The sequence below is a fragment of the Vicia villosa genome, unplaced genomic scaffold (genome assembly GCF_029867415.1).
Source record: "Vicia villosa cultivar HV-30 ecotype Madison, WI unplaced genomic scaffold, Vvil1.0 ctg.002598F_1_1, whole genome shotgun sequence".
Lineage (NCBI taxonomy): Eukaryota > Viridiplantae > Streptophyta > Magnoliopsida > Fabales > Fabaceae > Vicia > Vicia villosa.
Genome location: NW_026705980.1, coordinates 142386 through 205815, shown reverse-complemented (window position 1 = coordinate 205815; position 63430 = coordinate 142386). Strand labels below are relative to the sequence as shown.

The 63430-nt window shown below is 34.0% G+C and overlaps 2 protein-coding genes and 1 long non-coding RNA gene across 5 annotated transcripts in view; 1 reads left to right on the top strand and 2 right to left on the bottom strand.

Moving 5' to 3' along the window:
- Nucleotides 1–2761: 2761 nt before the first annotated feature.
- Nucleotides 2762–5425, bottom strand: LOC131639349 (uncharacterized). 2 transcript variants are annotated; one of them, XR_009294920.1, is made up of 5 exons: nt 4850–5425; nt 4439–4579; nt 4270–4325; nt 3564–3876; nt 2762–3288 (listed from the first exon to the last, which is right to left on the bottom strand). It is a non-coding gene; the product is annotated as an uncharacterized LOC131639349 (long non-coding RNA). The 2 variants fall into 2 exon arrangements; XR_009294919.1 differs by having other exon boundaries at nt 3564–4325.
- Nucleotides 5426–22167: 16742 nt separating this feature from the next.
- On the bottom strand, nt 22168–24170 carry LOC131639347 (embryo-specific protein ATS3B-like). Its single transcript, XM_058909854.1, has 3 exons — nt 23589–24170; nt 23356–23478; nt 22168–23266 (listed from the first exon to the last, which is right to left on the bottom strand). Exons 1-3 carry the CDS (start codon nt 23694–23696, stop codon nt 23012–23014), a joined length of 486 nt encoding a protein of 161 aa, XP_058765837.1. The 5' UTR covers nt 23697–24170; the 3' UTR covers nt 22168–23011.
- Nucleotides 24171–63276: 39106 nt separating this feature from the next.
- LOC131639342 (uncharacterized) overlaps nt 63277–63430 on the top strand; it is a 1698-nt gene continuing 1544 nt past the window's right edge. For both annotated transcript variants that reach the window (XM_058909849.1, XM_058909848.1), the window contains exon 1: nt 63277–63368. In XM_058909849.1, coding sequence (XP_058765832.1) covers nt 63292–63368 — 77 coding nt within the window. In that variant the 5' untranslated portion in view covers nt 63277–63291. The remainder of the gene's footprint in view (nt 63369–63430) is intronic.

Below are 63430 nucleotides of genomic sequence, written 5' to 3'. Positions count from 1 at the left end.
TCTTTAGAGTTTAGGATTGAATTTAAATTTATAATCTTGGTTAATTGAAAGAGGTCATTCACCATCTCATCCAAAAGGATAGTAAGGTTATGTCTTTCAAAACCTTATTAGCTTTAAGGAAGAGGCAAAGGTTGTTTGCGGAATGTACTGCATGTAATGGTTGATTATGTCTATTCATCATAACTAGATTGAATACTTTTTTACTTACCCCAAAGGCTTAAACTCAATATATAATTCAATAATAATCCATTTTTCGAAAGAAAAAAAAAAGCCATATAAGTTTTATACGCGTTGTCATTGTTGTTTTACGGTTTTAAAAAAATTGTCATAAAAGATATTACTAATTGTCATAGAAGAAATTATTAAATTTAGTCGTGGATTAGGTCGCTTTCTTTAACTCGTATTGCACAAAATTATCCAAGATAGACAATCAACTACCACGTCTCCAAAATAAAATAATTCTATTTTATATTGTACAATTACTACTTATATCAATCTAGAAATATATCATCTGATGGTATAAAGAATAATTTAATATAGAATAAATATCACTCCTAGTATCAGATATAAAGACCCGTTAAAATAATTTCTCAAGAGAAATTAAAATAATTGTCCAAAAAAGTTCAATAATGATGTTTGATTCAAAATAATTTTTCAAATAACTCTCTAAAGAAAAAAAATATTTGATAATTTCTCTTACAATGAGAAACTCAAACAATTTTTAAAAAATTAAAAAATTCAACATGTAAAAAGAAACGGAAAAATTTTGGTTTTTCGATACACTACAAAAAAAATGCTTGATTGCTGACATTATTATGAAGGGTGTTTCCAAACCCTCAAATTGGAATAAAAATTTATATTCTTTACTAGTACTTAGACCCGTGCGAGGCACGTGTTAAATATTTTTTAAAGTAAGAAATCTCATTTTAAAACACTTATAATTTATTTATAGTACTATTATATAGATAAAATGTCATTGTTATCAATAATATATAAATAAAATTATTCAACTAAATTTATTTGTATAATTCTTATTTGTAAAATTCTGAAATATACGTTTTATATATATATATATATATATATATATATATATATATATATATATATATATATATATATATATATATATATGGGTAAGTTATATGAGAATGTGAGAATGAAAGAATGAATCTGAACCGTTAGATTTTAAAATAAATGGTGGAGATTATGTGTCGTTGTTTTTTTTCTCTCTCCTCCATGATTTATTTAAATAATGGAGGAGAAAGAAAAAAAGATTGACACATAATCTCTACCATTTATTTTAAAATCTAACGGTTTATATTCATTCGCATAAACCGGGTGATTAAAAATTTAAAATAAATAATTAAAACTATTAATAATGATCAGTTCTTATTTATACATTTCAACTAAATAATTTCCGTGATGAATATACCCAAGCAGTCTTTTATTAATGTTAAATTCTTAAAAATATTATATTTTAAATCTGTCATATATTTGTACCAAGTCTAATTATTTATTTATTTAAAATAAATAATGAGTAACTTATTACATTATATTGTTATAAAAATTTCGTGAAAAAGAATCATTTATTTTATGTATAGACCATACGTTATGAGTAATTTTAAATAAATTTTTATAGTTATAGTATTTTTTTAAATAACTAAATTAATAATATCTCAATTATTTTAAGATAATTAATATTAAAAATTAAATAAATATTTAGTTTCATTTATTATATTTGAAATAAAAATGAATCCTCTAAAGTTCTGATTGGAAGAAATTAAGTTTTCTTTTTGTTCTTGTATCAAATAACGTAGGCTTTTGTTTTTAAAATAATTAAATACTTAATTTTAAAATATTTTGATTTTTTTCATGAAAAACAAAATTATTTCATATTACTTATTACTCAGTGTCATATTAAAAATTTGTTCCTTCCAAAAATTAATTTTAGTGAAATTTTATTTTATTTATTTAATTTATCCCTCTAAATCTCCAAATATACTTGTCTACATGTATATGTATTAATTAATCATTGTTATCTAATTAATGCATATTAAAAAAATTGAAATCTTATTATTCATTATTTGTATATTATGTATTAATTAATCGTTGTTATTTATAATTAATGCATATTAAAAATTCGAAATCTTATTATTCATTATTTGGTATGCCGATTTGTTCGTAGATACAAAGTGATTGATTATACCATTTGCAATTTAAGTGTAAGCAAATTTTGCATAATATTTTTAGTTACCAGAATAGAAGGAAAGGCATAAATTGGTTCTACCATTCAAATTGAAGTCTTAATAGTTTGAAATGAAGAAAAAAACATCACATGGTTAAGACTCAACCATAAACAATAAATAAATACTATCAATCATCAATCCTTATAAGTGCTAAGTTTGATTATATACAAACTTTCATGAATTTTTCTGCAAGAGATACAATCTCTCTAAAAACTAATACAATTGGGATTTTGAATATTTAATATGACTAAATACAACTTTTTGATGGATTGTAGAAACAGAAAGATTCTTAAATGAAAAGTAGTAGTAGCTACTATACATATTTCTAGAAGTTGAATTCTTTTCATAAAATATAATTTAATGTAATTTGGAAAGTATGAAAAAAAATGTAATCAAAGAAAATGGCAGAAGATGTGTTATTTGTTAGAAATTATAGTCTGGCAGAAGACGTGCTATCAGCTACAAATTACAGAAAATCAGCAAAACAATTTGATATTGATTACTAAATTACCACCTCTAGCTATAACCATGAAATAAATTGCCACAAACATCCACCAATTCCCTAAACACACCGGTAACTTTAGACAGAGCCCCTTCGCCTAAGCAATTGATAGGAAACGCCTCAAGCAATGAACCAATAGACCCCAGAACCAGATCCAACCACAAGCAAATTTAAGATAACAAAAGCATGAATACATTAAAATGCCAATTGAAAACTCCCCCAAACCCCTAACCAACAGTCGAAACTGATTGATAATGTTGACAATAGTCAGACCTCGCAGCTCCTTAAAACTACCATAGCTGAATGTTGTAGGAAGCACAAGCTTACATGACAGATGAAATTTTGAACTCCACGGCTGGATGAGACGAATGAAAGATGACTGCTTCAGGCGCTCTGAAACCGCGTATGCACAAAAATTCTACAGCAGCAGACAACACAAAAACTAACATATGAAAAACCAATGCGACTTGAACCACCAAAGCATGAATGAACTCGATCTCATGAGGATCCTTTTTAGTGTAGCTTGAAGAATTGATCCCGCTGTTGTTGATATGGAATTTGTCAGGAAATACCCAAAAGAATGCAAGCATTTTTTTATCAATAAAATGAATAATGCACATTTAAGCATCAAGAAAATTCAATCAAGAAAAAAAGAAATAAGCCTTGAAATAAGCCATTGAAGTTTTTGATTAAAATGATTTTGTAGCTAACTCAAAAATTTGAAAAACGTAATACATTCCATTAACGTTTTTAATGAAACTAAAAACATAATTAGCCCATTTCAGTTAATATAATAGCATGCAGACATGGCCAACCTTTTACATAAATAGGTTTGTCCTCCATAATTTTATCTTTGGAGGATGAATGAAGATGAATAGTCTCTTTATGAAGCAAACCATTATTTGGTTCCTGAAGCACAAATGGTTCCTGAAGCACACTCATATGCATATTACGACTTCCTTAATTCTAGTAAGGACTACTTCGATGCTTCTTGCCAATTTACTTGCAGATAGATATGTAAATCCTCAGTGTCCCGTCCTTCACATCAACATAGGCCAATTTGTAAGTGTATTTCCATTCCTCTCTCCATCTTTTAACAAAAAATTTCTTCCTTTTCACCTGTTGAGTCTGAGACATATCTTGAACATCAGTAGAAAGTTGAGAAACCACCATCATCAACGGTAAAATAGATGTTAAAATTCATGTTTAGAGGTAAAAGTTCTCAATCCCAGCATCAAATTAGAACCTATTTTATAACAAAAAAAGTTTTCTTTCTGAATAGGTTCTAGTTGATAGAGGGACAGTGAGACTTAACAAACTACTTAAATATTCACGACTACAACTTCACAAAATTTTCTAAAGAATAGTGATCTTTATATGGACCAAAATTTGCCACATAAGTTCATTCCTGGCACAACAGCAGCAGCAAATTTTAATAATTCTAGGATACTTCTAATCATTTAAATCAATAACTAAATAAAAGATCTTCCTTAGAGTAAAACTAACTTGTCATCAGTTAACCTGAGAGTTAAATGATTAAAATTCGTCACTATGGTGAGCTTCGGGTGAGTTCCTCTCTGAGACAAAGGCAATTAAAAAGACAATAAATAACCTAAAAAGATTGTAAATAACACAGAAATGGCATTAACATTATAATAAGAAGCAAGAAAAAAAGAAGAAAAAAAGAGACCTCAATTGCATATCTGCAGGTAATCCAAAAGCATCCCACCCCATTAAATGCAAGACAGTATATCCTTGCATTCGTTTAAACCTAGCTAAAATATCAGTGGCAGTGTATCCAAGCGGATGTCCAACATGTAAACCAGCTCCACTGCAACAACAAAAAAACACAAATCATAATCTAAATTTCATTGTAATTCTCAATATGAATAGAAAAATTGAATAATCGAAGTAACCACAATTCAGAACCTAGGGTAAGGGAACATATCAAGAATTTAATATTTAGGTTTTGACATATCGATATCATCATCGGAGGTTCTGAAAGTGTGGTGTTGCTCCCAAAACCACAACCACTTGGGTTCAATTTCATGGAAAAGATATGTTCTAGGAAGAGAGGTTAAGAAAGAACAACAAATCTAACCCATTTCTACATATCTCAACGAACGACCGGACCGTTCAACATCAACAATGTGAATCATCAGTTCTAAAAAACGCAAGCAACATCATAATCAGTCCTCAAAAATGCAAGCAACGTCATCATCAGTTCCCAAATCGTGAATCATCACTGCCGCCACCGTTAGCGAATCGGAAGGAGAGAAGATGAAGAAGAGGTTGAGATCGCCAGAGAAGATGAAGAGAGTCGCCGCCGCTCTTGAGCTTGAGAGAAGGAGAACGGAAAGGATGAGTCGTTGTGATTTGATCGGAGAAAACGACGGTTTTTATAGCGCCGTCGCAGTTTCTATGGTTAGGGTTTTTGTTGGAGAATGAATTGTGATGCTCCCAATATTTATAGACTATAAAAGTACACTGGAAAGCTTCCCAATTGATGTCAGATGTAGTGAGTCAATTTACCGATGCATTTGAAAACATAAAAAATTTGAAGAATCAAGAATTGGAAAAGAGAAAGCATTGATTTATGGAGGACCCGAGGATGATTGGAAGTGGAAGGGATGGATTCGGTTGTTGATATCTTTAAGAACACAGGTTTTCAAGCGTGCATATTTTCTTTTTGAGGGTGATGATTATTCGCTTCCCCAAGGTGAACCAGCACAACAATATATTCAATTTAAAAGTCCAACAATTAAGAGAAAGTGATTTAATAACAAATATTAATAATTAAAATAATTATTTTAATAAGATTGATATAAATGGAAACCTTTCCTATAATAGAAATAACAAAAATAGAATACTCTCTAAAATGATGACATTTGGCAAACTTGCCAAAGTTCTCATCTTGCTTTTTTATTATGAATGATTTATGAAAAAAATATTAGAGTAATTTACTAAGGTATGAAAACCCTGTAATTTTGGCGCATTTTTACTATTGTGTATGCTTTTTTTATTAAGATTTATTAAACTAAATATTTTAGCATCAAATATTATTTTTAAAAAAATTAATGTGATTTATTTTAGCAAATAAAATTGATGCGGGACTTATGCGGTTGCCAAGACATAGATTTTGGGATATGTGAGTATATGTAGTTTAGCTAAGGAATGTGTAGATTATCACATAAGTTTGTTTAGGAATAAGTAGGTATTCCGAAGTTGAGTTCGATTTGATGGACTATATAGTCAATCCTCTTAAAAACAATTAAGAAAATTAGATAGAAACCACTGATATTAGTATCTCATCTCATATTATTTTTATTCTTTTTATATAAACAGATATTCGAGTTGGAATTATAGTTGAATATTTGATGCAGAAGACTCGTTAGATGATGTTTTTCGTTTATATATGTTTTGTCAGATTGTATTTGTATTATATTTGGAACTCTTGTATTGTCAAATCAAGATTCCAAGTTGAAAATTTTTATTTAGTTTATTTCGAATTTGAATTTCTAATATTCAATACTAAAATTTTAATGTCTCAAGTTATTGTTTTAGATCTATAAATTTGAGATATTATGAAATCATTTTAAATTAACGTGCAATAATATCCAAAAATATGTTTTATAATTTTATTCAAAATTTAAACTTTTAAAAATTTTAACTCATTTATTCAAAAATATTTGTGATAACTTTATAATTAATACATAATAAAAATGATAACCGATATCTTTCCAATAAAAAATAGAAAAAAAAAAGGATATGCACTAACAGTGTAAAATATTTTTACATTGTCAACCAATCACAACCATGTATCTAATTAAAACACAATTTTAATTTAAAAAAACTAATATAACATGTCAAGTGTAAGAATTTTAATTGATTATATGTGTAAAGTTAGTATATAGTGCACACTACCTTTAAACTCTAAAAAATAATATATGACTAGACATGTATCACACAAAAACTTGTGAAAAAATGAAATAGGAGAGAAATGTGTGATACAAAAATTAATTATGTCTCAAAACTTATGAATATGAATAAACATGATTTTTCTATTACTAGGATACTATCACAGATATATTACATTTTTTAGACATATATAACATGTATTTTTTTATATATATTTAATATAATAACTGTTATCTTCCACGTAAAAATATGTGTTATTATAATCACTCAAGTTTTTCAACCAAAAAGTAAAATATAAAAACAGTTAAATTTTTGTGAGGTTTTTTCTCTTTAATATGAATTTTTTTTGTTATAAAATTTTAAACATACTAAAGAAGACTACTCTTATATCAATATATAAATTATTATTTTACTTAAAAAAAACTTTATACTACTTTTCACTAATAAAAAATACTTATACTATTGCAAACAAAAAATTAATTCATACAACAATACATATATAAAGTGACAAACAAAATATATTCACATATAATAAGATATAAAGTGACAAATACTATAATTTTCTAAACCGGAATAAATTTTTATAAAACTTTTTGGATAATACTTTACATTTTTGGAAATTTTTTATTTTAATTTTTTAATCAATAATATAAAATAATCCTTTGATAAAATTGGTTATAAAAATAAAATACTATATAATATTTGAGTAACACACTATTTTTATATAAAATTTATTAATAACAGAAAATTAAAAATCTTATTAATATAGGTAAAATTATTTTATAAGAATAAGTTTGTATTTTTTATAACAGATTCTATATTTTTATTTTCAATCTTAAATTCCCACAAATATTTTCAGAAGACATGAAACATATACTGCCATAGACACACAAATTAAGAATGATTATGTCAGTCAATATAACTTCGGAGTCCTCACTCCTCATTTTTTTTAACTATGGAGTCCTCAGTCGTCATTTTTTTATTTTATGTTGTTTTAATGATAAAATTTTTAAAAATCATTAAATTAGCTTAATCTTAATATGAAGTTTAGAAAAAAATTAGGTTTTTCTAATTTGATAATTAATTATAAAATTTCAACTGATATTTACATTAAATAAATATCTTTACATTAGAATGAAAAAATACTACAATACTAAAAAAATATGTTAAAATAATTATTATATTCTTAACGTCTCAATCTTGTAACTTTAACTTATGACATGATGTTAATAAAATAAATTTTATGAAATTCTAACGAAATAAACTAACCTACACAAAGAAAACTTCCGCCTATATGTGACAACAGAAACTATATGGATGACAGATGTGCTAGAAAGAAGGTTTAGTTTTCATATCCAACTCCATGGCTCTAAACCAACTCATTGAGTCAAATAAAGAGATGGTTGTCAATAGAAAAATAAATAATTAAGTAGATGATACGTTTCAATTTTTGTACACTTTTTCTTCTTTTTTATACCGGTACACTTGTAATTTTACAAAAAAATTAATATAAATAAATATTTTTCTTATCAGTAAAAGTGAAAAATCCTTTATTCCTTATGTGGTGTATGGGTCAATTAAAATGTTATTAGGTTTTGTTCGCAATCTTTTGATAATATTAGTATCATCCACTCAAATGAAAATCAGATTAAAATTGTCATTTTTTTTTTAACTTTAAAACCAAAAAGTGTATTAATATTTTATATGGAAAATTTAATTAATAGAATTTGTTTCAATTTGTTGTTTTGTCTCACATATTTACAAAGAAATTTTCAATAATTAATATTGACTTGTTTAGACCAATTGTCACTGCATTAGAATTAGAAAGAAATGTTATTAATCATAGTTGATAATTTTAGCTAGCAGAAATTAAAAGAAACAGTAATTACCCATAAGATATTTATAAATTATATCATTTGATAGCAATTATTTGTGAAAGAAATTATCTCTTATCCCTCCATTTTTGTTTATAATTAAATTTTAATTTTTTAGATTTATTGAATAATTAATATATCTAATATATAGTCTAAATGCGAGGACGTATCATATGAGAATGACATTTTTATATGAGAATATAAGAATGAATCTAAACCATCAAATTTTAAAATAAATGATTGAGGAGAGAGAAAAAAATATTGACACATAATCTGCACCATTTATTTTAAAATACAATGGTTCAGATTCATTCTCATATTCTTATATAAAAATATTATTCTCAATACATTCTCGTCTAAATACAACATTTATTTAATAAATAAATAAGTTAAAATTTACTTATAAATAAGAATACTGAGAGTATTTAATTAACAAGAAATATGATAGGTGCATTTATTTTTATAGCCAAGCAACATGAATGTTATACCTGACTTCCCACTTTCTCTGGATCGCTCATGGATAGTTTAATTAATTAGAGAGAGTGGCTTTGTGTTCATAAGAAAAGGGAAATTTTTCTCCAGTGTGCTTGTTCTTCTTTTGAGCATGAGATGAAAGAGTGAGAGACACGATGAACAAGAGATGTGAGAAGGGGAGCGAAACATTGAGTTATGTGGTTTCTGAGAAGTGAAACTCTGTTCTTTATGTTTTAAAAATTAGTAAAATAAATTATCCCCTCCGTTTTAAAATAAGTTTCGTTTAAGATTTTTGAATACAGATTAATAAATATAATTATAATGTCATAAAACATAGCATTTTTATTATATTAATCTTATAAATATGTTGGAACTAGTGTATAAAATAATAATTAAGGAGCATAACTGAAAAAATTACAATCATTACTACATTAAAAAATGAGAATAATATTTATTTTAAAATAAATTTTATTTGCTAAAACGATATTTATTTTAAAAGGGGGAAGAATATTATGATTATTAAGTTTGAAAACTAAAAATTTATATGAGAATATGAGAATGAATATGAACCATTAGATTTTAAAATAAATGGTGGAGATTAAGTATACTATTTCAAAATATGAGAATTTGATATTTCTGTCCGTTCTTCCATTTCCACACCTTGAAATTTGCTATTTAAAATAAGCCTTTTACAATGTATTTCAGATACACGTTGATTATGATTTATCCAATTTTGATGTCGACTTTCATGAGGAACCTTCAACAACCCCATGTAAGGTAAGCTTTTAAAATTTGGATTTGTGTCATGCCCTTTATGCTTAACTTATTATGTAGTAGCCATGTCAGTAATTTGAGTTACACTACCTCTTATTCATGATATTTTGATCTATATGTCTATTCATACTGACGGCGAAACATATCTTAGGTTTGTGTATTTGTGTATTGCACCATGGTGTAATATGTGTTAGATTGTAACTAACTAACTTTTTCACCTGTCATTTGTTTCATGCTGGGTAATTGGAATGGCATGGACAATGAAAAAGTCATGGACCACTTATAAAAAGTTTCCAAATAGTGAAAATCAAACTGATTGAAGAAATTGTTTCCCTTTAAATTCAACTCTACAATTCATCTCAACATTTAGTTTGTTTTCAGTGATTGACATCCCTATACAGATTGACTTTTTGGGTCTCGGAATCATAGGCTCTTCAATGGCCCAAAATCTTATCAAAGTTGGGTGCGCATTTTCCATCCTAACCAATTGAATTTCAAGTAAATTAAAATTAATTGTTTTAACTTGGTCATACAAACTTATGTATAAACTTGTCGTATTGTGCTTTCCAACCACACCTTATACTCGAATTCGCACCATATGTTGAAAAAATTGCAAATTACATGACTAAGGGAGAATTTTTTTCTAATTTTGATTTTAGAATTTGGAAAAGGACCAAGAGTAATCAGCTTGGGAGCCAAGTAAGAAGTCACATTTCCATTACTTGCACTTCAAAATAACTACATTTTAAAGAACACATAATATGAACTGAAAATATGCTATAGACTTAAAATTGTTTGTTTGAAAACATGTGCATTTGTTTCTACAGATATAAATCATGTTTAGAAGAAGTAGCCGCATATTGTGACCTCAAATTTGCTATGCTTGCCGATCCTTAAAGCGTCGTCTGTATACTTTTGTTTAGTTTTTAAAACTTATATACATAACTAATCAGAGGAAGTTATATTTGTTCTATTCTAAGTATCAGATCGATGTTGTTTTCAAACCATATGGCATATGCTAGAGTTAGTAAAAGTTTTATTTTGGAGTGGAAGTTATAGTTTTTAGTTGTGTATTATTTTTCTCTTAGATAAAGCATGTCGTTAAAACCGTAAGCAAAAGCTTGAGCTTTTTGACTTCATCTCATTAGACTATTCAGCTCATTTAAACAAACAACAATGTCTCATTTGAATTTATCATTTAATATGTTTTTATGGAGTTTGTTTTTTTTGTGTATTATATGCATTCGATAACCCTGTTATAATTTAAAGAATTGCTATCAGAGGGCTATAGGGATTCAAGATTCTAAAAAACAGGAGTTTTTAGTTATTCGATGTATTTCTTAGAAAGCTATAAAATTTATTTTTAATTGTAGTGGCACATGTAAAAATATACTTAAAGACATTTTTATTTTGTTTTAATTGTTATTCTATTTAATTAGTGGTATATATATAAAGTTTACGGTGCATCAAAAGAAAATTTCATCTAAAAAAATGTATAAAATAATATATAATAATTTATATCAACAAATTTTATTTAATTACGATATGCTTTTTAAAATACATGTAATATCTTAACTATAATTACAAATACCATTAAAGTATAATAAATTATATTAAAAAATTGATTTATATAAAAACTTTTGATTCTTTAAAATAAAATTTTCCATTTTTATAAATAATTTTATTTTCAATATTTTTACTATTAATTTTTTTAAAGAGAAAATATGACAAGCCTATCATTACCAAATCTCCAAAAATATAATATTTATTATTTTGGTAACTTTATTGGTTCAATTTATTTCACATTTATTCTATTTATTAATAGTTGATTAATTACTATTATTATTTCTAATTTTTATAGCATATATTAGTATTTATTTATAATTGATGATTAATGATTACTATTTTTTATTTTAATGATTTTTATGATAGTTTTTTTTTAATAAGCAATTTGAATATAAGATATCGCACTAGGGGTGCAACCCTTACATCAAGAACACACTAATGGACTATTTTACAAAGCGAAGGTGATTTGTACCAATCATAAAAATTAATTCTACTTGGAAGCTCCTTATTACTAATCCATCTCCATGAAAAGTACAAAATGTTTGATATCACCTCGTCGAAGCAAAAGTTGGCGGTATCAAAAATAATTATATTTCTCATCTTCCAAATGCACCAAATTATAGCTATCCATATAGTGTTTAGGATAGCTTTAGCATTGGTATTCTTCACCTTTTCTTGTATTATCCCAAAACTCTTGAAATCCTCATAAGCAATATTAACATCATCTCCCAACCACAAGAATATTCTATCCCACACCTCCTTTGTGACTTGGCAATTGAAAAACAAATGATCCAAAGATTCCGGGTTGCGGTTGCAAAACGGGCAATCTATAGAAGACAACAAAGACACACCTCTATTTACAAGTTGGTCTTTTGTAGGTATTCTATTGATGATAAATCTCCAAGAAAAAATCTTGATCTTTGCCGGAATGTTTATCTTCCAAATGACATCCAACATCTTGATGATGGTAGTTGGCCAAGCTAGTTCCTTTGCATTAGCAACCAAGTGCGACACGTTAGACACCATGAAATCTCCGTTAGAATTTAAACTCCAACGAAAATCATCCTTTCCCGAAAGGTCCGGCACCATCCTTTGAAGAAGCGATCTCAAGTCCCTAAGCTCCTCGTTGATTACCGTGACCAAAGTAGAAGCGTTGGGGTCCGTCGGCACAACCGAATGCAAAACATCCGCATCTAATATGTCTTCCAAGGACCATGTGGTTTCCCCGTTATTGACAATAAAGACATCACTAACCGCACTTAATTTGTTGGTTGTACGCTCGAACAAGTGAGGAAAGACAAAACGAAGCGGTTGATCCTCCACCCAACAACTATACCAAAAAAGAATGTGGTTACCTTTCTTGAAATCACACTTAATCCAATCGGCGAAACCTTCCCCCAAATCGTCCTCTTTGATGTCGTTAAGGACAATGTCTCTCCACCAACGAGAGTCATCCCTATTTAGAAGATCCTTACTAGAAGCCATCACTTTTATTTTTGGATTGTGATATCTCAATAGTAAGAATCTACTCCACATAGCCTTATCTTCCTTTATAATCCTCCACTTCCATTTGAGAAGTAAGGATTTGTTCATTTCTCCCACATCTCTAATGCCTAGCCCTCCTTTCTCTTTTGGTTTGCAAACATTCTCCCATTTAACCCAATGAATGCATCTTGATTTAACATTTCCGCTCCACAAAAAATTACTAAGAAGGCTTCTAATGACTTGAACGACTTTGCTTGGAGCCTTATAGAAGGATAGAGTAAAGATAGGAATAGCATTAAGAACGGATCCGATCAAAGTGGCCCTCCCACCTATGGATATATTTCTTCCCTTCCAATTTGTGAGTCTCGATTTGATGTTGTCGATCACCTCTTGCCACACCTTCTTCTTGCAAGCCCCCTCGCCCACCCAAACACCAAGGAATTTGAACGGAAAGCTACCTTTTTTACAAGCAAGGAAGGTAGTTGCCGATTTAACAAACCAATCTCCAATGTTAACACCATAGAAGTTACTTTTTTGAAAGTTGATCTTCAAACCGGAAACTAATTCAAAGCCTCTAAGTAACACTTTTAAGCTCCAAAGATTGTCGAAAGTGGGTTCTCCTAAAATGATTGTGTCGTCCGCGAATTGGAGAATATCCACATGGTCATTCGCTCCATACTTGAAAGGTTTGAAATCTCCCAACTCCACGGATTTCTTAGATAGTGCGGTTAGACCTTCCATAGCTAGAACAAACAAGAAAGGCGACATGGGATCGCCTTGGCGAAGACCTCTTTGAACCTTGAATTCCCTAGTTGCACTTCCATTCACCAAAACGGACATGTAATTAGTGAATATGCAAGTCTCCATCCATTTCATCCATCTTTTACCAAACCCCATTTTCTCCAAAATCCACCTTAGGTAATTCCAAGAAATAGAGTCATAAGCCTTTTCAAAGTCCACTTTAAGTAATAAACACCCCTTCTTCTTCTTCTTTGCCCAATCAAGAGTCTCATTCACCATTAAGACCCCATCCATCATACTTCTTCCCGGAACGAACGCCGTTTGGTTTTGGGAGACCAACTTGTCCACTACCTTTCTCATCCTTGCCGCTAGAATCTTTGCTAAGATTTTGTAAATACTCCCCACTAGGCAAATGGGGCGGTACTCAAACAAGTTTTGCGGGTTTTTCTTTTTAGGAATGAGAGCAAGAAAGGAGGAAGTAATAGATTTCACAAGGACACCTTTGTGGTAGAAATCTTTACAACACTTCATAACATCTTGTTTAATGGTAGGCCAAAATTTTTTGAAGAACTCCAAAGAGAAACCATCCGGCCCCGGACTCTTGTTGCCATCACACGACCAAAGAGCTTCCTTGACTTCATCTTCTTCAAAAGGCTTCTCCATATCCGAAGCTTCTTCCAACGATAAGAAATGGAAATTGATACCACTTAGCTCCGGCCTTAAGAGACAATCTTCTTTAAAGAACTTGTCGAAGTGCTTGAAAGTGAATTCTTTGATATCTTCTACACCTTCTAATCTACCCTCCTTCGACTCTAAAGAACAAATAGCATTCCTTCTTCTTCTATCCTTTAACGAATTGTGAAAATAACGAGTGTTTTCGTCGCCTTCGGAAAGCCAAAGTTGTCGCGACTTTAGCCTAAGTATGCCTTCTCTCTTGTTAATATTATTCCAAAAAGCCTCCACCACCTTTGTTCTTTCCCTCACCACCTCCTCCGATACGTTACCTGCAAAACGAACAAACGTGTTATCTAAATGATGCAACTCTTTCGCATCTTCATTGATTTTGAGATCAATCCACCCATAAACACTCTTGTTCCACCAAGCCAACCGATTTTTTAGAGTTTTCAATTTTTCAACCAAGCAATAATCTCCTCTTCCTTTTACCAATATTTTCTCCCATTCTTCCTTGACGAAGCTATCAAATTCCACGTGTTTGGTCCACATGTTATTGAACTTAAATGGTTTTGGACCCCAATCCTTTCTATTGTCCTTCAACCAAATTGGAGCATGATCGGACACATCCCTTTCTCCTATGTATTGACCCTCCACCTTCCAATCCTCAACGAAACAATCCGATAAAAGGAATCTATCAATCCTACTCATTGATTTACCGTTGCTATTAATCCAAGTGAACTTTCCCCCTATAGTAGGTAGATCCACCAACTCCATTTCCTCTATGAACTCTTTGAACAAAATGATCTCCCTCCTATAGCTCCGATTAGTCATCCCAATTCTTTCTTCCGGGGAAGAGATAGAGTTGAAATCTCCACCAATGCACCAAGAACCTTCAACGTTATTGTTTTTGAACTCGCGTAACTTCTCCCACGATCTCCTCCTTATGTTCAAGTCACAAGAAGCATACACATTCACAAAATAAATGATCTTTTCCTTCTTCTCCACACAAAGACCTAAGAAACCTTCTCCTCGGAAGCTAAAGATTAGCTTGAAGAAATCCTTTTTCCACATAGTTAGAATGCCTCCCGACGCACCGTTGGCATCCAAGTACGACCACTCCACTTGATTGTTCCCCCACATTTCTTTTATTACATTGCTCTCTATGCCACATAACTTTGTCTCCTGTATAAAACAAATATCTACATCCCCTTTTTGAATATGGTAACCGACTCTCTTCCTCTTTGCCCGACTACCACCTCCTCTTAAGTTTAAGGAGAAGATAATCATGGAACCAAATGATTTGTGATCCCCTTCGACACCTCATCCCCTTCCGCATCCCTATCTTCCATCTCCTTAATTTTTAAAGTTGGGTTAAAATTGTTGGAGATGTTCTTGATGCCGAGTTTAACCATGGAATTCCACAGCCCCTCCGCTGCCTTGTTCAGCACTCCATTAGAAATTCTTTTGTTGCAATTAATGATGTCGGCGCTAGAGATAGAGTCGCAAGTTAAAGGTACTCCTCCCGACAAATAATTCGATTTTGGTAGATTTTTGCTCTTGTTAGAGTGAGGAGAGCGTCCTGGTAGAACTTCCTTCCCTTCTTGTTGGCGGTTCTCCACTGGGTAAATAAAATTTACTGCCTGGTCCCCTAGGTCCAGCACCTCCCTTATTTTCCTCCTGGAGTTTTTGCAATTTTTGACCTTCCTACACTGATCATCAAAGCATAAGCTTTGATTCCCTTTAGAGCTTACTTTTTTCTTCTTGAAATGATTCGCGGTTTTCTTGTTGTGGACCACTACAACCTTAGGAGATAAAGAAAATTTTTTGGTACCACGACTTGTACGTCCATACATGCACGTAGAATCTGTTCCTATTGCCTTTTGCACCTCATTTTTTTCTCTTACCACGCTTCCCACCTGGCCCACTGAAGGCAATTTCTCGTTAGCTTCTGGGCCCACTTGCACCGGCTCCCTTAACTCTTCCTGGCCCACATGGTGATAATTAAAATTCTCCTCATTCATATTTTCAAAAATGCCACGCGCTAGTAATGTTCCAGTAAGAGGAGTGGGGACCTCCACTTTCCCTACCCCCTCACGTGACTGTACTGACAATTCTCTCTCCTTGACTTTTTCTTTTAATCTCAGCCCATTATTTAAATTGGAGATGCACAATCCACCAGGTCCCACAATCTCAATGTCTATATTGTTCAAACTTTTCACCCCCAAAGCATGAGAGAGATCCGCCGCTTGACTTGCAGTTTTCATGGAAATCTCCTCTGAAATGCTCTGATCCTCCAAAAGGTTAGCTCTGTTTTCCCTAAAAAGATCTGTGTAATTAATGTTTCCTGCGCCACTCTCCTTCTTCTGAAATCCGTCGCTTTTCGATTGCAGGTATTCCGCTATGTTGTCACCATCATCATTAATTGCTGGGTACAGATTCCCAGGTTTCTTCCCCTCCGCCGTTCCATCCCCTCCGCCGTAAGAGCCGTTAGAAGAGGCGGAATCTTCCTCCTCCGATGAAGATCCGGGGCTTGAGGTTATTTGGACGGCATCCCCTGACTCCCAGATTGGGTCTTCAATGATAAGAATGTTGAACCACTCGCCGTCAATACAAGCCCTACTTCTGTTCCTGATGAAATCCAGGTGATTAGTTTGAATCATAACTTTTATTACATCCAATCTATCGCTCTTCTGTAACAATAAGTGAGGATTCAACATCCTTCCAAAATCTGCTAAAAGTAAGTTCAAGAATTTTTCGTTTCTGGTGAAACAGGGCACTCCGAAGATAGAGATGTGAGCAACTCTTGCGCATTCAGCATCTGAAGGCCTCCATTCCCTAACCTCTTCAAACCAGAGATTTGCCCAATCGGTCCCTTCCTGAATCAAAGAGTCAAGTTCGCCTTCTGCACTCTCCTCCAGAAGGCAAAGACTAGGGCCCAAGGCTGTAGCTGTGATGGTAAAGATCCCCTCCTCCAACAAACTGTTGGCCACTGCATATGCATCTCCAGGCTTCCTGGTAACACCAACCTTTGCCCTGATGAAGCGTTGTCTATCAGATTCGCAAGATGTGTAGAAGATTGTTTGAAAAGCCTCTTTGAATTTATCTTCTTTTATCACTTTTCTCCCTTTGGTTATCTCTGCATAGGTTTTAGATGATCCCACGCCTCCTCCTGTTTTGAAAACCGATTGTTTTACTGTTGCCATAACTGGTATACTCTGCCTTCGTGAAAAAATCCTTTTCTCCTGAATCTCCTGATTAGTATGTTTCTTGAGGTTCTGCGAATCCTTCGTTTTGAAATCCGGCAAGACCTTTCTTCTGATCCTCGATATGTTGGCGCTTATCTTAGACCCCTCAAGCCAAACATTGTCCATCTTTGTCTCCAAGTTCTTCTCGTCTGTCACATTGATAAATCTCACGAATCCGAATCTGTGACCTCGCCAATCACGTTTTGGTGGTATGACAATCTCTTCTATTAACCCAAGATCCTTGAATTCTAAGAAGAGGTCCCTGGCACACCAATTATCTCCGAAATCAGTAAAGAAAATTGTCAAGACATCCTTCTTGACCACCTCAACCTCCTTCCTTAGAACATCCCAAACTGGCCTAGAAACACCTTTGAAATTCCTCCCTATTACTCTACTCCAACCGCCTTCCATCTATAACCACCGGTTGCAAACTAAAAAACTCAGAAAAAACCAGAACTTGGTGGAACACTCGCACTCTCTCTCTCTTGTTTCTCTCTCATCTTTTTTTTTTGCTTATTTATTCAATGTTGACAAAAACTTAATAAATCTACCATGTGGTTCTATCAAATCTTTGAATTTGACATTTTAGCCTCCCACAATTCACCTTACAAATGATTGTGTCTTGACCAAAAAAAAGGAATTATGAAAATTATAACAATAACTTTTTTAAGATATTTTTTTACTACAAGTCTGTCTATTTATTTTTTACTCTTATTTATGAATTCTCCATTTTTTTCTTTGTTCAGTTAAAATTTAAAATAGTTTTATTGACAGAAAATTTAAAATAATTTTAAGTCTTTTTTCATGTCCGTATAAGAATATATATAAAAAATAATTTACAAAATCTGTTTGAATTCTCAATAATTCATTAGCAACTTATAAAATTGACTTAGTAATAGTTTGAATTCTCGATATCTGTAATACACCTATTTATTTATTTTAGTTCATTATTTAGTTTTAAAAAAAATGAAATTTCTCACTTTTAGTTAAACATAATTATATATAAATTAAGATAGTAATTAAGTTTGACTCTTTTAATTATAATGCAAATTTTTTATTGGGTATACATATTATTCAATTTTGTTAATTATTTATTACATTTTTGAATTTTCTTAATTAATTAAATTAATATTGAAATATTAATATTTTACATTAATTATTTTAATATAATAAAACTTTTTACATTATATTTTAAAAATATTTAATTGTTAATATTTATATATTTACATTTTAATATATAATTCTTAACTTCTAAATCGAACTGCAATTAATTTATTTAAAAAAAGATTTCATTTTAATTGAAAGCATAAAGTATAATTGTAAAGATTTAATTGTAGTAATAAGTGTAAAAAGATTTCTTGGGCCTTGAGTACAGTTAACATTGTGCCTAAGACTATGTACAATGATTTGCATATTCAACACCTTCTTTTTTTCACTTTTTATTCTCCACATCATCTTCACTACAATGATTTTGTTTGATAAATTTCAGCACCCACTCCTACCATTTTAAACAATCACAACAACCAATAAAATTTTGTAAAGTAATATATGTGGACCCACACTTTCTCATTCAACATGTTAAATGTTTTCAACACATATTAATTCACATCACTTTCAACTCTTTATTCAACACCTCATTGCACTTATTCAACTATTGAATAATTTTTTCAACACCCCATTGTAAATGGTCTAATGATAACAACAAGTCATTCCTTACGGTTAAAATTGTGCCTAATGATAACAACAAGTCATTCCTTGCCATATATTGGGTCTTGCAAACGCATTTAACGCCTTTCACCTCAAAGCGGCGACCTTTCTCTATCGATGCAAATTGTTCTTCTCAATGCAGCCCTTCTAATTCACTTTCAATTCCCATCACCTGGCCATCAATGTTGTTTATTCCATTTAGTTATTCATGTGAGTATAAATAGGTGTATAAATAAATAGGTATATAATAACAATTGTCTTAATTTTTTTCTTTATTTTTTAATTTTGTGATATATGCTTACAATTTTTAGGTATTTATTTTTTTAGGAGAGATTCAAATCTTTGGTAAATCATGGGAAGAATGCAAATAACAGTCCAAATAAATATTATCTGATGCATGTATATCAACATATTTTAATATGAGAATGAATTATTCTAAAAGTACTTTTACAAGGAATCAATTTATCATTCGAAGACATTTTAATTTTTCTGCCATATTATTCACTTTAGAGACAATGTCTGTTGTTATGTACTGAAATTTTATTGTTTTTGTTTTGCTAAAAAAATCAGCCAAAGGCATATGAAAGTTTAGTTTCATAAGATATATATGGTGTGTTTATTAAAATAAGTGGAGAATTAGAGAGACGGATTACTTGAACAGAATTGATTCCGTTTATAAATAAAAAATTATGAACTTATAATAAATAAATCACCTAATAATTAATATATAATAAAAACAACAATTGATTAGAATATAATAGATCATATATAAAATTTTATTTAACTAAAGACACTATTAAATTGAATTGATCTCTTATTTATTTTGTTTATTCATAATTAAATATTATTAAAATATTCACCATCAAATATCCTATTTAGAGAATAATAATTAAAAATAAAATAACAAATATACGTAGAAAGTTAATAATTTAATTACATGTTGAATCATTATAATAGTAAGTTCCAAATAAAAAATATTAACCTTTTCAAACTAAATAGGAAAATTTATAGAATTTTTGCTTTAAGAAAATTAATGCTATTATTTTTACCACAAAAAATCATAATTGTTTTATTAAATTCTAATATAAAAATTGATGATAGAAAAACTTAAAATCATTTAAAATTATATCAATCCCCTTCTGTAATAAATAATAACCTCAACTGATCAGGGTTCTAAAAAAACTTTTTTAAAATTAAATTTTGATAAACTAATTTTAAATTACTTAAAACCTTTTTATTTAACATTTTAAATCTTATAAATTATTTCAAATATGAAATAATAAAACTAAGTTGTTTTTCAAAAACTAAATCTCTTCAAATCATAACATACTATAAATATTTAAACTTTTGATTTCTATAACAAAATTTATTCTTTTTAAATTAGCATCATAATTTAAAAATTAAAAAATTATTTAATAGTTAAATAAATTAAATTTTTAGGTAATAAAGATATTTTTGTAAACAAAATATAGTTTATTAATGATAAAAAAAATTGTATTCATCTAATAACAAAGACAAATTATAATGTCAATATAACTTTATTTATAAATTATAAATTATTATAGAATGTTTATAACATAAGAATTTTTATCCCGTGCCTCGCACGGGTATATATATATATATATATATATATATATATATATATATATATATATATATATATATATATATATATATATATATATATATATATATATATATATATATATATATATATATATATATATATATATATATATATATATATATATATATATATATATATATATATATATATATAGGGGATGACTCAAGTGAGAACACTTGGTTATTATGAGAAATGAGAACAATGAATCACGACCATTAAATTTTGATTTTCTTGATTTTAATGGATTGGATTGGTTTCTTTTTCTAGATTTTATATTACCCTCTTTGCAAAATAGCTATTCCAAATGAATATAATCTTTTTAATTTGTCTTCATTTGAAGATTTTGTGATAATGGGGAGAATCAACATGTGATGGATGAAGAATTTCTATATGAAATTATGCTATTTTTTAAATTAGGTTGTTAAATTATTTTATTAGACAATTCATTACATGTTGAGTTTAAAATAAGAGATTTGAGTTTTAATATATACATGTTTTATTGATTTGTATAGGGGCCACACAATTTACTTATATGAGGAATATTGATGTACATGTTTTATTGATTTGTATAGATAGATGCACAACACATTTTACTGTAGAATATTGATGTCTTTACATTGTCTGTAATACTACAGAAAAAACTAAATTAGCTTGGAGCAATTGCAGATAAGAGTCTATGAATCTTTAGTTATGTTTATTTTGTATATACAAATTTTGAAACATTTTTTTTATTATCCAATACTACTGTTTTATCTTCCCACATTTTATTTCTTTGTATTCCACATGTTTTAATTAAATCAATTCTATATTTTGCATGCTTTAGTAAAGTATGTATAAACTATGTACTTGCATATTTATAATTTATGGATAATATTTATTCATCCTTTTTTTTATGACAAAGAAGAAAAATATATTTACTCTCAATTTATTTGTGTGAGGAGAAGTTTAAATACTTCACAAAGTTCTTTTACCATCTTATCTAACTCTCTCGGATAAAAGAGCATGTTTTAATTTGTTTTAATTTGCCTTAGAAGACTTAGAAATAAAATCGAATTTAATTGATGATGGCAAATGCTTACAATTAATTTTATAACCATAAATTTTAAAACATCTCTCCATTTCCACATACCCACGTCACGAAACTAAACATCCATCACTTTATATATTCCACACTTTTTTATAACTTTTAAATTTATTAAAATCCTTTTAAATATAGAGGAAAAATGATATGCACTGACAATATTAAAATTATTTTACAATAGCCTAAAAATGAATTGAAACTAATACAACATTATAAATACAAGAAACATAAATAGTTATAATAATTTTATATATATTTTTTAATATTTTATGCGTGTATAAAATAATTTCATGCCGCAATGCGCAATGCAGCGACCGCATTGGCCGTAATCACAACATCGGCAGCCGCAATTTAAAACCATGCTTTTATCACCTATCCTTTTTTGAACACTCTAATTAATGATAATTTAACTCTCTATCGTTTTATCTTACAGATTGGTCATTCATGGTGGCCACTTCTTTCATTTTGTCCTTCAAGGCTGCTCTCAATTTATTTTGTCAATTTTGGTCGATATTCGAAAAATAAAGCTCGAAGTACTTATGCAATCATTCTCATTGACTGAATTTGAACCTTTTTCATCATATTTTTTTACCATCATTCAACCTAAAACCCAAGTGATGTTTCAAAGTAACCTTCATAAGTTTTTCGTCTTTATAAAAGTGTTTACGAATCCTAACTTGAACTTTATATGTTATTACTGCATTATACTTTAAGGTTCATCTTTAAATTCTCCAACCAGCATATGATGTAGTACCATATCCTCTTTCATCTTTCTAAATGTTTTTTTCTATAAAAATCGGATATCCTCTACATGCAACTGTAGAGATTAATGTCTCGAACCGGGAGAACCTCAATAGATGACAAAGATCTCGCCCAAAAATTTTTACACAGTTTCATGTCCAAGACTTAGTTCAAACCCAAACTTTCAAAATGTTTATGACGCATGTCTAGAAATTATGTCATTTCCAAGAAGTCGGAAATAACTCCCTCATGTACATAAATCACTTGCTAGAAAAAATAACCATAATGAAAAACAATAAGCTTATTATCTCTGCTGAAACAAAAGAAAGACTCATATTTCTTAGAAATATTTACACTAAACCTTATTATTACAATTATTGTAGCCATAGCCAGCATCTTGAGGAATATCAATGTTGTAGTTAAATACGACAGGAGGGTAATCATAATGATACACAGTGACAGTCTCTGGTATCCAACCATCTGATCCATTTCTGAATAGATACATTTTGCAGATTTTTCCAATACATGGTCCCAATATCTCAAATACAATCGTCGTGCATGGCTCGAATATTGTCCCGTAATCAGGATCATCCAATCTTTGAACATAAACCTACAATTAAAAACATGTTTGGATATAACTGATTCAATAATGTGTACTCGATCCATTATTGAGTCATTAAAGGAGCAAGAGAAAGGAACCTCGGAAGCATTATTATCTCCAAATAAAATACTGATTTCATCAGTTGTATGTGGTGGAGAATTGCAGCTTATCGTTATGCTAACTTTGTAATTGCAGCTACCACCACTCTTTCTAGTTTCATTCTATTAACATATTCATGTGGATATATAAAAAAATTCATGCATGTATGAAATAAAAAATAAAAGAATTCATGCATGTATGTATATATAGTATATATAGACGTAAACTTTACTTGCAGCTGGATGGAAGATTGATTCATTTGAGGTTGAGTGATAAATGTTTGTGTTGTCTGGGAGAGGACAAAGATGATGGAGAATGTGAGAATTAGGGTAATTTTCATGATTTAATCTCTTATTTCTTGTAAACTTTTTTTTCTCTTCAAGAGAAAGAGGAAGAATTAACTGGTTTTAGATAATGTGAGTTTCTATTATAGCATTTGAAAGGTCAGGGGCAATATCAAACACCATCAAATGCTAATTTAATTTACATATTATATATCTTTAGAGTTTAGGATTGAGTTTAAATTTATAATCTCTGGTTAATTGAAAGAGGTCATTCATCATCTCATCCAAAAGGATAATAAGGTTATATAACAATATTAGCTTTAAGAAAAAGGCAAAGGTTGTTTACGGAATGTACTACATGCAATGGTTGATTCTGTCTATTCATCATAACTAGATTGAATACTTTTTGGGAAAAGATATTCTTACACTGATTATTACACCCACACCTTAGAATTATACCTAAAACATACCAATCTTATTTTTCTAATAATTATTTTATGTTGATTTGTGTGCAAGTTACTATTTCTTTGTTGTCTTATATGGTGTACATGTAGGTGTAGAGAAATGTGGTGTATATATAGCAAACCTCATACTTTTTTTACTTACCCCAAAGGTTAAACTCAATATACAATGCAATAATAATCAATTTTTCAGAAGAAAAAAATGCCATATAAGTTTTATACCCGTTGTCATTGTTGTTTTTCACGGTTTTAAAAAAATTGTCATAGAAAATTTTACTAAATTTAGTCGCGGATTAGGTCGCTTTCTTTAATACGTTTTGTACGAAATTGTCCCAGATAGACAATTAACTACCAATCCTCTGGACCATGTTAGAGTTTGACCTAACTCATCTTTACAAAAGTAGTTGGTAAGCTATCTCTTCCACATACATCAAAAAAGTACTCCTATAGCTTCCACATGAGGGGGAGCATTGTGTATAGACTAACATTTAAGGGGGAGTGTTAAGATAACTCACACACCTATTAGAAAAAGAAAGATTTAGCACTTTATAAGTGAGAGAACTCACACACCTATTACCTTAAGATTTTAGGTGAATATGTAATGTCTCACAACTCAAGCTTGATAATTTCTCCTCAAACCCCCAAATTGAAATAAAAATTGATATTTTCTATTTATGAGTAAAATATTAAAGTAATTAGTTGAGGTATGAAACCCCTTGATATTTTATATTTATGAGTAAAATATTAAAGTAATTAGTTGAGGTATGAAACCCCGGTATTTTTACTATTGTGTGCTTTTTTAATTAAAATTTATTAAATTAAATATTTTAGCGCCAAATATTATTTTTACCAAATTTGACGTGATTTATTTTAGCAAATAAAATTGATGCGGGATTTATGCGGTTGCCAAGACAATTCTCTATAGATTTTAGGATATGAGAGTATCTCTGTAGTTTAGTTAAGGAATGCATAGATTATCAGAGGAATTAGTTTAGAAATAAGTAGTTATTCCGAAGTTGAGTTGGATTTGATGGACTACATAGTCATTAGTCAATCCTCTTAAAAACAATTGAGGAAATTAGATAGAAACGACTGATATTAGTATCTCATCTCATATTATTTTTATTTTGGACTCTCTAAATTTTATGAAGTATTAAAATGAATCTTCACTCTATTATTTATTGTAACATTTTAATTACACATTAATTATAGTTATATGAAAAATTAAACTATTTAATAAATAATTTAATAAATAACTAAAATATTTATCAAAATAGTTTAATTTTTTAATATCACTAAATATTATAATTAATGTGTAATTGAAATGTTGCAATTAATAATATGTTTATGTTTATGTATAGATAATATATTAAATTATTGAAATGTTTATGTTTATGTTAAATAAATAGTATAATTAATAGTGTAGTTGAAATATTATAAATATTACAATAAATAATATGTTTATGTAATATATAGATATGTAATGCAATTGTTAAATAAACAGTTGAAGTGGCTTAGTGGAAATGTACTAATGCTATTATTAAAGGTAAAGGTAAAGGGGTTGGGGTTCAATACCCCTTTGGGCCAATTTTCGTTTGCCCCGTCAGCAACGGTAGCCTGCGTTGGGGTTCAATACCCACAGACAGGAATCAAAAACTTATTGTATTGTAAAATCAAGATTTCAAGTTGAAAATTTTTATTTAGTTTATTTCGAATTTGAATTTATAATATATTCAATACTAAAATTTTAATGTCTCAAGTTATTATTTTAGACCTATAAATTTGAGATATTATGAAATCATTTTTTACTCAAAATTAAATAGTAAAACAGGTATGTTATTCATACACCATTGTGTACACCTACATCCGAACTTTATTCAACTTTTTAGATTTGTAAGTTTTATAGTTTAGGTGCTATTTCTTATATAATAAAGGAGAACTAATGAATATGACTGATAACGGCTAGTTATACCTTCAACGGTCTCCTCACGACGGTCTCTCCGACGATCTTCTCTCCTCTCCTTCTCATCTTCGAATCATGGACTTCGCTGACCTTTTTCCAGAAGCAATCTCTCACTCTCAATCTCCTTCGGTGGAAGCTGTTAACAAAAAGCAGGGGCCTAGTGCTCCGATCCAGGTGAAATCCTTCGCCTCTGTTGTTTCACATAACATGTGCGACATTCCTTTGAGCCAGTTTCCAATCCCTTGCCTCAAAGGGGACAGATTAGCTATAGCTATCCCTGAAGAAGAATACAAGCTAGGTGTTGAGGCTTGTAAACATCACCTACATGGCAGAATCATCTGGGCTAAGGGTGCTATCCCCTTAACAGTGACTAATCTGAAAGCTAAGCTATAAGAGATGTGGCATTCAATAGGGAAATGGGGCATTACTTCCCTGGGAAAGGGATTCTTCGATTTTGCCTTCTCCTCTCTTGAGGACATTCAACGGGTTAGGTCTGTGAGTGCTTGGAACATCCCACAAGGTGTGTTCAAACTCTTCCCTTGGACTAAAGACTTCGTTCCCTCGACTTTGAAGCAAACCTCAACCCAAGTATGGATCAGAATTCATGGTCTCTCTTAGGAGTATTGGCGGCCAAAATTACTGTTTGCGATTGCTAGTAGCATTGAAACCCCTATATGCATTGACTCAGCCTCTAAAAAGTCTGTTTTTGAGAGGCCTTTTGGGCATTTTGTTAGGATATTGGTTGACCTAGATCTAACCAAAGATTTCATTGACAAGAATCTAGTTGAAAGAGTTGGATTCGCGTTCTTTGTTGACATTGAATATGAAAAAGTCCCGGAATTCTGCTCTTACTGTTCATGCATTGGGCATAACTTATCAACCTGCAAAAGGAAGGAAGCTCACATCAAAAGACCTTATGGGGACAGGAAAGCAAAGAAAGTTGAACACGCCAATTTTGGCAAGAAAGTGGCAGAAGTGGTTGATGTTGATAATAGTAATGAAGCTTCAGACAAAGATCAAGACCCTGATCATGGGGTAGTCAAAACCTTCTTAGTAGGGGAAACTTCCAATGCTGCCCCAAATCCAAATGATATTGTAACTAATGCACTTGTGATTTCCAATGCTGCTAAGAATTATGTTGTTAGGCCTTCTCCTGATGAAGAGGGAAACTCAGAAAGTGAGTACATAGATGCAACTCAAATGGTCGATGCAGTGCCTGAAACACCAATTGAAGATGCTCATAGGAAACAAGTAACCAACTTCCTTGAGGAGTCCTAGGCTAATATGGCTGAAGTAGACAGAGATGATGACAATGGCGTGGGTCTCTTGCAGACAAAGGATTTCAAGCTTGTAACTTCAAAAAGGAAGAAGAACAAGAACAGTTCAATAACTGGAAAAACTAGACTGGTGTCTAGTCTGCAAAAATTTGCCTCAATGAATTGCCTTTTTTAGAATATTAGAGGCATTGCCAATAATGCTTCTCGAGGTGCACTCAAGAAGTTGATTAAGTATAACAATCCGGATTTCATCTTCATTGCTGAGCCTTGGATGAACTTTTATCACTTTCCAAAAACTTGGCTATCCAGGTTACATCTTAAACTTTTTGCTTTAAATAGTAGAATTAATCAATTGCCCAATTTATGGTGTTTATGCAATATTAACTATGATCCTGTGGTTATTGACAAGGATGATCAGCAGGTATCTTTCACTATTAAACATAATGATATTGTTTATGGATTTTCTATTGTTTATGCTTCCACTAACTATATCATTAGAAGGAACCTTTGGCATAAGCTTAGCAATTTAATGACTAACATACCGTGGTCCTGTATTGGTGATTTTAACACCATCATTAGTGTTGATGAGTATCATGGTCAGCACATTCCCTCTAAGATTCCCATCACTGACTTCTTTAATTGGTCTGATTCTAATGACCTTATTCACCTTCCCACCCTTGGCAACCCTTTTACCTGGTGTAATGGCAGAAAGGGCAGAGGTAGAACTGAAAAAAGACTTGACAGAGTGGTCTGTAACATGGAGCTTCTTGATTCCTGTAGGTCTGCTGTCTGTCATACCCTTCCCAAAGTGAGATCTGACCACTGTCCCTTATTATATTCTATTAATCTTGATAAGGCCTCATTTAAATCTAACTTCAAATTTCTTAAGATATGGACTTCCAATGATGACTGTGCTACTATTATTAAATATGTTTGGAAAACTCGAATCTATGGATGCCCAATGTATGTCCTTGACAGAAAGTTAAAGCTTCTAAAAGCAAAACTGAAGGATTGGAACAAACATATATTTGGTGATGTAAGTACTAAAGTCATCATGGCTGAACAGGATCTTAAAGTTATTCAGGAGGACATAGCTATCAATGGTTATACTGATTGCCTTCAAGATAAAGAATCCAAGGCTCAGTATAATCTTGAATTAGCCTTAAACATGGAAGATGAGTTTTGGAGAGAGAAATCTAGAATTAAGTGGCAAACCCATGGGGACAGAAATACCAAGTTCTTCCATACTTATGCCAATTATAGAAAGAAAACTAGTCTCATTAGCTCCTTGGTTATCAATAACCAGGTGACTTCTGACCATAACACTCTGGAAACTCACATTGTCAATCATTATACTAGCTTGTTTAATCAGAAATTTGTTTTGCAGGATAATGATTTAATTAGTAAAGCCATCTCTCACCTTGTCACTGATAGCACCAATGATATTCTAACCATGCTACCAAGTGAAGAGGAAATTTGCAAGGCTGTTCATAACTTAAATGCTGATTCTGCACCTGGACCAGATGGATTTGGTGGTATCTTTTTTCAAAAGTACTGGAACATAATCAAGCATGATGTTATTGCTGCTGTCCTTCAGTTCTTCAATCAAGGATGGATCCTGCCAAATTACAATGCTAACACCATTGTTCTCATTCCTAAGAGTAAAGAGGCTAATGAGATCAGTCATTTTAGGCCTATTGCCCTTACTAATTTTAAATTCAAGATCATTTCTAAAATTACTGCTGATAGACTTGCTTCTATTCTTCCTAACTTGATATCTAATGAGCAGAAGGGGTTTGTAGCTGGCAGAAGCATCAGAGATGGAATATGCCTCACCTCAGAAGCTATCAACATCCTCAACAACAAGAGCTTCAGCGGCAATGTTGCCCTTAAGATAGACATAGCCAAGGCTTTTGACTCTCTTAACTGGGACTTTCTCCTTCAAACCCTTGCATGCTTTGGTTTTAACACTAAATTTTGCAATTGGATTAAAGCTATTCTTAGTTCTGCCTACATTTCCATAGGGTTCAATGGGAATCAAATAGGTTATTTTAATTGTACTAATGGTGTGAGGCAGGGTGATCCCTTGTCTCCACTCCTGTTTTGCATTGCAGAAGATGTCATGAGTCGTGGTATTACCAATCTTGTGCACACTAACCAGATTAACCTTATTAGAGCCAATAAAAATAGTTTGGTTCTGTTGAAAGAGTATTGTGGTGTACTTTTCGTTATTATCGTATCCACAGGGATTATTGCGATATCACCGCCGTTCTATAGCCTATTTTGTCTTGAGTTAATGTTACTTTAGTTTTAGGTTTGCAAAAGATCATTCAATTCTTTTAGTAGCAAAGAGTAAATTAATGAAAGTTCTAAGTTAAAGAAAATGTATCAAGATTCGATTTCATCGACCTAAATTTGTATGTCTCCTTATAAATATACGTATATGAACATGGTAACGATCAACATAATTACGTATCGACGCCTATATCATCCGTGTCCGCAATGATATAGTTAGATTTACCGTATTGTTTAACCGACGATTTCTCCATCCTTTAAACAATACAAATAACGTTTTAAAACCGATACTAAGTAAACATCAAACGCTAAATCCATGTCTGCAATTTATAGTTTGATAGATGATAAAGTTAGATCTAGATACAAATATTGATGTCTCAAACACTTATACCAAAGAAAAAGCTTTAATAAACAAACTAAACCATCTATATTGATCATCACTTGTTCATACACATATATTCACAAGAAAAACATACAAAAAGCTAGGAAGATTACATCTTATCTTGATACAAAAGGGGTTTAGCTATCCATGAGAATGGTAGCTTGCTCAAGAAGTAAAGGATGAAGATCAACAAGCATCAAAGGCGATTAATCGACGATCAAGGCTTCCAATCTTCAATTCTTAGTTTGCTACAGTGATTAGGGTTTATGAGCTCTTAAGAAAAATGTCCACCTTTCCAAAAATCAGAATTACTCTTTATATAGTAAAACCATTTTCTGTCCAGGGCGCGTCGCGCCCTCCAGCGCGCTTCGCGCCAATACACTTAAGAAATTTAAACCGCCCATGCGCGTGACGCGCGCAACTCTCTGCTTTGAAGCTCCAAAATATCTTGCCCAGGGCGCGACGCGCCCACATCTCCGCGCGACGCGCGCTTACTTCTGCCAGGCACTCTCTTGCAAAGCTCAAAACAAGCTCCAAACTTCCCCAAAATTGGCTAAAACCTACAAAATCATAACTAAAACACATATTAACATAAAATGAAAGCTTAATATTATAAACTATAAATAATTATCTAAAACTTCAGGGAATTGTAGGAATATCTGATAAAAACGGTCGAAAGGTGCCATTAATTAAACTAAATATAAACACAATTTGGTACCTAACAACTCTCCCCAACTTAAACTCTTGTTTGTCCCCAAACAAAACAATGATAAATTACCGGGAACACAAAATATCACAAATGAAACAACAAGGTAGAAACAAGAACAATTGAATGGTTCAAATTCCAAAAGTACACAAAGATCAATCCTTACCAGTTTTCATCAAAGTACCATGATAACAATGCTAATCCTATATACAAATTCTATGTCAGAAATTCCACAAAGCAAAAGAAGTTCAAGAATGAATCACACCTACGTATTTCTCTACTGAGAGAACAAAAATGGAGGATCCTAACACTCACCGGACAATGACGCAAACATACCGAATTAATTATAAACTCATCTAAGCACAAGACATATAAAAAGTGTATAAGCATGAATCACTAAGGACTTTCGGGTTGTAACTTGGCTTGGTTAACAAGGAAGTGTCATATCTCACGGCCATTGAATCGAAAGTGTCAAAACCTAAGAGAGCATTCAAATTCAATTATCACAACCTAAACAACCAAGTTCACCACATTATTCATTACTTGCTCAAGGGTCACAAAAAAAATTTTTTTTTTCTTTGGTTCTTTTTCTTTCTTTTTTTTTCTACTCTTTTTCTTTTCTTTATTATAAACATAAATATATATACCCCTTGAGCACTATCTTTTGATATATCCTCACCAATGTACACCTTTATTTCATTCTCCCCAACTTGTATATTACCAAGACATCACTAAGAATGCTCCCTATTCTAAGGCAAAAAGGAATCAATCCTTACCATATCAAATGGCAACAGTTCAAGGTAGAAAGAAAAGAAAGTCATCAAGATTCTATCAAAAATCGGTATAGAGATCTATATACAACATAAGCTTAACCGATAAGAATCTTGGAAAACGGCTCAAAGTGGTTAGCAAATACTCACACACTCACCGGGTAGGTTACATTTGGATTGGAAGTTTTTCTCATAGTGCAGAACAAAACGCCTTGATCACTTTCATGCTTAACAGAATTTAATAATAATGCAAGATTAATCATAATAAAAACGAGTTAAAATGCACATTGCTGGTATCCAGCACAATTTATATATATACACAGTGGAAAGTCTCCTCACAACTACAGCTAGGCTAAAGTGATTCACAATTGAACTAATTTTATCCACAGAAATTAATGACACCTAATTTGTACAATTAAAAGCATCACAATCAAAGGTACTTGATAAATAAAACGATAAAGGATGTACCTTGCGCGTACAGTTTTCAACTTATATCATCACCACTCAAATTGTGTTGCATCATCCAAATTCATCGTGGCAACAAAAATTCGTGTTCCAGCTAATTAATCATCAGGACAACTTATCAAACCATTATTTCTAAAATATAAACACTAAACTAAAATAAACTACTTAAAAATAAATAAATGCAAAAATAAAATAAACTGAACTTATATAAAATAAAAACCACACCAAACGGTGTTAATTATCCAAAGGCAAAAACCACACCAAACGGTGTTAATTATCCAAAGGCGTAAACTTAGCCTTTCAAAGTACCTCATCCACCAGGATGGAACAAAATTAAAAACAAAGACAACTAAAAACTGTTCTAACATAAAACTAAAAACAATAAAACATAAAGCAATAAAAAATAAAGTCTACTCCTCATCGGAAGTCTCCGGATCATCCTGCTCCATCCCCTCCTCAGGATCTGGCCTGCCCTCAGGCCATGAAGCATAGGCAGATAAATCATCCCTGGAACCAACAGGCTGCTGCAGAGAAAGCTGCCGGATAGAATCCTGCAAAAACATAAATGCCCTCTGATGCGCCATATGCATCTGATAGTTCCAATCACTTGCATCACCATACTGTGGACCAGCAGGCGGTGCAGCAGCAACCGGAACAGCTTGAGAAGCATCGGGAAGGTCAGATGCACCAGCAGCAACACCAAAAGGACGACCTCCAGGCAAACAGTACCTGTTAGCAAAAATATCATCTATAACACCATCCATGGGAATCCTACCACCAGGTGGAAACCGGACATCAGCCTTCCTGCACAAACCCATTATTAAACCAGGAAAAATCAACCTACATTTCACCCCATCTCCATGAAGAGTCCCATTCAGGGCGACTCTTTTCAGCTCGTTCGCCACAATCCTGGACACATCAATGTTATCACCATTCAAAATACCCTGAACCAAACCTGTCGTATCAATGGTGAGGGAGGAAGTGTGACTCTGTGGCCTAATGTTGTAAAGGACCACCGAAGTCACCAACTGAGCCTCCTCCGTCAACTGACTACGAGTAAAAGTCTTTGGCAGCCCAGCTTTAGTCAGAGTATAGGTGAAACCAGTCCTGCAAATCCCCTCCCTAATACTCTCCACGTCCCAGTTTCCTCTATTCAACCTGGGATGGTACTGGCATTCTTCTACCAAAGCAAGAGGGTTATCCAGAAAATCAAAAATAGCCTCTTTGCTAAAATCAATGGCCTTACCTCTCACCCATGTTTTAAACGGATAAGCTTCAGTACCTGACCAACCGCTCGGAGGCAAGGCGTTTGCGTAGAATTCTCTGACAATCTCCACCTGATAGAATTTTGGTGGAGCGAACAACTTGTCCCAGAATGTTTCAGACAAAGCAGTCCACGCCCTTTGGAAAAGGCCGTGGTCAATAGGAACCACAGTGCGTTCACTCCACACAACTCGGCTTTCAAGCTCATGGTACCTCGCCTCTTGCTCCGGACCTAGAAACTTCGTCCGATCAAACCTGCCAGCTTGTGAGGAAGATCCTGTTAGAACAAGATTTGTTCTGATCAATTATCTTAGTTTTGATGATAACAATAATATGAATTTTGCTTAAGATAATATGGTACTCTAATCCAATGCAATTTCCTTTTCAGGAAATATATAAAGAGTATGCATAATTCAGCGCTCAGAAGCTTTGTCTCAAAGGGTTCAGCATGCAACATCAGAACATGGTCTGGCAAGACATCAGAAGATGGTCGAAGCAGAATCAAAACATGGGTCTATGGAAGCATCAGAAGAACATGAGATCAGAAGCACTGAAGTTCTGATGGTATCACGCTCAGAAGCACTTCAAGGTCAGAAGATCAGAAGATGCTTTGCACCAAGCTGTTTGACTCTGATGATATTCAAACGTTGTATTCACAAACATCAGATCAGAAGGAAGTACAAGTGGCAAGCTACGCTGACTGACAAAAGGAACGTTAAAAGCTATTATAGGCAACGTCAGTAGACACAGCGTGAACAAGGCTCGAGGTAGTTGACAAAAGCGTATAACATTAAATGCGATGCTGTACGGAACACGCAAAGCATTAAATGCACTCAACGGTCATCTTCTCCAACGCCTATAAATATGAAGTTCTGATGAGAAGCAAGGTTAACGATTCTGCACAAAACAACTCATATTAACTTGCTGAAACTCTGTTCTATTCAAAGCTCAGAATCTTCATCTTCATCAAAGCTCACTACATTGCTGTTGTAATATATTAGTGAGATTAAGCTTAAACGTTAAGAGAAATATCACAGTTTGTGATTATAGCTTTTAAGAAGCAATTGTAATACTCTTAGAATTGATTACATTAAGTTGTAAGGAACTAGAGTGATCGTGTGGATCAGAATACTCTAGGAAGTCTTAGAGGTTATCTAAGCAGGTTGTAACTAGAGTGATCGTGTGGATCAGAATACTCTAGAAAGTCTTAGAGGGTATCTAAGCAGTTGTTCCTGGAGTGATCAGTGTGTGATCAGAAGACTCTGGAAGACTTAGTTGCTGACTAAGTGGAGAACCATTGTAATCCGTGCGATTAGTGGATTAAATCCTCAGTTGAGGTAAATCATCTCTGCGGGGGTGGACTGGAGTAGTTTAGTTAACAACGAACCAGGATAAAAATAACTGTGCAATTTATTTTTATCTGTCAAGTTTTTAAAGCTACACTTATTCAAACCCCCCCTTTCTAAGTGTTTTTCTATCCTTCAATTGGCATCAGAGCGCCGGTTCTAAGGTGCAAGCACTTAACCGTGTTTAGAAAAGATTCAGGAAGAGAAAAACGCTTCAGTAAAAGATGGCTGATGAAACTGCAAAGTCTACACCTGCATCTACATCTGGCTCTGCTGAGCAACACAACGGTAACAATGGTTATACTAGACCGCCGGTATTTGATGGTGAAAACTTTGAATACTGGAAAGATAAACTGGAAAGTTACTTTCTTGGTCTAGATGGTGATCTATGGGATCTTCTGATGGATGGTTACAAACATCCAGTAAATGCCAGTGGCATAAAGCTGACAAGGCAAGAAATGAGTGATGATCAGAAGAAGCTTTTCAGGAATCATCATAAATGCAGAACTGTTTTGCTGAATGCTATCTCTCATGCTGAGTATGAGAAGATATCTAACAGGGAAACGGCCTATGACATATATGAGTCCTTGAAAATGACTCATGAAGGAAATGCTCAAGTCAAGGAGACTAAAGCTCTCGCTTTAATCCAGAAGTATGAAGCCTTCAAGATGGAGGATGATGAAGACATTGAAAAGATGTTTTCAAGATTTCAAACTCTTACTGCTGGATTGAGAGTTCTTGACAAGGGATACACCAAGGCTGATCACGTAAAGAAGATCATCAGAAGCTTACCCAGAAGATGGGGTCCTATGGTGACTGCATTCAAGACTGCAAAGAATCTGAATCAAGTTTCTCTGGAAGAGCTTATCAGTGCCTTGAGAAGCCATGAAATAGAGCTGGACGCAAATGAGCCTCAAAAGAAAGGTAAGTCTATTGCATTAAAATCCAATATCAAGAAATGCACTAACGCTTTTCAGGCTAGAGAAGAAGATCCTGAAGAATCAGAATCGGAAGAAGAAGATGAATTGTCCTTGATCTCCAGAAGGCTAAATCAACTCTGGAAGACCAAGCAAAGGAAGTTCAGAGGCGTCAGAAGTTCAAAGAAATTTGAACGTGGAGAATCTTCTGATGACAGAAGATTTGACAAGAAGAAGGTCATGTGCTATGAATGCAATGAGCCTGGACACTTCAAGAATGAATGTCCAAAACTTCAGAAGGAAAATCCCAAGAAGAAGTTTCATAAGAAGAAAGGTCTTATGGCAACCTGGGATGAGTCAGAAGATGATTCAGACTCTGAAGATGAGCAGGCTAACTGTGCGCTGATGGCGACAGAAGATGACGGATCAGAATCTACATCAGAATCAGATTCTGAAAGGTATTTTCTGAACTTACTAGAGATGAGTTAGTTTCCGGTCTAACTGAGCTTCTGGAATTCAAGTCTCAGATTAGTCTCAAATACAAAGAACTGAAAAAGCTATTTGAATTTGAAACAAAGAAGCTTGAGTTGGAGAATTCTGAATTAAAAGAAAAACTTTTAAAATTATCCAATAATGTTGGATCTCCTTCTGATTCAGAAAAATCCACTCCTAGTCTAAACCATATTCTGAAAGAATATGATTTAAGTTTCAGGAAGTTCTTATCTAGAAGTATTGGCAGAAGTCAGCTAGCTTCTATGATATATGCTGTGTCTGGAAACAAAAGAGTTGGCATTTGTTTTAAGGGTGAAACCCCATACAAACTTGAACCTGTTGATGAAATGAAATTCACATACAAGCCAGTGTATGATCAGTTCAAGTATGGCCACTCCCATGATATTAGGCACACTTCACATGCTCAAAGTTTTCACATAACACACACCAAAAAGCATGTGACACAACCTAGGAAATATCATGAAACTCTCATTAAAAATTATCATGATGTTCCTCCTATTGCTTACAATGTTAAACCTAAAGTCAATCAGAACTTGAGGAGAACTAACAAGAAAGGACCCAAGAAGATGTGGGTACCAAAGAAAAAGACTATTTCTTTTGCAGATTCTCTTGGCGACAAAGAAGATAAAAGTCAACATGTCATGTCACCTGGACTCAAGTTGGTCTCAACACTTGAAGGGAAGAAGGACTGTCTTCCAAGTTCTGGTACTTAAATCTGTTGAAGAAACTATGTTCGTAGGAGATCAGAAAAGAAAGTTTATTAGCCTGGGAACCATCTGTTTTGTTTGTTTCTAAAGCAATGATGTTTCTTTCTTATTTATTCTGAATGCTCTAAATGCTACAGGATATACAATATTGAAACACTGATTGTGGACGAATCAATAAATATCTGGTTTGATGATAAACTTGTTTCTGATGAAACAAAGCAGCTTAAAAATTTCTGCAGATACAGTTTTGTCTTATCAGAAGCTGCAGAACAAAGAAGTGAATCTCCAGAAGCTGTGTATATCAGAAGTAATGAATCAAAAGATCATTCAGATTTATATCAGCACACTTCAGAAGGAGTGTCTCCAGAAGAGAAACTTGATCAATTCAGAAGCAGTGATCGGAATCAGAAGGCGTAAAGCCTATTGAATATTTCACACCTGTCATCCATTATCTGATGATGAACACGTGTCTCTACGGTCAGTACGAAGCGTGCAGTTGAAAAGACGCCGGCCTAGGTAACTGTTTTAAATCATTTCTTTTACCACGATCTCTCTCCTCACTTCACTCGTCATTTAATGAAAATGATTTCTTTTGATTCTGAAACTATTCATTTTGTTTATTTATTCTTTTTCATTTTCCATTTTATATTTGTCTCCTTATATTCTTTTCAAATCATATCATACATCTTTTTCGCTCCCTTGTCTCTCTTTCTCCTTGCATTCTCTCGTTTGAAAAGTTCTTAGCCGTTTTCTAAAACCCTAATCAAAAACCCAGTTCTCTTCTCCTGTTCGTTTTTGTTCATTCTGCATCCATGGCTGCCTTCTCATCCCAAAATGTTGGTACATCTGTTCCTCACCATCTCCAAGAAGAAATTTTGCAACTTACTCCTGTTGTTGCATGCTCTATTCCCAAGGACAAATTAGAAGTTATATGTGAACTTATTGTTGATTTTGACAACCTTGAAGAACATGGATTTCATCTTAAAGAAGACATCATCTTTCAAGGATGGACCTCGCTGTTCGCTGAGTTCGTTGGCCCAGTTTATCCGGATCTTGTCAAGGAATTCTGGGCACATGCTGTGGTTGCTCCAAAATCAATACTTTCTTTCGTCCATGGAAAGTTTGTTGTTATTACTGAAAACATCCTAAGAGTGATGTTTGATCTGAAAAACCCTGAAGGGGCTTTTGAGATTGATCAAAGGGCAGTTTGGGAAGATGTTCTATCCACTCTCTATCCAAATGTCAAGAAAACAAAACATGTCAAGGATTTGAGAGATATCTACAAAATCTGGACAAAGATCATTCTTGGGTGTTTCTACCATAGGAAAGGAACACATGCCTCGGATTTCATCAGTAATGAGCAAAAGTATATTCTTTATTGCATTGCCACTAGGAAAAAGGTTGATGCGATCTACATCATCTTCAACCACTTGTGGAAAGCAGTAAAGGATTCCAGAAACGCTTTCAGAGAAAAAGGTGGAACAATCATTCCTTTTGGAAGGATTATTTCAAATCTTTTGGTGCATTCAAAGATTGTTGAAAGCTTGGAATCTGAAGGTATTGTGAAAGACCTTGCTGTCACATCTGGGGCTTGTCTGAATGCATTCACTTTAAAGAAGATGAAAGTAATTAAGACTATCAGTAAGACTCCTCAACCTCTTACTGATACAAGAATCAGAAGAGCACCTGTTCTTGCTGAGTTTGAAACCTTCTTCAACTGTGAGGTACCTGTAGTCAAAACTAGGTATCTGTTATCACAAGAAGAAAATAAATATCTCAAAAATCAAGAGAAGGGTGTTCCAATGAAAATAAATAAGAAGAAGGAAGAAAGGACTAAAAGAAAGCATGATTATCCTTCTGCTGTCTCTAAGAAACAAGATGTTTCTAAAAAGGTCATTGCAAAGGTTGCTAAGTCTGTCTCTGATGAGTTTGAGAAGAAAGGGAAAGAAGCTGTTGAGAAGAAGAAAACAAGAAAAAGGAAGATGATTCTTCAAGAGTCTGATGAAGAAAATGTCTCTCAAGAGGCTGAGAATCAACCAGAAGTTCTGGCATATGTCAGAAGGAAAGAAATCTCTAGGGGCAAAGCAAAGATTATTGAAGAGCCGAAGAGTAAGAAGCAGAAGAAGACTGAGGATGTGGCCAAAGCTTTTCTGAGAGGTTCCAAAGGTATATGCATTTCTGAACCTGATTCTGTTCCTGCTGTTCGTTCAGAAGTTGCACCAATAGAGGTTGTCCCTACACTTGAACCAATAAAAGCCACATCAGAATCACCTGTCTTTGTACATGTTCTTACACCTCCATCTTCTCCTATAACCATTCCTTCCTCTCCACCTACCATAAATCCTGTTCTGGATATACCACCCCTTCAAACTCTCTTTCCACCTCAACCTTCTCCCAATGCCACCTTTGAACATACTCCCTCCACCTCCCAAAACAATCTTTGTGATTCTCCTCTTCCAACCTCTGCATCACATGAGCAGCTGCTCCGTGATTGCAACTACACTCCCAAGCCTCGTCCTGAAGCTGAAGTAGTAGTGTTAGATTCTGATACTGAAGCAGAATCTTCTTATAGGTTGGATAGAGAACCTCATCCGTACTTCACTTCCAACCCTGCCTTTTCAAAAACCCAAATAAAATTCCGCCCTGTATACCCTATTGGTGTAGTTTTTGAAAACATAAAGAGGAATCTCAGAAGTATCTTTGATACTCTCAGAATTGCTGAAAGTTCTGGATTGAATGATGTTGCTATGCGGAACTTCTGGAGGATCCTTCGCAGAGAATCAGATGCTCTGTTTTTAGAACTTCAGGAAGCCTGTGTAGCTGCTACCCCACGGCCTCGTGGAATTCTGAGGAATTATGAAGACTTCTGGTTTGCTAGTCTCAAAGGAAGACATCTGTTGGAAGAGAAGCCCTTCTTGGATGAGATGGAACAATTAAGACTGGCTGCTGAAATGGAAGCAAATCCATGCAGGGATATCGTTATCTTTATTCCTGATTATCCTGTTCTGCTCGGAGACTTCAAGACTCTCTTTGACTATCTGAGGGAAAACCCTTCTGAGAAAGATCCAAGCTTGGTCATTCCAGAAGTTGTTGACCCACCAGAAGTTGAAGGTCCTTCTGCTCCCAGGAATCTAGCTGCCATTCTTCAGGCACTTGAGAATGGAGACTCGGAAATTCCTGCTGCAGAATATGGAGATGCTTCTATGCAAGAAGCAGATGCTGAAGATCATGTTGCTGAATCAGATCCTGTTGAGGAAATCCCTGCAAATGATCTATCCATGGAAGCTACAGATCCAGTTGCTATTCCTGTGGTTGAAAGCGGTGAAGCTTCTTCTGATGAATCTTCTCGTCTTGCAAGGACTCTGGAAGAAATTCAGAGGAGACAGGATGAGCAAAGCTCACTCAATGATGAGTATAGAGCTTTCATGGTGAGGCAAGATGGACACAACAATGAGGTTCAAGAGATGCTGGCCAAGATCTTGTCAAGGCTAGGGCCATCTTAGATTGAGTCTGTGTTGTTTCTTTCTTTTCGTTGCATCTGTCTTTGTGCATCTGATCTTACTTATCTTCATGTACTTCTGTACCTGCTGTTTGAACTTCAATGAAATCATCTTCTTCCTCTGTGTGTTTCGTTTTGTTTGTCTCTGAATCTTTTTTGTTTTTTTTTGATATGACAAAAAGGGGGAGAAAGATAAATGATAAATGATTTGATTTAGTCAGTTGCTATTTACTAACAAGAACTGCAAGTTCTATATGGTTTAAGTGTTTTGCAGGTATAAAGAAGTGAAGAGAATCTTCAAAGCAAACACAAGAAGCAAAACCATAAGAAGTGTTATTCTGTAAAAAGAATAAGCTCATGGAAACTGAAGCAAGCTGAGTGCTGTCAAGCTTCAGAAATCAGAAGCAAGAAAGAAGAATGAATCAGAAGCACTGATAATAGAATTTGATCCATATTTGTCTATTTGCTCTGACAAAATTCTATTTGCTCTGATACATTATTTTAGCCTATATGGCTCTGATACATATCATGTGTTCTAATATACATTTTATGTTCTGACTCGTTCATGCTGACTTTTGTCGTTTAGTTTTTGTTCTGTAACATTTCAGGATGTAGAGATGCTCTGAAGATGCTCTGGTACATTCAACAATGTTCTGATACAAATCTAGCATGAAGTGATGTTGGTAGAAATTCAAAGCTCTGAAGCTATCCGAGGGAAGCAGAAATCAGAAGCTGTGAATGTTCTAAAGATCCAGAAAACTCAAGTTCTGAAGCTGTCCTAAATGGAAGCAGAAATCAGAAGCTGTGAATGTTCCGAAGATCAAAGAAATTCAAGTTCTGAAGCTGTCCAATGGAAGCAGAAGTCAGAAGCTATGAACTCTCTGAAGACAGAAGCTTATGTGATCGTCTCTACCGAAATAATCAGGGAAGTCTTTTATTAAAGTTCTTCGAGTATTTATTTCAGGGGGAGATTATTTATCTCAGGGGGAGATTGTTAATCTCAGGGGGAGACATATTCATATGCTTATGCTATAGCTGTGTAATTTGTCTTTTTCCGTCTGCTCTTTCTGATCGCAAATTCATATCATTTATATATGTTTTTGTCATCATCAAAAAGGGGGAGATTGTTAGAACAAGATTTGTTCTGATCAATTATCTTAGTTTTGATGATAACAATAATATGAATTTTGCTTAAGATAATATGGTACTCTAATCCAATGCAATTTCCTTTTCAGGAAATATATAAAGAGTATGCATAATTCAGCGCTCAGAAGCTTTGTCTCAAAGGGTTCAGCATGCAACATCAGAACATGGTCTGGCAAGACATCAGAAGATGGTCGAAGCAGAATCAGAACATGGGTCTATGGAAGCATCAGAAGAACATGAGATCAGAAGCACTGAAGTTCTGATGGTATCACGCTCAGAAGCACTTCAAGGTCAGAAGATCAGAAGATGCTTTGCACCAAGCTGTTTGACTCTGATGATATTCAAACGTTGTATTCACAAACATCAGATCAGAAGGAAGTACAAGTGGCAAGCTACGCTGACTGACAAAAGGAACGTTAAAAGCTATTATAGGCAACGTCAGTAGACACAGCGTGAACAAGGCTCGAGGTAGTTGACAAAAGCGTATAACATTAAATGCGATGCTGTACGGAACACGCAAAGCATTAAATGCACTCAACGGTCATCTTCTCCAACGCCTATAAATATGAAGTTCTGATGAGAAGCAAGGTTAACGATTCTGCACAAAACAACTCATATTAACTTGCTGAAACTCTGTTCTATTCAAAGCTCAGAATCTTCATCTTCATCAAAGCTCACTACATTGTTGTTGTAATATATTAGTGAGATTAAGCTTAAACGTTAAGAGAAATATCACAGTTTTTTATTATAGCTTTTAAGAAGCAATTGTAATACTCTTAGAATTGATTACATTAAGTTGTAAGGAACTAGAGTGATCGTGTGGATCAGAATACTCTAGGAAGTCTTAGAGGTTATCTAAGCAGGTTGTAACTAGAGTGATCGTGTGGATCAGAATACTCTAGAAAGTCTTAGAGGGTATCTAAGCAGTTGTTCCTGGAGTGATCAGTGTGTGATCAGAAGACTCTGGAAGACTTAGTTGCTGACTAAGTGGAGAACCATTGTAATCCGTGCGATTAGTGGATTAAATCCTCAGTTGAGGTAAATCATCTCTGCGGGGGTGGACTGGAGTAGTTTAGTTAAAAACGAACCAGGATAAAAATAACTGTGCAATTTATTTTTATCTGTCAAGTTTTTAAAGCTACACTTATTCAAACCCCCCCTTTCTAAGTGTTTTTCTATCCTTCAGATCCCTCACCAGAACCAGTCTTCTTTCTCTTCAAAAAGGGTGCCATTCCTGCACAAATTCAAATCAAACCAAAACACACAAAATTGAAACAAAGTTAGCATATGCTCAAAATTAACAGCACAATTCAAGCCACAGTCAACATCAATCATCAAACAGACCCTATCTACACCCCAAACAACATAAAAAAAATTTCAAAAATGAACCCAGGGCGCGACGCGCGCTGAACAGGGCGCGACGCGCGCTCTGCGAAACCCAGAATAAAACTTCATTTTTCTGCAAAACAGAAGAGAAGAACTTGCTTCTCCTCCCCTCTAAGGGTTCCAGCAGGCTAAAGATACAGCAAAAGGATGTCTTCTACCCTAGTTTTTCAAAATCTATCAAAAATTCCTAAATCTAAAAACCTAAACTTCTAAAACTTAAATTAATGGAAATAGAAGGGAAGAGAGAACATACCTTTGATGATGATGACAATAAAGCAACGAAAATAGTGAGGGAATGCAGTATAATGCAAGAACAAGGTGGTGTTTTGTTTGAACTTTCTTGACACAAAGAGGAAAAAGGGTTTGAATGGAGGCAAAGACCTCCAAAAACCCTACTAACTCTTCTGCCAACGAAACCGGGTCGGGCCCAGCATGGGTGGGCCCAAACCAATTTATTATTTTTTTTTTTTTTCAAAAATATGTACAGTGCGCGACGCGCGCAGAATTGGCGCGACGCGCCCTCATCTCTGCCAGGAAGGGGTTCTTGAATTCACCTAGCGCGCGACGCGCGCTTATGGGTGCGACGCGCGCTACACCAGAAACAGCAGAAAAACTGCATTGTTTCAGCACGCCCAAAAATACCGGTAGATCGTTTCTGGCTCGACGACAACTCAAAAATCCCACCTGCACAAAGAACACAAATACAAGTGAATATATACAACTTGGGGTGCCTCCCAAGAGCGCTTTGTTTAACGTCGGTCAGCTCGACGGTCAAAGGCAATCAAGGATCGCCAAACGATAAAACGCAAGTTTCACGATTAAAATCGCTTCCTCGATAAACCTTCAACCTCTGACCATTTACTACCCACTCTTGGTTTGATTTTTGGTCCTCTATCACAATAGCCCCTTGGCTTCTCACTTCTTTGACCAAAAACGGTCCGGACCATTTAGATTTCAACTTTCCCGGAAAAAGTCTTAACCGGGAATTGAAGAGTAAAACTAATTGCCCTACCTTAAAGTCCTTCATTCTAACCTTACTATCATGATAGAATTTGGTTTTTTCTTTGTAAATTGAATTAGACTTATAGGCATGCAATCTCATCTCTTCCAACTCATTTAATTGGATTTTTCTTCTCTCTCCACACAACTTGTGGTCAAAATTCAAAAGCTTCAAGGCCCAATATGCCTTATGTTCTAGTTCTACGGGAAGGTGGCAATTTTTACCATACACCATTTGGAATGGTGTAAGACCGATCGGTGCTTTGAAAGCGGTCCGATACGCCCACAAGGTTTCATCTAACTTCATTGACCAATCCTTCCTAGAGCTAGACACAGTTTTCTCAAGAATTCTCTTAATCTCTCTATTGGTCCTCTCAACTTGCCCATTAGTTTGTGGATGATATGGAGTAGCTACCTTGTGCTTTACTCCATATTGCTCCAACACTTTTTCAAGCGGAGCATTACAGAAATGAGATCCACCATCACTAATTATCACTCTTGGCGAGCCAAACCGCGAAAATATATTTTTCTTCAAAAACTTTATCACGGTCTTACCATCCGCTTTGGGTGAAGCAATCGCTTCCACCCACTTAGACACGTAATCCACAGCTACCAAGATGTATTCATTTGACATTGAGGAAGGGAATGGTCCAACAAAATCAATGCCCCAACAATCAAATACTTCTACTTCTACAATACTTTGGAGGGGCATTTCCTCTCTTTTCCCTATTCCACCAGTTCGTTGACAACTGTCGCATGAGGCAACATGGTGGTAAGCATCTTTGAACAAAGTAGGCCACCAAAATCCCGATTGAAGGACTTTTGTGGCCGTACGCAAACCATTAAAATGACCACCATAAGGCGAATTGTGGCAATGCCACAAAATGCTTTTTGTCTCCTCATCCGCGACACATCTTCTCAAAAGATTGTCACTACTCAACTTAAACAAGTGAGGATCATCCCAAACATAAAAATTAGCATCGTTTAAAAACTTTTTTCTTTGATTCCAAGTTAGATCCTCCGGTATCCAGCCAGATGCTTTGTGATTAGCCATATCTGCGAACCAGGGTCTAACTTCTTGTACCATGTACAGTTTTTCATCGGGGAATTCTTCCCTCACTTCTTTTTCATTGTTTGTCACCTCAGTATTCACTAACCGAGACAAATGGTCCGCAATCAAATTTTCTGTACCTTTCTTATCTTTCACTTCAAGATCAAATTCTTGAAGCAAAAGAATCCACCGAATAAGCCTCTGTTTTGAATCAGGCTTGGTGAGAAGATATTTGATTGCGGCATGATCAGTGTAACACACCACTTTAGAACCAATGAGGTAAGAGCGAAACTTTTCCAATGCAAATACAATTGCGAGCAATTCTTTTTCGGTAGTGGCATAGTTAATCTGTGCCTCATTTAAAACTTTGCTCGCATAATGTATAGCATGGAATTGTTTGTTCTTCCTTTGGCCCAAGACCGCACCAACCGCATAGTCACTCGCATCGCACATGAGTTCAAACTCAAGCGACCAATTAGGAGCGACAATTATGGGTGTGGTGGTCAAATTTGCTTTAAGTTCTAGGAAAGCTTTTAGACATGATTCATCAAAATTAAATTCCATACCTTTGTTGAGCAAATTACTCAAAGGCTTTGCAACCTTGGAGAAATCCTTGATGAATCTTCTATAGAACCCAGCATGTCCCAAGAAGCTCCTTATGCCTTTCACATTCACCGGAGGGGGAAGCTTTTCAATAACTTCAATTTTTGCCGGATCGACCTCAAGCCCCTTTGAAGAAACCTTGTGGCCAAGAACAATCCCATCTGTCACCATGAAAGTGCATTTCTCCCAGTTGAGAACCAAATTTGTTTCAATGCATCTCTCCATCACCACATCAAGGTTCTTCAAGCACAAGTCAAATGACGACCCGTACACAGAAAAGTCATCCATGAATACCTCAATGCTTTTCTCGATCAAATCTGAGAAGATAGCTTGCATGCACCTTTGAAATGTTGCAGGAGCATTACATAGTCCAAATGGCATTCTTCGGTATGCGAAAACGCCAAAAGGACATGTAAAAGCAGTTTTCTCGTGGTCCGCCGGATTCACTGATATTTGATTGTATCCCGAATAACCATCTAAGAAACAATAGAAATTTCTTCCGGCTAACCTCTCTAACATTTGATCCATAAAAGGTAATGGAAAGTGATCTTTTCTTGTTGCTTGGTTCAACCTCCTATAATCAATACACATACGCCACCCGGTCACCGCTCTCGAAGGAATCAACTCGTTCTTCTCATTTCTCACAACTGTCAATCCACCCTTCTTAGGAACCACATGCACCGGGCTCACCCATTCGCTATCGGAGATGGGATAAATCATCCCCGCCTCTAATAACTTCACAACCTCTTTTCTAACAACTTTTTTCATGGTTGGATTCAATCGCCTTTGAGGTTGTGCCACGGGCCGAAAATCATCTTCTAACATAATCTTATGCATACAATAGGCCGGACTAATACCCTTCAAGTCGGATAAAACCCATCCTATTGCTTCTTGATTCTTTGTCAACACTTCCTTCAATCGATGCTCTTCCTTGTTAGACAAACCACTATTAATGATAACCGGCTTAGTAGAATTGTCACCGAGAAACACGTATTTCAAGTGAGACGGTAACACATTCAACTCCACCTTTTGCTCTTCAACTTTAGGTTCATCCTTCAACTCTTCAATTTGAGTTTCAAATGGATTCATCTCCTCACAAGCCTCTAAATTTCTCAAGCAATCTTCAATTTCCTTCTCTTGATCTTTGGTGAGAACTTCGAGAGCTTCCATTAAAGTCTTCTCAAGAGGATTCGACAAGTGCATTTGATTCTCCACTTTCATAATAGCTCTTTCGGTAGCATCGATTCTAAAACAATCATCCTCATCATTAGGATGTTTGATGGCTTCAAAGAGATCAAGACATAATTCTTCATCTTGGTACCTTAATTTCATTAAGCCATCATCAATATCTATCATCATTCGGGCCGTCTTCATAAAAGGCCTTCCTAAGATCAATGGAATCTCAGGATCTTCTTCCATGTCTATGACAATAAAATCAACAGGATACCAAAATTTGTCAACCTTGACAAGCAAGTCTTCCGCAACTCCATGAGGATGAGCTGTGGATTTATCCGCTAATGATAACGTCATTCTTGTCGGCTTCAAATCATTGATTCCTAATCTTCTCACCATAGACAATGGGATCAAATTAATGCTTGAACCGGTATCTACCAAACCTTTGCCTATGTGAACATTTCCAATAGACACCGGTAAGGTTACCCGCCCCGGATCATTTGATTTTATCGGAGTAGTGCGTTGAATTAACGCATTACAACAAGAGCTCACCGTTACTACCTCCGGATCCAAGAATCTTCTCTTCTTAGTGATGATGTCTTTGATGAATTTTGCATACATCGGCATTTGCTCTAATGCCTCGGAAAAAGGAACATTAATTTGCAACTTGCTAAAAATATCCAAGAACCGAGCATAGTGCTTTGCATCTTCTTTCTTTGACGGACCGGGAGGGTAAGGTAGTTTCTTCACTTGAATAGAATCTTCCACCTTCTTCTTTCCCTTCTCACTCACACTCAATTTTTTTCTCTCTTTTTCTACAACTTTCTCAAGAGTTTCTTTTTCCACTAATTCTTTCTCTTTCTCATTTTCAACTAAATCACCCTCAACATTTTTTTCTACTTCAATCACCCTATCTTTTTCACTCTCAACAATTTCCTCCTCAACTATCTCTCCTACACTCATATCAATATTTCTACCGCTACGAGTTAGAATTGACTTACAATGCTCACGAGGATTTTCTTGTGTAGTAGCCGAAAAAGGACCTTTGTTTTGATCGGCAAGTTGTTTTGACAATTGCCCGACTTGAGTTTCAAGGTTCTTTATTGCGGCATCCGTACTCTTTTGGCTTGCAATTTGCAATTGCATGAATTGGCTAAGAGTGTCCTCGATTGAAAGCTTTGTTTGTTGAGGTTGTTGATTGTAACCGCCTTGATAAGGATTTTGACGATTAGATGGGCCCGCTTCCGGCCTCCATCCTTGTTGATAACCTTGATTACCTCTTTGTTGGTAACCTTGGTTATTGTTGTAAGGTTGTTGTTGTTGTCTCCCACCATATCCTTGATTAGGATTAGACACATAATTCACCTCTTCACCCGGTGGAGGACAAAAACCTGTTTGATGGTCACCCCTACACAATTCACAACACATCACATGTTGATTTTTAGAAGGGCTCCCATTTATCTCTTTGATTTGTTGAGGGAGTTTTGACATTTGTTGAGTGAGCAATTCTACTTGTTGTGTCAACAACTTGTTTTGAGCAAGTATTGCATCACTAGTATTCAATTCAAGAACTCCCGGTTTTCTTTGCGATGCACTACGGTTGTGTTGCCCTTGATGATCATTCAAAGCCATCCTATCAATGATAGCAATTGCTTCAGCAGCTGTTTTTGACATCAACGAACCACCCGCGGTAGCATCTAAAAGAGTTTTTGGTTGAGGTTGGAGTCCATTCCTAAAGATATGGATTTGAGACAATTCATCAAACCCATGACCTTTGCATTTTCTAACCATGGACTTGAACCTCTCCCATGCTTCATTGAGAGATTCATTCGAACCTTGAGAGAACACCGCAATAGAAGTTTTCGCTTCCATGAACCTATTGTGAGGAAAGAACCGATCCAAGAACTTCTCTTCTAACTCGTTCCAATTTGTCATGACATTATTTGGTTGATCAAGGTACCATTCCTTAGCTTTTCCAATTAAGGAATGAGGAAAAAGTCTCCTGAACACCTGTTCTTCTTGGTCTTCCGGAGCACCAATTGTTCCGGCGATCTCGTAGAACTTTGTTAGATGAGTAAATGGATCCTCGTAATCTGCTCCTGTGAAAGGATTCTGATAAAGTAATTGAAGTAACCCCGTCTTCATCTCGGAGTTTCTTCCATTGGCTTGATCACGAGCAAATTGTGCATTGAGTCGAGGGCTATTAACACAAGGCCCTCGAGCTGGAACATTAGGGATCTCTCCTGCCATTTCTCCCTCAACTAAGTTTTCAACCGGAGTTGAAGAAGAAGATGCCTCTTGTTGTTGTCTTCTTTCCCTAGCTAGTTGTCTCCTCCTACGAGTTTTGCTATTCTCTCTACGAGCAGTCCTCTCAACCTCAGGATCAAAAAGGAGTTGATCTGCAGGTATACGTCCTCGCATAAACTGTAATCTGAAAAACTAACCAAGCAAATTAACAAACACAAGGAAAATAAATTTAGAAACAAGAGATTAATTTATAAGACTCAATACAAAACAAACTATTGCAATGCTTGCAATATCTAAACAACAATCCCCGGCAACGGCGCCATTTTGTTGAAAGAGTATTGTGGTGTACTTTTCGTTATTATCGTATCCACAGGGATTATTGCGATATCACCGCCGTTCTATAGCCTAATGTTACTTTAGTTTTAGGTTTGCAAAAGATCATTCAATTCTTTTAGTAGCAAAGAGTAAATTAATGAAAGTTCTAAGTTAAAGAAAATGTATCAAGATTCGATTTCATCGACCTAAATTTGTATGTCTCCTTATAAATATACGTATATGAACATGGTAACGATCAACATAATTACGTATCGACGCCTATATCATCCGTGTCCGCAATGATATAGTTAGATTTACCGTATTGTTTAACCGACGATTTCTCCATCCTTTAAACAATACAAATAACGTTTTAAAACCGATACTAAGTAAACATCAAACGCTAAATCCATGTCTGCAATTTATAGTTTGATAGATGATAAAGTTAGATCTAGATACAAATATTGATGTCTCAAACACTTATACCAAAGAAAAAGCTTTAATAAACAAACTAAACCATCTATATTGATCATCACTTGTTCATACACATATATTCACAAGAAAAACATACAAAAAGCTAGGAAGATTACATCTTATCTTGATACAAAAGGGGTTTAGCTATCCATGAGAATGGTAGCTTGCTCAAGAAGTAAAGGATGAAGATCAACAAGCATCAAAGGCGATTAATCGACGATCAAGGCTTCCAATCTTCAATTCTTAGTTTGCTACAGTGATTAGGGTTTATGAGCTCTTAAGAAAAATGTCCACCTTTCCAAAAATCAGAATTACTCTTTATATAGTAAAACCATTTTCTGTCCAGGGCGCGTCGCGCCCTCCAGCGCGCTTCGCGCCAATACACTTAAGAAATTTAAACCGCCCATGCGCGTGACGCGCGCAACTCTCTGCTTTGAAGCTCCAAAATATCTTGCCCAGGGCGCGACGCGCCCACATCTCCGCGCGACGCGCGCTTACTTCTGCCAGGCACTCTCTTGCAAAGCTCAAAACAAGCTCCAAACTTCCCCAAAATTGGCTAAAACCTACAAAATCATAACTAAAACACATATTAACATAAAATGAAAGCTTAATATTATAAACTATAAATAATTATCTAAACCTTCAGGGAATTGTACGAATATCCGATAAAAACGGTCGAAAGGTGCCATTAATTAAACTAAATATAAACACAATTTGGTACCTAACAGGTTCCTTCACACACCTTCTTTGCTGATGACATCATGATTTTTTGCAGGGGTGACAACAAATCCTTGAGGGCTATTTCTGATCTCCTAAAAGCCTATGGCAATATTTCTGGCCAGTTTTGCAATTGCTCTAAGTCACTGATTTATGCTGGTGGAATGAGCTTGACTAGACACACTGTTTTTGGCTGGAATCATTGGCTTCACTATAGCCAATCCACCCTTTATCTATCTTGGAGTCCCTATTTTTGTGGAGAAGCCTAAAGCCTGTTACTTTCACTGTTTTGCAGATAAAATCAGGATCAACCTAGCATCTTGGAAGGCAAAGCTCCTCTCTATGGCAGGCAGAGGTCAGTTGATAAAATCAACCATTCTTAGCATGCTTATTCACTGTCTCTCCATTTACAAATGGCTTGGTAGCATTACAAAAAAGATTGAAACATGGATGAAAAACTTCATTTGGAGTGGCAATATTGAGCAGCAAAAAATTGTCACTGTAGCCTGGAAGATCTGCTGCAAGAAAAATTCTGAAGGAGGCCTGGACATCCCTTCTATTAAAGCTTACAATTCTGCTTCAAAACTGCAGTTGTGTTGGAAGTTCCTGAATGATAATCAAAGTTGGTCCAACCTTCTGAAAGCAAGAGTTAAAAGGAATGGTAAGCTCATTAGGTATTCCATCAAATCCTCCATATGGAATGGTATCAATGAAGTTCATAGCCAAGTGTTGGACAACTGCGTTTGGAGCATAGGAGATGGATCTAAAGTTAACTTTTGGCTTGATAACTGGCTTGGGCAACCATTAGTTGAGAAATTCAATATACCTGAGAAGTATCACTTCTCCCTAACTTCAACAGTCAAAGATTGGTGGATTAATGGCTCTTGGTCTGTTCATAGCAACCTTCAGCTTGCCTTCCCCGATTTGCTCCCTGCTATGTCTAAAGTCACCATCCCTGTTCTTGATAATGAGGATATTTTCATTTGGAAAAACACTAAAGATGGCCATCTCACTCTAAAAGAAGCCTACAACAGCATCATTAAACCCTGCCTTTCTTCTGCTTGGAAGTCCTTGCCTTGGGATGTTGACACTCCACCTGCTCACTCAATGCTCCTATGGAGATTAATGCATAATAAGCTGCCCACGGATGAGAACCTTTCTATTAGAGGCTTCTTGCTTCCCTCTCTCTGCAATCTCTGCCTCTCTTCTTGTGAAAATTATGTTCACCTTTTCTTCGAATGCAAGTTTTCCATTAGTGTTTGGAACTGGTTCTTAAATATTCTTCAATCTAATATGGTGATTCGAAACTTGGATGATTGCTGGAATCTTCTGGACCAAAACTGGTCCCCTCAGGCCAGGTCTGTTGTTTATGCTAGTATTGCTAGCATTTTCTATCATATTTGGTTGTCCAGAAACAAAGCTAGATTCGAGGACAAGCCTGTGCATTGGAAGAATTGTGTTGTGAAAGTTGCTGCCCAGGCTAAACTGACTGGGAACAACACCTGCAGGATTTCAAATTCATCCATTGCCAATTTCTGCTTGCTCAAGAAGCTGGATGTTATTCTGAATCCTAAAAAGCCTACATCTCTTCTTGAAGTGCTTTGGTCTCCACCTCTCATTGGTTGGACAAAATGCAATATTGATGGTGTAGCTTCCGGTAACCCGAGATTGGCTACTTGTGGTGGTGTGTTTAGAGATCATAATGCTACTCATGTCCTAAGTTTTTGTGACTTCCTTGGGCATGACACTCCGGAGAATGCGGAGGTTTTTGCTGCTCTTTTGGCTATTGAGCAAGCTAAAAGGATGAACATCACTAAGCTTTGGCTTGAGACGGACTGCGTTTTTGTTGTGAATATGTTCAAGAATCGCCATTTAGTGCCTTGGAAGTTTCGATCTCGTTGGGTCTTGTGTTGGGACTATACAAACCAAACTGAGTTTATGATAACACATAATTTTCGCGAAGCCAATTTGTGTGCGGACTCCTTGGCTAATTTGGGTTTAGTTTACAAGTCTTTTAATTTATTTAACTTTGTTCATGAAGAGATCATTAGAGATTACTTGCTAGACAAGTCGGGTACCCCTAGACTTAGGGTTTGTCCTTAAGGGGTCTTGGTTTGGTCCCCCTGTGTAATTTGTCTTCTCTTTTTGCTTAATGATATCTTCTTCTTTTGCTAAAAAAAAAAAAAATCATTTTAAATTAACGTGCAATAATACCCAAAAATATTTGTGATAACTTTAAAATTAATACATAATAAAAATAATAACCGATATCTTTCCAATTAAAAATAATATATGACTAGACATGTATCACACAAAAACTTATGAAGAAATGTGTCATACAAAAATTAATTATATCTCAAAACTTATGAATAGGAATAAACATGACTTTTCTATTACTAGGATACTATCACATATATATTACATTTTTTTAGACACGTATAACATGTATTTTTTTATATATATTTAATATAATAAGTGTTATCTTCCACGCAAAAATATGTGTTATTATAATCACTCAAGTTTTTCAACCAAAAGTAAAATATAAAAACAGTTAAATTTTTGTGAGGTTTTTATATGAATATTTTTTGTTATAAAATTTTAAACATACTAAAGAGGACTACTCTTATATCAATATATAAATTATTATTTTACTTAAAAAAACTTGTATACTTTTCACCAATAAAAAATACTTATACTATTGCAAACAAAAAATTAATTCATACAACAATACATATATAAAAGTGACAAACAAAATATATAGATCTAAAGTGACAAATACAGAATCAACTTATAGGAGCAGTTTCTAAAATTAATCTTAGGGAATAATTTTCTAAAGCGGAATAAATTTTTATTAAAGTTTTTGGATAATACTTACATTTTTGGAAATTTTTTTATTTTAATTTTTTAATCAATAATATATAATAATCCTTTGATAAAATTAGTTATAAAAATAAAATACTATAACACACTATTTTTATATAAAATTTATTAATAACAGTAAATAATAAAATATTCTCAAACCTATAAGAGAAAATTAAAAATCTTATTAATAAAGGTAAAATTATTTTATAAGAATAAGTTTGTTTTTTTTATAACAAATTCTATATTTTTATACTCAATCTTAAATTCCCATAAATATTTTCAGTAGACATGAAACAAATACTACCATAGACACATATTGAGATTGATCTTGTCCTCAAAATAACTTTAGAGTCGTCACTCCTCATTTTTTTTATACTATGGAGTCTTCGCTCGTCATTTTTTAATTTTATGTTGTTTTAATGATAAAAAAATTTAAAAACCATTAAATTAACTTAATCTTAATATGAAGTTTAGAAAAAAAAAATAGGTTTTTATAATTTAATATTTAATTATAAAATTTAACTGATATTTACATTAAATAAATATCTTTATGTTTCAATGAAAAAATACTACAATACTAAAAAATATATTAAAATAATTATTATATTCTTAACATCTTAAAATCGTATAACTTTATATATTTATGATGTTAATAAAATAAATTTTATAAAATATTAAGAAAATAAACTAACCAATATAAAGAAAACTTTCGCATTTTCACTTCCACGTATAGGTAGAAGAATGCATATCCATATCATGAAAATATATATGTGACAACAGAAACTATATGATGACAGATGTGCCAGAAAGAAGGTTTAGTATTCATATCCAACTCCATTGCTCTAAACCAGTTCATTGAGTCAAATAAAGAGATGGTTAGAAGATACATTTCATTTTTTTACACTTTTTCTTCTTTTTTTTATACGGATGCACTTGTAATTTTACATAAAAATTTAATATAAATAAATATTTTTCTTATCAGTAAAAGTGAAAAATCCCTACGGTTAAATTAAAATGTTATTAGATTTTATTCTCTTTCATTTATAGTATTAGTATCACCAAAATCAGATAAAAATTGTCATTTTTTTAATTTTAAGGTCAAGAAAGTAGTGTTTTTTTTTTAAAATAATTAATAAAATTTGTTTGAATTTATTCTTTGGTTCTACATATTTACAATGAAAATTTATTTGGTACTTCTATAATTGGCATTGTATTCCTACCATTTTTAAATAATGACACATTTATCCTTCAATGCTTTTAATTATTTTACCATTTTATTTTTTACTATTCATCAAAAAATCAAAAAATTGGATCCCTACGCACGCCTTTCGGAACACTTTCTGCAAGTCATCTGATATGTAAAATAACAAACCGAAACACTTTCCTTAAGACTTCCGATTTACATCAAAAGCGTTCCAGAAGGCTTTAACAAAGTGTTTCGGAATGGTTCAAACCAAACCGGAACACTTTGTTAAAGTCTTCCGGAATGCATTTGATGTAAAGCGTAACACTTTGTTTAACTCTTCTGGAATGGTTTTTGATTCTTTTGATTTTTTCCCTTTTTTCAGGTATGGAAATTCCGTTTCAAATTTACCAAAAAAAAATGAGACAGTTGTAGATACCACTGGTGCATTCATAACTACTTAAAGATTCGTTACACGAGAAGAGGTTATCCGATGGATTAAAGAGACTGAAATCAACAATAAAGTGACTGTTATTATCATCCGTTCGGACACCGAAACAAGCAAGAGAGGAAGAAGCAACAAAGTGATATTTGGTTACGATAAAGGGGGAAAATACAAGGACAAAAGTGATACTCAAAGTGCGACTAAGAGACGTGGATGTCCATTCAAAATCAATTCGACTTCGGCAAAAGATGGGTCTGGATGGAAGGTTGATGTATAATGTGGAGTTCATAATCATGGATTACCAGATAGATAAAAAGGTCATTCCTTTGTTGGTAGGTTGACCACATATGAGAAGCAGCATGTCGCTGATTTGACAAAGAGACAAGTTCTGCCTAAAAATATATTGATATTCTTGCAAGAGCGAGATCCCGAAAATGTCACTCGGATCACGCAAATATACAAGCATAAGAGTGTGATAGAAGCAGGGATAAGAGGTCCAAGAAGTGAGATACAACATTTGCTTAAGATGATTCAAAAGTTATGAGAGATAATTTTTGGTCTCATCCAGATTCGGTGAAGTTGCTGAATCTTTTTCCATCAGTCTTGATTATGGACGCCACAGATAAGACAAACAAATATAGACAACCTCTGTTTGAAATAGTTGGCATGACATCGACCGAGTTGACATTTGTTATTGCATTTTCTCATATGGAGTGTGAGCATACGGAGAGTTATTGTTGGGTCTTGGATAAGCTGAAGCAATTGTTTGTGAAGAAAGATGTGTGTCCACAAGTGATTTTGACGGATAGAGATCTTGCTTTGATGAAAGCAGTTGAAGTTTTGTTTCCTACAACGCATAACTTGCTATGTCGATTTCACATTAACAAAAATGTTGGTTCAAAATGCAAGGAATATGTGGGAAAAGACATGCAAGAGACAATAGACACATTGTGGAGAGATGTTGTATGGGCTAATAATGAGGTTGAGTATAGTCAACGGTTGCAACATCTGGAGCAGGCATGCTTTGCTTGTAGTGACTTCCTTGATTATGTGAAAAACACCTGGTTGACCCCACATAGGCAAAGATTTATTGGTGCATGGATTGATCGAGTGTTTCATTTGCGTAACACCACGACTAATCGGTATGTCATAATTGTTAGTATTATTATTACGTATTAATTTTTACGATGTTATTTTTTTGGTATACTTACTTTGTTTTATTTTAAGGTTGAGTCTGCATATTGGAAGCTATAGCATATGATAGGGAATAGTATTGGTGACATGGTCAAAGTTTGAGAAGCTATGAATGTCAACCTAAAAATAAAAATAGGTAACATTCGAGCTTTTTTTTTAAAAAAATTATGAGGTTGATCACGCACACATTAATCCATTTTATGGTAATCTACGTGGTTCGATATCGATATCTTCTTTGAGACACATTGTTGAAGAGCTATTGACGCTTGATCATGTAGTACTGGCAAAGATGTGCTTGTACTATGAGAATAAATTATGGGTTACCTTGTGCTTGTGAGTTGGGAAGATATGTTGTTGGTGGAATCCTGATACCAACGGAAATTGTTCATCTTCATTGGAGGATACTATCTATGGAAGGTGAGTTCCTTTTAAATGAGAGAGTTGGCTCAGAGGTGGATGTGAGTAGTGCAATAGATGAATTGTGGAGAAGGATTAGATCACTAGATGTTGTTGGGAAAAGAGCATTGAAAAGTAAGGAATGATGTTTATAGGGATACTTCTAGTTATGAGTATGTTGACCAAGCACCCCAATCTTTACGAAAACTATCCCAAGCATCACAGACTTCCAAGAAGCAATCACAATCAAAGAAGCAATGGCAATCCAAGAAGTATGATTTCACTCTTCAGTTTCCATGTCATATTGGGCCATATATTGCGGAGGATGTTAATGTTGAATTAGATGGTAACTGCAGATTTAGAGCCATTGCATCATTGCATGAGTATAGTGAGGATGGTTAGGATTTACAGGACGTCTTCAACATTGGTAACATCTTTTGCCTATGTTACCATCATATGTTAGTTTAGAATAGGTGACTTAGATTTGTTATCACCATCGTACTTTTATTATATGTAATATTTTCACTAAGAAATGTTACCAACATTGAGCTCTTATTATAACATTTTTTGGTAAATTGCAATATTACAACATCATAACATTACAACATTAATACATTCATTATAATGCTGAGGATTCATTATGGGCCACAAAAAATTATCGGTGCAATCACATCCATTCAAAAGTGTCGGTGCAATCACAACCATTCAAATTTAAAAGCAAATAGATAAATTAAACATTAAATAAGCATAAAATCTCTAAGTATATCAAAATAAAACATAAAATCTTCAAGTGTATCAAAATAAAACATAAAATACAACAAGCATCAATGCGAACGAGAGATGTGTAAAGCCTCGAAAAAATCAGCATACACTAGATCATCCTTGTCAGCATCAGCCTGTCAGAGAAAATGGTGAACCAATGTGGAAACACGAGCCCAGTCCGGATCAGCCGGTCCTACATCAAAAACAAGAACTGGAACCTCTCTACACGCATGAGCTAGGGGCGGCACCAACTGAGGATGTGACACACGATAATACCAGTGCAGATATCCATCAACATTCTCAAATGGGAATTTGACTGGTGTTGTGTCTTTAATCACCTCCGCCACACTTTGGTCATAAATAATCCACTCCACAACAATATCATCATCACTCATCGTATCAGCAGGAGGTGGGGAAGGAATATACTGACAGAACCCAAACTAACATAAACATTTGTTAAGAAAGTATGGAACATGTGTGTCACCCCAAACTAGAAACCCCTTGTACAGAGATGTCTCATCAAAAGTGTAGTGTTATCTGTGATCCTAGAACGGGTGCGATACGACATCTGTAGGTGTCAGTGCGTCCAAGACGGGTCTCAGCTCATTCACCTTCAGGGCTCATAGCTTGTATGACCATCTCATTTCCCTATGAAGCCCTTGATTCTCATATGGATGCCAGTTCTCTTCTCTCTTTCCAACTGTGAGAAAGTACTCGTGAATCCAGCACTGTTACAAATTATATGATTTAAAACTTAAATAACTAAATGATATAAATTAAAATACATATTAAAGAATATAAATAAAAGTGTATGAATTAACATACAATTAATTAAAGGATAAAAATTAAATGACATAAATACCTGTACAAGAGTAGGATATCCACCAAGCTGCGTGCAACTAAATATAGATGCATCTCCAAGATGTCGGTATAGAGTGACCAATGCAACAGATGTCCAACTGTAAGCATTAAGTCTTTCTAGGTCCCTAAACAACAACAGATATCGTGCCTCAACAAGAGTAAAAGTCTTGTCAACAAATATGGTACAACACACCAGCATCAAAAGATATGCTTTGGTCGCAAATGCCCAACTACCAGCAGCTCGATGCTCCACAAATCTGTCATATAACCATTATAGTGAATCACAAGCGCCTCTACACTCACGGACATGTCGAGCAACCACACCCCTGCCTCAAGAAGAAGAAGAAGAAGAATACTGCAATCGATTGTCATATGTTTTTCTTTGAAAAATTATGAAACAATGCAATCCCTTTTCGTGGAACTTTTTAATGAATTGTTTTCTTGAAACATTGTAAATAATTCTGATTATTTTTAAATATTGTCATGATTTCCAAAGAGTTTATTTGTAACTATAAAATTCAAAATTTTTAATATTGCATGACACCTTCTTCATGAACATTTTTAATGTATTTCAAGTGTCTGATTTTAATAGAAAACTTTTTCCAACATAATTTTCAATTTAATGTGAAAATTTTAGAGAAACACTTGAGCACTTAAATATCTATATCATATTTATTTATTCAGTGAAGGAGAAAATGGAATTTTTCATATCTCAGAATAGTAGCAAAATCTCAAAGCCGATCAAGGTTGCGGCAAAGTCTATCTACAATATTTTTCATACAAGTTTTTGTATTTTTCACACCGTGTGTGGTGATTTGTATTTGCAAGAAAGTTTTTGTACTTATTACAAGAGTTTGCAAATAGGGAGAGTTGTCTTTCTATTTGTCGGAAAATATTCTTTGAATCGGGGTGATTCAAAGTCCATCATAGATGTTGGTGTGTTGTAAATTCAAGAAAAGGATGTGCTTCTTTGTCGTTGTTAGAAGATTGTAGGATATTCTTGGTGTGAGGCGTACAAAGATCTAACTGTATAGGAAATCTCTCATGGGATGTGAGGGAGATGTACCCTTGGTTGATAAGGGAACTAGTATAATTCCTTGTGTTCATTTACTTTACTACACTTTACCTTTTTTTATTTCTTATCCATCCATATGCTTATCAATTCCGAAAAAATAAAAGAAACCAGAAAAGTCCATAAAATATCTAAAAAGATCAGTAAACCTAATTCACCCCCCCTCTCTTAGGTTGAACTCTTAACTTACATTTGGCATTAGAGCAGGATATAAGTAACTTGCTTTTAAGATCCAGAAGATGGCTTCCGCAAATCTGGTTTTTAGAGATAGTGGTAGTAACAACAAATCTCCTTTGTTCTACGGTGAATATTACGATTTTTGAAAGATTCGTATGCAAACACATCTTGAAGCACAAGGATAATAAGTATGGAATATTATTGAAGCCACATCTCACCGACGAACGATCAGAGAAGGAAGCATTTAGGGTTGTGGTTTGTAGAGAGGTAAAGAGAGTTTGGAGCGAGGGATTTGTGTAGAGAGAAAGAAAATAGTGTAATGAATAATTTCTGAAGGTTGTTTTGTTTATGTACTCACTCTCACACCCTTTTATCTAAACCAAGTGGAACTGATCATGGCCCTCTGTGTGGCTGACTTGCTCGGTCAATCAGGGATTTAGTGAGTGGATCCCTACTGTAATCACCATAAGCGCCCACCCCCATCTGTTTGATTTGCATTGATTTTATTTTAAGCAAATCCAACGCGCATCTTTGAGTCAAGCATTGACTATGAGATTAGACTGAATCAATTGGGCTTTTGCCCAGTTCATTTTCTCAACCCCCCCCCCTTTGGCTTTCTAGCGCCCATTGTGTGGGCCTTTGATTCTTTTTTTTTTGTTTTTTGCTCGGCTGATCTAATTTTGTATTTCTCTTCATTTTATTGTTTTTATGTAACATTAATGTTTAATTTTGTTAACTAATAATAGTAGGTTAATTTAAGTTTTAATTTCCTTCTTATACTAAGTTTAGTCATTAATTATATTTTAGTTATTAGTATGTAATTTTGGTAGTTAGATTTGACTAATGTATTTTAATTAGATTAAATCAAGATATATTAAAATTGAACCATTTTCATAAATGAAAAAAAAAATTGATCCAACCTCAAATATTTTTTCCAAATAAATTTAATCGAACGCAATGCAAACGCTTGATCCAACGTCAAGTGCATTTTTCCGATTAACTCAAATACTTTCATAATTAGTTAAACACTTCACCCAACGTCAATTTGTTTGGCGTTTTCAAAACTTTTTTCACAATAAATTAGAATGAAAAAGAGAGTAATTAGGCGTAGGCCTCTTCCTTCCCCGGATACTCGAGTATTATTGTAGATCTCCCTATTTGGGTATTTATCTTCTTAACTAAAACACAATAATTAAACGAATTTAGTTCGTTCTTTCACGAAACGAAAAAAGGATTAATTTTCCGTAGGCCTATTCCCTCTTGGGCATTCAGATATTGTTATAGAGCTTACTTTTTGAATGTTTGTCTTTCATTAAGGAACCATGATTATATTCGCCTCACATTTTTCCTAATATATTTTGGATGAAAACGGGAGTGATTTGGGCATAGGTCTCTTCCTTCCCCGAGTATTTGGATATTGTTGTAGAGCTCCCTGTTCAAATACTTGTCTCCACCTAAAATCAATTCAACTCATCAAACTATATTTTTTTCTCCCTTGTGAGACTCCAAAAACCTTCTTACAAACAAGTATGCTTTATCCATTTCAATGTGAAACAAACAAACGCTTCACTATATCCAAGAGTGAGAAACAAGCAAAGGTTTAATCGCTCAAATGCGATCTAAGTATTACTCTTTAAAATCAATCAACTAACATGTGATTTTTCTACTTAGAACTACGTGGTCTTGACTTCATCATCGCACCAGAGGGTACGTAGGAGCGGGATCCAACGTCCCGTCAGACCTAATAAATTAAAACCCAAAAAATCTTTTCTTTCTATTTTTCTCGCATAATAATTAGGAAGTAAATAAATATCACGCTAACACTCATTCTCAAAACTAACTAAATAGCTCTCGTTGAGTACAACATATGTGAGGGGTGTTATTATCTTCCCCTTGCATAACCAACTCCCGAACCTACTCTTGGTTGTGACGACCATTTTCTTTTCTTTCGTGAATTTTATCGATATTTTCCATTTCCTTTAGAATAAATAAGGTCGGTGGTGAATCTATGTATTTCGAGCTTGTGACACGCTCGGGTTAAAGGGAAACCTTTTAGAGTTATCTAAAAGGATTAGACAATACTTCTTGATACCTTAGGTTTGAGTGATTCTTATATAGAGAGTTGGGGAGGCTGGGAAACACTTGGGTAGAAAATAGGGATTTGTTCTTGGGAGCCTTCAGGGTTTGTTCTTGGGAACTTTGAAGGTGAAGACTACTTTCTTGTAACTTATTCGTAATCTCTTGTAACAACTTTCTGATTATACTGAATTGGAAAACTGCTTCTCCCCAGACTAGATCTTTTAATTGAACTGGGTAAACAAATTTTTCGCCTTTTCTTGCCTTATATTCTTCTTATATATTTTCTGCTTATTGGTTATTATTGTTGAAGGTCATTAATATGGTTGCTACTGTTCTTTGCCTCATATATCAAAGTGTTGATTTGAATTGAACTATTTTATTATCACAACAAGTGGCGCCCATCGTGGGGCAAAGGGGTATTATTGACATGTAAGCACCATGGGTAAATGGGACAACGAGAAATTTTCCAAAAACGACTCTTGGTTGTGGAAAGTTAAGATGCAAGCAATTTTAATTCAAGAGAAGTGTATCAATGCTTTGAAAGGTGAAACATTGATGCTTGGAGGGCTTACGGAGGTACAAAATACCGAGATGGCGGATAAGGCCCAGAGTGCCATTATCTTTTTCCTTTGGGATAAAGCTTTAAGGGAAGTCGCCAGAAGACAAGGGACAAAAATGCGTGAGATTGTTGAGTTGTCATTGAGTTTTTTGGGGGTAAGGCTACTATTAAAGTAACTTACTTAATTGGTAGAGAGTTCTTTCAAATAAAGAATAGTAAAAACCAAGGGATGAAGCTTTTAGAAACTATGACGGAAAAAAATCCGTTTGAGGTGGAGTTTTCTACTATGGATACTAGTGGTAGTGTGAGAACGTTTACAAATATCTATGATTATCATTTGATTCGTGATAAGGTAAGGAAGGGGATTGTAGTATCTCAGAGGGACAATTATGTTAGTCTTAGATGGTATGCTTTGAATGCGACTGGAGGGTTGCAAAATTCAGAAACAAGGACCTTCAGGGAGGCATTCAAAAGCAGGTGGAGTCAACGATGGATGAAGAATCATGTTTTGGACTTGTTAGATTACCTAGGCAGAAAAGGTGATTGGAAACAAGTGGATACCAGTGACGAGATCAAGGTTCAAGGATATCTTGAACTTGATTAATATTGTTGAATAGTGTTTCAATATGGTAGAGAGCAGCATGGTTGTTGATGGTTAAATTGACATCAACCCGAACTAAAGTCAAGGTGGATATTGTTGAAGTATGCCTTAAAACCTTTGTTGATAAAGAGAAAGAAAACATATTTTGAGATTGTCAGAAATCAAAAAGTTGAAAAATAGTCTGGTTCAAGCGGTACGCATGTATCGGGTACGGTCAATTCGGTTCATGATTCATTCCTTAATGTTAAAATATCTAATAGTCTAAGAGATATTATAAAATATTTATAATATTTGAGAGATATTATAAAATTATAATAATATTTTTTATTCTAACAATTAATTAACAATTAATGATATATGTTTTGAGATTCGTTGGATTTTGTCTATTATAATATATAAACCAACTATATGTGCAGGATTAGTAAACCAACTATATGATTATTTTATTGAATTACAACATCATTATTTCAATGTGTTACTCTCTAATTCTGATTTTTTATCCTTTAGATTATACACTCCGAACAAATCATACTTAGACTCTATAATCATACTTAGGGCAATGAATTTTTTTCAAAACTATGCTCCTAATAGCCCAAAAATGTGACAACCGTGTATGATTTGAAGACTGTTATTTCTTCATGCAGAAACAATAAAAAAACAAGTTACTATCTAATTTTGCAAAAGAAACTCTAGTTCACTATTTCACAAAACTTGTGGAGCCCAATTGAAAATGACACAACCAATATGAAACTTGACACTAACGATGCACATGGCAACAACATTCTTCGATGCTTACCACTTGTTCATATGGTCCATCTCTGAACATTTTGTACTTTGGTGACATAACACAAACAAATGAATTTTGGTATCTCATGAAATCTTGTCTGTTTTTACAGATTAGACTATTGTTTGTTCATTTGCACTTTT

Excerpts from the sequence above, each read along its gene's own strand:
- LOC131639347 (XM_058909854.1), bottom strand. The coding sequence starts at position 23,696 with ATGAAAATTACCCTAATTCTCACATTCTCCATCATCTTTGTCCTCTCC. Across the intron at positions 23,479-23,588 it reads AATCTTCCATCCAGCTGCAA|AATGAAACTAGAAAGAGTGG; the intron begins GTAAAGTTTACG and ends ATATGTTAATAG. Across the intron at positions 23,267-23,355 it reads GAGATAATAATGCTTCCGAG|GTTTATGTTCAAAGATTGGA; the intron begins GTTCCTTTCTCT and ends TTTTAATTGTAG.